Below are 72089 nucleotides of genomic sequence, written 5' to 3' on the forward strand. Positions count from 1 at the left end.
GTTCCAGATAAAATCAGTCTGTGCAATCCAAGATGATCAAAGTTGCCTTCAGATTGTTGGCACATTATTTAATCTTATTGTAATTATAAATTTTCACACCTCTGTGTTTCACTTAGACCCTCAGAGTATGACATATGCAATAAGGATTTAGAAATCTGATATAATCCAACTGTCAATCAAGAGCTAGGAGGTGGTACTCAAGTGGGACCCTCTGGAAATTTCCTCTCCTACTCTAAAATAACTGAGTTCACAAAGAAGTGAGTTGTTGATTCTTTAGATGATCCATTTCTCCCTTGAGAGTGCCCCTGCCCTTCTCTCTTCTACTAAACTTTCCTACACCTTCACTACACCTCAGGTCTCCCTTGAAATCTCGTGAAGACACAAGAGCCAAAAGCAAAACACAACTTTGTGTTAATATGAATAATCCAGCAGATAGCATGAACACCAATTAAAAGTAGAATGACTAATATTTTGTATAATCATTTGTATTTTGAATGTTTAATAAAGTATGTAATAGCAAATGCAGAACATACAAGATTATACAGGAGAAAGAAGTCTCCTTCTCATCCCTGTGCCCAGCCATCTTATAATTTCACTCCCTAGATACAGTTCCTCTGTATCTTTGCAGATAGATGGGTCTGTGGGATGAAATAAAGTTCCTTTGCATCAGGGCATGCAGGGAAATAAAGGACTTTCTCATCATGCCATCAAGATAAACCATAGACACATATTTAGGCCAATCTCATCTAGGAATATAGCTCAGTGGTAGGTAGAATGCTTGCCTGGCATGGGTGAGGCCCTGGATTTGATACCAAGTTTAAAAAAAAAAAAGGCAATACAATCGCAATAAGGAATTTGGTAATTTGTGGAAACACATTTGCAAAGCTGCAAACACCAGGAATATTCCTCATAATTGATTAATACTTCCTTTAAAAAAGAAAAAAGTCTATACATATATTAGTAAATATTTATTAAGTGCTAGTATGTAACAATATAAATTCCCACCACCCTCAGATTGTGGATTTTAAGGGTAGTTTGTTAGACCTAAGTAAACACACTATTTTGTAAGAGTTGTTATATGTAAACACTATCTAGTAAACTTTTGGTTCATTTTCAATTATTTTTCACTACATAAAATAAAACAAATTCAGTTTTTATTTTAAAATAGAATTTATTAAATACTATAGTGAATTCCATACATTAAAAATGTTTTTCTTGTCAGTATTGGCACATGATGAATAATTTTAAGGTACTGGTAAATTAACACTTCAAAAAATCTTAAACTTGAAATCATGTTCCATTAGAAAATAAAGCCTAGTAGTGTTATAAAAGTATTGACACTTACATATCAAAGTGTAAAAAAAATTTGAGTGCTTAATAAAGTATATACTAGCAAATAAAGTATATAATAGCAAACCACATTACTTTTTCATAAGGTTCTCATTTCAGCAAAATACAACAGAAGGTTAAACAATAGGCAAAAGCCAACTAATTTACATTGACTTGTCTGCCTTACTGGGAAATATTGCAATGTAAGTGGATGAACTATAGATATTTTAAAAATAAGTATATTTCAAAGGAATAGAAAAGCTGTTTACAATACTTTTTGTTTAATCAAAGTACCACATGATGACATTAAATATTCTGCTTTATTTTAGTTGTACCTTATTTGCCACTAAGGTACAACTAAAATAATTTACCCCCCAATGAACATTTTCATATATAAAGGCTGTCCTTAGTATAGAAACACTAAACATGTTAATTTATATTTCCAGTCTTTGCTATATTAAGGCCTATATATTACTGTCAATTTTTTTTACCTTAAAAATTCAGTGATCAAACACAATACTCATATTTCAAAGGTTGAATAATTTGACTCAGATCTTTTGAAATTCACAGAGTATTTTTCTTCCAGGAAGCATAAAGTGATTTATAGTCAGCATTTTATTTGCATTACCCTCATATAACCCCCTTTAGAATTATCTTCTAAGGTAAACAGGGCACTGAAAATGAATTTTTTGAACTGTAAAATTGATCATTTATCATCATCTTGAATAAATTCAACTTTTAATCTTACCAATGGAAAACTATAAAGCCTCTTTAAACCAGTACCTCCCACTAGTCTGAAATATAATTCTTATGTTTCTGAAATTTCATTTGACTATCAGGCTAAAATTGGAGGCCAAACTTAATAAATTAGTTCAAATATTTTTTAGTTAAATATAAAAATATTTTTCGGTTATATTTAATGCAGAAATTGAAAGAATGAAGAAAATTGGAAAATTCCTTTATATTTATTATAAATGTATCATTCACCAAAATCTCTATAGACATGTAACTCAAATATACAAATGACAATAGAAAAGGGGCCCAAATTCTATCAAAAGGGTAATAAACCGCAGTCTCTTACAAGGAATTGTTGATGTAAAAAAAAATCTACAAGCTAGAAGGAAATAAAATATATTAGGATACCAACAAGGTCTTTCCTCATAAGCCTATTTATTTTTGCTGACTTAAACTGATAGAAAAATAATCCGTCTCACAATCTGAGATAACTTGAGTTCCATTTGATAAGTCACAAAAATGTTCATAGGGACTTTCTAGCAGTAAAATTTTTTACAGTAAACATTAATAAGTATAACATATCTTGTTGTTTAGACACGTTTGGAAAAACCCAGCATCTCTTCCTCTTAAAAGTTATTGGTGGTAGGAGAACACAAGAAGAAATGATAGAACTTTTTAAAGACAAATTTTCATCTTCCCTATGCTTTGTTCATTTTGATTCCCAAAATAAAATATTCCTATATGTTGTCTAAATAACTATTTTGAACTAGTTTGCCAGGGAGACAGTTTAAGTTCAATAAAAAGTTGACATTGAGGGTGGAGAGACTCCAAAAATTTTACTTTTCTCTTTTCTTTGTGTTAGTGGAAACTGAACCCAGGGGTCCTCTACCTTTACATCCCCAGCCCTTTTAATTTTTTATTTTGAGAAAGGGTCTTATTAAGTTGCCCAGGTTGGCTTCAAAACTGCAATCCTCCTGCCTCATCCTCTTGAACAGCTGGGATTACAGGCATCTGCACTGACTTTTTCCTTATTTCTATTTAGTAAGACTTCTTCCTTTTGGTTGTAGTACTGGAGGTCCAACCCAGGGCTTTGTATATGTTAGGCCAGTGCTCTACCAGGCCCATAAATAAGCTTTTTTGTTGTTGTTTAAAAAGCTTTTATTTTTTAAGTTAATATGTGCATTACCGAAAAAATAAATAAGCTTTTAATAGGTAACTAGAACAAGATTTTACTTCCTTAATAAATAATGATTACGTAAGTTTTGTATCCAATAAGTCAGATTTTTTTTTTTTTTTTTTTTTTTAAAGAGAGAGTGAGAGAGGAGAGAGAGAGAGAGAATTTTTAATATTTATGTTTTAGTTCTCGGCAGACACAACATCTTTGTTGGTATGTGGTGCTGAGGATCGAACCCGGGCCGCACGCATGCCAGGCGAGCGCGCTACCGCTGAGCCACATCCCCAGCCCGAATAAGTCAGATTTTATATTTCAGTTAATGTTTTCCTGGAGTAAAATTAGATTAAGAAATTAAAATATTAGTTACTAGTTAATGAAATCAAATTATTTCAAGCAATTGTCTTACCTCAATGTAGTTTTTTTTAAAAAGCATTTTTTTTCATAGTATATAGTTGAGGCTTTTGAATATCATAAAGTTTGGATAATTTTGCTTAAAAAGCTGTATTTTGGTAAATATTTTATTGACATTATAAATGAAAATACAATGGGAGTTTTAAAATGCCACTTAATTTGTTCTTCTCTTTATCAAATGTGCCAAATAAATTAGATTCCTTTGAAAAAATCCAAACTTGATATAAAACAAAGGCAAAATTAAGATCAATTCTTACTTATAAATTGTCATAATAAGAGGACTCATAACTGTATTAAGTAGAAAGAAGAGTTGACTATAAATGGAGTTTCTCTATTTTCAATTTACTAAGCAAAAGTTAACAAATAAAAGCATCTAATGCTAAATTTAACGCAAACATCAAAGGTCTGATCCATTTTGAAAGACATTAATTTTATCTTTTAATAAGTTAAATTGGTCTTAGAATGAGAGAATAGATTTCTTCACTTTTTTTTTTAATGTGAAAGGATTTTGCTATGCTGTCCAGGCTGGTCTCAAATACTCCTCTTTCCCCAGTCTCCTGAGCATCTAGGACTACAGGTGTGTGCCATCATGCCTGGCTTCTGTTCACATATTTTGTGTATTATTTCACAGAAATGCAAAATCCTGTTGCTTTTGCAATCACTTGTCATTTAGAAATTTCTTAGAGAAAATAAAAGAAAATGGAAAAACAATGTGCATTTTCCAGGAAAATGTTCAAAGCCCCACCTGAGATTTTACAAAGAATGAGAAAAAAGATTTTTCCAAGTTGGAAGTTACAGAGTGAATAACTAGTTCAACCCACTCATTTTGTAGGTGGAAAAACTGAGATACAAAAGTACACTTGTACTTGTATGCTTCCAAGGTTAATAGTTGTTATTTATGGGGAAAAGTGAAAATTAGAAAAAAGGTAACAGGGAAGGGAAAGGATGTTACACATACTGAGCCACATATATTAATATATAATTGGATCAGAATTTTTTTTTTAATGATCAAACCTTAACAGCAGCAAAACCAAATTTCAAAGATCAGAAATACCAACTACATCTTCAAATAATGGTGTACTACTACAAACTAGACTTCAGTTTTTGTGTCCTTTAAATAACTTCTGTTTCTCTATATCTGGAAAAATATTCTAACACACATTGCAGTCTGAAGTAATTTAGTTTCTCAAGTTTAAAAAAAAGGGTTGTAATTTTTTAAAAAAGTATAAAAATGTTTATATTTATTCCCAAATAATATATTTCTAAACTTGGTATGATATGAGGTCCAAATTTTCACTGTTATTTGCCTTCTTGCATGGTCTTAAATACTTTATTTTATACAGGAGATAAAATATGTCTAATCCTTTAACAAAAAATCTTGCTTTGATAGTTACACTTTGATCTATCATTAGAGTTGAAAGAAATACATTTCAGTAAGGAAAATACAGGGATTAATCAAGATTTTTTTTAGAAAAATATACTGTATACAATACATCTTAGAAATTACACAGACCATATACTTTTATTTAATTCGAAGGCACAACTTTAACATAATTAAAAGTAAATGCATTTTAATTATCTATGAAATAATTGTATCAGCTCATAAAAATATATATTTGCAAACACATCATTGAAAATGCTTTTGGATTGTCAATTCAGGAATTGAATTAAAAAGTCAAACTCTTATTTGTAGAAAATCAATAACATTATTGCAGGTCCATATAATATTATTGTTGGGCAATCTGTTCATCAGTAGTTGCTGAGTTTTCTTCATTTGTTGAACAGTCCAGATGGTCCATCATCTAGGCATGAATAAATAAAAGCTGTCAGAAAATGAAAACTTTTAACTTGCCTCCTATATTCAATAATTCAACAAAAGGATTCCTAGTTTCTATAAAAGACACAGTGGGAATATACAGAGGGCTCCATGGAACTAACATTCCTTTTGTAATACTGTTCTGGTTCAATATCCATGCTCATAAGGAGATGGTTAGGGTAATAACAAATTTTTCAGGAAGCCTAAACATGTGACTCAGTGCCAATTTGATAACTGTTTTCTTTGGACCTTCTATTACTTTCATTTTGCAACGTGAATACTGCCCTTCATGGCAATGAAAATTCCACCACAAAAGGAAGATATTTCTGATGCTTATTCTAGGACATAATTCCACTTTATCTACCCATATAAGTGGAAAATCTAAAACTAGATCCAGATGTCACTGTGAGAATACCTACTGGCTCTGGGACAGTGTAATCTTATTGACACCTTGAACTGATCTTAAGATAATTTAAGAATGATACATGGAATTTTTGAAACATTATATAACAAAAATTTCTACTAAAAAACAAACTTGCAGGCACTTAAAGGTCAAATGATACTTGCAAACAAAACCAAGACTATGTTTGCTATATAGACTATTTTAAAAGTATTACCTTTAAGCTTTTCTCAGTTGGTCTTTTCAGCTCTGCCCATATTCCCATAAAAATCGTTTTATATTTGGGAATAAAGGAGAAGAAATTGCTTAACATTTTCAGCAATTTTTACCCTGTTCTTAAGATAAAACTACTTAAAAATAGAAAAAAAGTATTTATTGTCTTTGGGCTGGAGATGAAACTCAATAGTAGAGCATTTTCCTAGTATGCATAAGGGCCTGGATTTGATCCCCCACCACATCAACATTAAAAAAAAAAAAAAATCTTTGTTTTTCGTGAAGATCCTCGAAGACTTTTAGGCTAATGATTAAATTTTAGTAATGTGATACACTATTTTTGTAAACTGGTTCTAAAAGCTTTAGAACACTAAGTTTTTTTTTGAAAAGTAAGAAATGGGGGTTTTCTAAATGGGGGTTTTGGATTTGCCAAATAAACAGAATACAACATGAGCTGAGGCTTTCAGTGACAATGTCTCAACCAATGGAGAAAACTTAAAAAGCCCAGACCTGTCAATTCTCTGGGTCATATCAAGTCCCCAGTCAGTTCTGTGGTCCTTATTTGCCAAAGATGCCCCCCGCACCTCCAGATTAATTTAGTTACATGTACACAGGAATTATAGGGAAGAAGGGGGAATAAAGAAATTGGGATGTAGCTCAGTAGGAAAGCACTTGCCCATTATGCATGAAGTCCTGTTTCCCATTCCCAGTATCACAAAAACAAACAAACAAAAAATTAAATACAATAAAAAGTTTGGAATTATAATACCGTAGTTCAGAGTTATTTATTCTCTTACATATTTCCAGGTTTGTGGTGTTTAAAAATAAATAAATAAAAGCCAAATTAAGACAGGTAACACGTATTAAGCACTTCACTATTTGAAATATAAGATGAAACTGCTAAATAGTTAATATTTTTTAAATTCTTTTCATTGTCAATAGACCTTTATTTTATTTATTTATATGCACTGCTGAGAGCTGAATCCAGTGCCTCACACATGCTATGCAAGCTTTGACCCAAGCCCATGAACAGTTCATTTTAGTCACAATTTAAATGAAGAAAGGAAAGGAGAAACATGTGAGATATATTTATATATATATATCCCTTGGGAGAGAAAACTGAAGCAGCACTGAAAGTATGAATGGTGGTAAAAGTCTTTCTTCCACAAGACCTGCTTACTCTCACAACCATCCCTAAAGAAATAAGGGCTTCCATATTCTATGTTATAAAATGTCTCTTCTTCCTAATCCCCAGGTACCTCACCAGCATTAAAATCTTACCACTAAATATAGAAACATGAAGTAAAACACTTTTCAAAGTCAATTTCTTGAGAAGTAAGCATATCTATCCCCTATTCACCTTTCTTTATTGAATTTCCAATAAAACCAGTGTAGAAACAAATAGCAAACTTAAAGTAAGCTTTTAGTAACACATCAACATAGATAATAAAGTTAACTGGCAAAAATGGTATAAATTTTCATAATATTTATAAATAGGCAATTTGTAGTTTGGAAAGTGTCCCTTGAAATTGTGTCAGTTAACCTGGCACTTTCTGATAGCTCTACTTACTTAGAATTGAACCAATCTCCAGAAACAGTCTAACAAAACTCACTGAAGTAGGTAACTGGAGTTGTTGATCCTCAAGCAGAGTCATTCTAAGTATCTCTGTACTCTGACTTTTCAGTTACAGCTTGTGACTTCTAAAAATAAGTAAAGTACTAATGACATTTAACAGAGACAAACTCACTATTTCTTAGACATCAATAAACTGAAAACTTACTATCTACCCAGAGTAGAATAGCCCACCGGAAGTTATATAAATCTAACTTCACTGATTTAATATTAGAAATAAAGAAACAAAAATCCCCTAAGATGGTTCCTCTTAATTGTTCTACATATATCAAAATAATTATGACTCTGCTTGATTTTTCTCTTTAGAGAAAAATACATTTATTTACCTTAATTAGAACTAAGGCTTTGAGTAAAATGGAACCAATAGAACTGAGTCCTGTAGTTCTTGAACCACTTCAGAAAAGGGTCAAAAGAAATATAGTATAACTAGCTTTGGGCTGTAGAAAAAAATAGTTAATATTTCCAAATCAGCATTATTTTAATGATAACCCTATAGAAACATTACTTCTTCTGATGTGAGAAATTCACAGAAAAGGCTGACTGTCCTGTTTTCCTCTCCCTCTCTATTCTCATTCACTCTCTGTGAATGCCAATGACATTGTCACATTTCTGTCTGCATCCAGGTCTGTCTCCTGCCCATCAGACCCATTTATTCAACTGACTGTTCTTTCTTTCTTTCTTTCTTTCTGGTGAGTCTATAAGTACTCTGAAATGTCCAACACTGAATTCACCTCCAGCACTTAACATGTTCAATATTGAATTCATCATCTTCTTCCCCAAATCTGTTCTGTCGTCCATTCTTTCAACTCTACTTCCTATGCCTCTCCTCATACTGAATCTATCACCAGACACCAATAATTTTGCCTCCAAATTTCTCTTGACATTGTTGACTTTACTTTAATGTGGGTTACAAGACTCTACAGACTCTCACCCTTGCTTCCTTCTCCAGATGTCACCTCCTGTAGCTCCCCTAACCTCCCTCAACATTATAGCCATCCTGAACTTCAGTTTCTAGCATGTGCCATATTCTCTCCCCTCCAAGCCATTGAAGATTTGGTTCCTTCAAGTTGAACACATGACTCAGCCTTAAAGTTTCAACATAAATTTAACATTCTTTAGAAAACTTTCCCCAAATTGCCTGTGCCCCTGTCCTGACAATACTGGATGTGTTGTCCCAACTCCTTATGAAGTAAACTTCGTTTAAAATGAGAAATGAATTTTGAGACTGACATGAGCCATTCATAGTTAACAGTCCTAAGGTTTTTCACATAAAAAAATATTCTAACATGCAGATATGCCTAAATAACATTGATAGAGCATTCATTTCAGGTTAAATGGGTCAAGATTGGCCTTTCTTTAAAATTCCTAGAACAAAACCTTGACACCACAATGTTATGTTTAAGGTTTTTTCTTTAGGGACGTTCCTGATAGTCCAGTAAAGTCTGTTTGCATTGAAATTAAGAAGTGTTGAGAAACTCTTATCTACTGAGGTCAGGACCATCGCACTGAACCCTTAGTGAAGGCACTTAGTGGAGCAGTTACCTCTGCTTTGCCCTATCACAGCAAACTTCCCTCCTCCATCCATCCTTATGCCTGTGTATCAGTGGTCTCATGAACAAAATGAGAGAAATTCTGAGTGGCTGAAATTCTATCAATAAACAGTTCAAAGTTCATGTCCATCTTGTGGTTGGTCTATAGTGTCATTTGTACTGTTATTTAACAAGAGATAGTTAACACAGGCTATTATAATCGGAAAAAGCACTGGTTTAGAATTCTTCTGGTTAAATCTTGTAATTTCTTTTGAGATTTGGATAAATAATACCTGTGCTGCTTACCTCACAGTGCTGTTGTCTCAATTTATATTAAACTACTTAGAATATGTTTATGGCCACAAGGTTCTTGACTAAGCTAGTAAAATAACTTTTAATTTTTCCATGAAGATGACACCCACACAGTTTTTTTTTTGAGTGTGTGCTAAGGATTAAATCCAGTAACTCACACATACTAAGCAAGAACAGATTTTTTATTTTTAAAGATTTAAAAAGAAAAAATAAAAGTATATCCTGCAATACATATTCTACTACTAATCTTTGAATGCCACATCCCCCCAAAGAACCTCTTAGCCTTTATTTATTTATTTATTTGTTTATTTATTTATTTATGACAGGATCTCACTGTGTTGCCCAGGCTGGCCTTGAACTGGGCTCAAGTGATCTTCCTGCTTCAGCCTCTTGAGTAGCTGGAACTGCTGGTGTGCATGAGAATACCCTGCTCTTTTTTTTTCCTTTTCCCTGGTAAAAAAGAATCATTGGTATTGACAGAAAAATCATTAGCAGTGTCTGGGATTGAAGCCAGGGCACTTTACTACTCAGCTACAATCGCCAACTCTTTCTATTTTTTACTTTAAGACAGAGTCTCCCTAAGTTGCTCAGGCTGGCCTCAATCTTGCAATCTTCCTGCCTCAGCCTCCTGAGTCTCTGGAATTATAGGTGTTACTGCATCCAGCCTAGCTATAGAATACTATAAGTAGTTTTATATTTCTTTATTTAATAAATGTTTATTGAGCATATCTATGAGATAGGAATAAGTTATAAAAAGCCTATTCTCATGGCTCCTTGAAAATCAAAATCTTGCCTGACATGGTGGCACATGCTTGTAACCCCAGCAGCTCTGGAGGCTAAGGTAGGAGGATCATAAATTCAAAAACCAGCCTCAGCAACTTAGTGAGACTCTCTCAAAATAAAAAAAAATACAAAGGGCGAGGATGTCGCTCAGTGGTTAAGCACCCCTGGATTCAATCCCTGGTACCAAAAAGAAAAAAAAAAAAAGAAAGAAAGGAAGAAAATCAAAGTCTAGTAGGGAATGCAGTAGTCACTAACAATAAAATGTGATAAATTTATTGGTAATGGTAGGTGCCATGGAATCTAGAAATGGGACATCTAGTGCTTGTGAATTCAGGACAGGGGCACAGGCAATTTGGGGAAAGTTTTCTAAAGAATGTTAAATTTATGTTGAAACTTTAAGGCTGAGTCATGTGTTCAACTTGAAGGAACCAAATCTTCAATGGCTTGGAGGGGAGAGAATATGGCACATGCTAGAAACTGAAGTTCAGGATGGCTATAATGTTGAGGGAGGTTAGGGGAGCTACAGGAGGTGACATCTGGAGAAGGAAGCAAGGGTGAGAGTCTGTAGAGTCTTGTAACCCACATTAAAGTAAAGTCAACAATGTCAAGAGAAATTTGGAGGCAAAATTATTGGTGTCTGGTGATAGATTCAGTATGAGGAGAGGCATAGGAAGTAGAGTTGAAAGAATGGACGACAGAACAGATTTGGGGAAGAAGATGATGAATTCAATATTGAACATGTTAAGTGCTGGAGGTGAATTCAGTGTTGGACATTTCAGAGTACTTATAGACTCACCAGAAAGAAAGAAAGAAAGAACAGTCAGTTGAATAAATGGGTCTGATGGGCAGGAGACAGACCTGGATGCAGACAGAAATGTGACAATGTCATTGGCATTCACAGTGAATGAGTGAGAATAGAGAGGGAGAGGAAAACACTTAAGAACTGTGACCAAGAAGTTTCTGCCATTAGGGGCACTACTGATTAACTATGAGGTAAAATAAGACAAGGAAGACAATATGGGGATATTTTGATTAGGGTTGACACAAAATCTTTGTTCAATTTAGAATTTGAACTTGGGGCTGTTAGTGAGAGCAACATCTACTATCTTATAGAATTATGTATGTTTCTTGTTATTTTCATCACTGGCCATCTTGTTTTCTTTGATGCCTCCCACGGTTTGATGGTAATTTTGTCTTGAGTCACCCACCAGGTTTTTGGCATTAGATTGCAATGAAAGGTAAGAACTGATGTTGCAGCAGGTAGACATATATATTCTTCCAGCCAAACTCAGAGAATTATTAAGTATAAGCACATACCTGGTAGCTGCTACCATTCCAGAATTTTTTCATTTCCTTACGTCTCCAAGCAACAATTGAGGCAGTAATAAGTGTGCAAGGTACTAAATAGAGAAGAGCAGGTTGCCCCCTTTTCATCAGTGTCAGAACAACAAATGTAAGTATCATACCAACAGCATAGGCTGCAAGAAGAATATCAAGCATTAGTTATTTCTACATGCTACCAAAGGTAGATTTCCTCCATTATAGTTCTTCAAATATTTTTGAGAACACTTTTGTAATGACTTCCTATCATAATTTCACTGTTTTCCTAGATAGTAATGAGCAGAGACAGTCTATAGAACTTTTGAAAAATTTAAAATTGGAAGAATATAATAACTTAAGAAAAAGTACCAATTGTTTCTCGTTATTAAGAATGTTGAGTTGTTTACATTTTAAATAACTCAATCTGTACCTATAGGAAGCAAGGGTTGCTTTGAAAAAAATTTTCCTAATACTAAATACATATTTCCTAGGCTTCTTTAATAAGCACACACCAAACATTATGTGAAATTTTCATAACGATTCATGGTTTCCTTATGAACATAAGTTCTCGGACTATTAGAGCTGGAAGGACCTTTGCAGACAGTTTAGTTACTCATTTTAAAAATGAGGAAATGGAGGATAAGGGAAGTGGTGCAGGTTGCTCAGATTTATGGCAGAAGTGATAAAGCCTCGGGGCCGGGCTCCAGGGGTAGAGTGCTTGCCTAGCACATGCGAGGTCCTGGGTTTGATCCTCAGCACCACATAAAAATAAATAAAATAAAGGTATTGCGTCCAATTACAACTAAAAAATAATTAAAAAAAAAAGAATTGATAAAGTCTCCTATAATCTGTCTCAATGTGTTCTTTTTTTTTTTTTAAAGAGTGAGAGAGAGGGAGAGAGAGAGAGAATTTTAATATTTATTTTTTAGTATTTGGCGGACACAACATCTTTGTTTGTATGTGGTGCTGAGGATCGAACCCGGGCTGTGAGCATGCCAGGCAAGCGTGCTACCACTTGAGCCACATCCCCAGCCCCCTCAATGTGTTCTTTAGCCTGTCATGGTCATTAGTACTGAAATCTAACCCATTAATGTCTTTAAGATACCATAATTAGGGGCTGGGGATGTGGCTCAAACGGTAGCGCTCGCCTGGCATGCGTGCGGCCCGGGTTCGATCCTCAGCACCACATACAAAACAAAGACGTTGTGTCCGCCAAAAACTAAAGAATAAATATTGTAATTCTCTCTCGCTCTCTCTCTCTCTTTAAAAAAAAAAAAAAAAAAAGAGTACCATAATTAATGACTGCAGACCAGCTTTCTTATTCCTGTATATTCTTTTCTTTATCTCTAACTTAGGTGTTCTTTCTTGTCAGGATACTAATTCTTAGCAACATCCTTGTCTAGTACTAATATATATTTTTAAAAAAATAAATGATAAAGTATTTTGGAGGGGAGAGTAGAATCTTTATTATTCATTTATTTATTTTTAATGTGGTGCTGAGGATCGAACCCAGTACCTCTCACATGTGAGGCAAGTGCTCTATCACTGAGCTACAGCCCCAGCCCACTATATTAATATACATTTTTAGTTTACTGGATTTAATTCCACTGTAGACTTGAAAACTTTGCTAGAACAGCATCTAACTGGCTCTGGTGCATGTCATTTACTTAAGCATAAAGCGCTTTGGTGTGTGAACTTTAAGATATTCATTTGATATGTTAAGAAATAGTAGGGTATATTTTGGCTTACTTTCTTTTATTAACTCTGTTCTCATTAATAAAAGTAGAGGTTTAAGTGACAATTACCTTTGCTGTTCCAGGTGAGATACTATTGTGTAATAAATTAAAATACAAACTTTGCATACCTTTTTAAAAAAATCTAGTAATAATCAATTTACTGACTATTTGTGTGCCAGGTATTTTAATAAGCATTATACATCTAGTTTTCTTTTTAAGCCACCAAAACCTTGTGATATAAATTGTAAAGTATAATTACCCCTTTTGATAGAAAAATATATATTAATAATTTATAGCAAATAATTAGAATTTGGGACTCCTAAGTTTTAGATCTTTGTCTTTTCTTCAGGCATCCCAATTCAATATATATATAAAAAAGAAGAAGCAAAATTTACCAATTATAGAAGAAATATAGTATATAGAAGAAGAACCAGTCTGAATATCAAATCTTCTACAGTATGCAACCAACAGGCCTAAAAAACAAAAATAAAAATTCCACATTATTTCTTTAAAACAACACCAGTAATACAAATTCAATTATTAACTAAGGGGAACAATATATATTGTTCTATATTTCACTTTCCTTTTTGCATTACGAGATCATTAACGTACCTCAAATTCTGGAAAAGTTTGATATACTGATTTCCAAAAATTTTTTTTTGAGAATTTTTTAATATTTATTTTTCAGTTATCGGCGGATACAACATCTTTGTTTATATGTGGTGCGGAGGATCTAACCCGGCCCGCACGCATGCCAGGTGAGCGCGCTACCGCTTGAGCCACATCCCCAGCCCCCTGATTTCCAAAATTTAATGCTATATTTTAAAAAGATTCCCTAGGGACTGGGGTTGTGGCTCAGAAGTAAAGTGCTTGCCTACCATTCGTGAGACACTGGGTTCAATCCTCTGAACCATATAAAAATAAAAAATAAAGATATTGTGTCCATCTATAACTAAAAAAAAAAAGTTAAAAAAAGATTCTCTAAACCATTAAACAGTGGTTAAAAACATGATTTTTATTACTTGTTCTTTCATGTTATGGAAAAAATTTTTTAAATGTTTCACTACAAAGTATATTGAATAGACAAGTGAGATTACATAAAATGAAAAAGCTTCTGCATAGCCACAGAAATGATCAAGAGTGAAAATATAACCTATGGTATAGGAATACTGAAAATCATACATGTGATAAGAGGTTGATCCAAAATACATGTGGTACTCCCAAAACTCAATGATCAGAAAACATAACCCAATTTTAAAATGGACAAAGGAGGGGCTGGGGTTGTGGCTCAGCAGTAGAGTGCTGGCTTTACACGTGTGAGGTCCTGGGTTCGATCCTCAGCACCATATAAAAATAAATAAAATAAAGGTACTGTGTCCAACAAACTCTAAAAAATAAGAAATATTTAAAAAAAAAAATAAAATGGACAAAGGAAGCCGATGTGGTGGCATGTGCCTATAGTTCCAGCTACTTGGGAGGGTATAAAGCAGTATGATCACTTGAGCCCAGAAGTTTGAAGCCAACCTAAGAAACATAGAGAGATTGTCTCAAAAAACAAAACAAAGGACAAAGGATTTAATAGACATTTCTCAAAATAAGATATACATGGCCAACAGGTAGATGAAAAAATGTCCAAAATCACAGATCATGAGAGAAATGCAAATCAAAACCACAATGAGATATTACTGCAGAACTGTTAAAATGGCTTACATAAAAAACTGAAAAGATAAGTGTTGGAGAAGATGTGGAGAAAAGGGAATTGCACACTATTGGAGGGAATACAAATGAGTATAGCCATTATAAAAAATGATTATTTGATGTTCCTCAAATAATAGAAAACAGAACTATCATATGATTTAGCAATTCCACTACTGGGTGTATAATAAAGAAAGTGAAATCAGTACGTGAAGAGACATGTATACTACCATATTCACTGCAGCATTATTTACAATACCCAAGATGTAAAATCAATCTAAATGTGCATTAATGAATGAACAGATAAAAAAATGTGCTATATAGAAAAAAATGAGATATTATAAATCCTTTAAAGAGAAATAAATTCTGTCATTTGTGACAACATAAATCAAACTGGAAAATGTTATGTTAGGCAAAATAAGCCAGGCACAGGACAGATACTGCATGATCTCACTTGCAAGTTGAATCTAAAATAGTTGAGTTTAGCTGGGTGTGGTGGCACATGCCTATAATCCCAGTGGCTCAAGAAGCTGAGGCAGAAGGATCACAAGTTCAAAGCCAGACTCAGAGATCTAGCGAGACCCTAAACAACTTAGCAAAACCCTGTCTCAAAATAAAAAATAAAAAGGGCTAGGGATGTGGTTCAGTGATTAAGTGCCCCCAGATTCAATCCCTGGTATTCACACCCCCCCTCTAAAATTTCCCCCAAACAAAAAATCCCCCCCCACCAAAATCTTGAATTCATACAAGTAGAGAGTAAAATGGGAGTTATCAGGGGCTGGGGTGAGATATTGCTGAAAGGTTAAAAATTTCACTTAAATTGGAGGAATAAAGCTAAGGTTTATTGTACAACATGGTAATGACAGTTACTAGCCCTGTGTTATATTCTTGAAAACTGCTAGGAGTAGACTTTAAGTGTTCTTATCACAAAAAAATTAGTATGTGATGGTGTATGAATTAAAGAAAGTAGACAAAATAAAACTAGTAGTAATTTAAAAAACCAGTATGTGCAATAATGTATATGTTCATTAGCTTGATTAAGCCATTCCATAATGCATATGTATTTCAAAACATAAACACAATAAATACATACACATTTTGTCAATTTAAATAATATATATGTAAGTATGTTTAAAAATATACTTAAAAGGCATCAAGGAAGGCAATTTAACTGGGATCAAAAAAGTTTCCTTGGGCTAAAGATATAGTTCAGTTGGTAGAATGCTTGTCTAGTATGTACAAGGCCCTTGGTTCAGTGCCCAGCACAACCACCAAAAATAAAAAAAAAATTAAAAAAAATTAAAATAGGGCTGGGGATGTGGCTCAAGTGGTAGCGTGCGCGCCTAGCATTCGTGCAACCCGGGTTCGATTCTCAGCACCACATACAAACAAAGATGTTGTGTCCGCTGAAAACTAAAAAATAAATATAAAAAAAAAATAAAATATAAATAAAAATAAAAAAGTCTCCTTCCTGGTACCATAAAATGATTTGGAGTTTTAATATGAAAAATTCAACAATGAAATACAAGCTTTCATTTGTAAACATGAAAATATGCAGACATGATTTATTCCGAACCCATTTCTTATAAGAAATTTATTGAACCTCTCCAAAGAAGAAATCTCATACTGTATTCATTAAGTAAATACTTTATAAAACAACAGAATGACATTCAACCACTTAAAAACCATAGACTAACTGGACTATCTTTACTGGTTGCTTGAATTAATTAGCTTTAGTCTGTCACATAACTAATAAAACAAGTTCTCTGCTATTTTTTACTACATTTGCTGTTTACACATCTCTATGTGTTAAAAAAAAAAATCGCAACCCTCCTCCTATATTAGAATTCAGCTCTTAAGATTGAATCACTGTCAATAACTCTGCTCTTGGGGACATATTTCTGTTTGAGATATTTGAGATTTACTGAAAGAATGTGATATTTATATAATATTTTTACCAATTCTATGCCAAAATTTATACATAAAATCTTATAGCACTTAGTATGACACTAAGTCAAAATGATATATTTAGATATCAAGTTTAAAGATATTCAAGAAACTATAAGGTTACTCAATAGAATGCATTCCCTTCCTTATGGATAATATGAATGAAAACTCACTGAACTAAGTTGCTATACTGGACTTCATCATGTCAACTCATAAGGTATTATTGCTAGCTTTTCTCTCCTGTCTGTACCCACAACCCATACATACACATATGCATAGTTTTAGCAGGTAAATAGAAGGGCTTTTGCAAAAGAAAGCCAGTATTTTTCACTCATTCACAGGTAGTTAGTGCATAAGAAGACTGGAAGAATAGTAAAAAAGGATGAACTTCCAACTGATAGATAAATACTATTAATTACTTCTAAACTATAATATTTTTATGAATATAATCTCAAGACTTTATTCATAATAAACAAGAGATGAATCTTAGACCTGGATCACTGGCCCTTTCCCAGTTCACAATCTCTTAATAGCCAGCTTTCTCTTAGACCCACAGATGGGCTCAACACACTCATGCCTCATCACAATCTTGGTAGTTTTAGCCTTCAGAGAATTGGCCACTCTGCTTCCAGTCCTAATACTGCTGTACCTTGGCAGAGAATTTTTGCCTTTTTTGTACTGTATTACTTAGTGGGACTGTTGCTTTTCATAGTTCTTATATAAGTCCAGCAAGTTTTAGGGACATTCACCATATTTGCAAGAGCAGCTATTGGCACAGAAAGCTAAACTGTATCATAACTTGTCTGGGATTGTTAATTCAATAAGTAATCCAATAAGGACAATAAGGCACATTTCCGATATCTGTAAGGATAAAGTGAGTGAGTTCCCTAAAAACTTTCTTTTTATGTTAGAAAGCCATAAAAAATGGTGTTCTATTGTTTCTCCTCTCGAACATGACTTTGTGTAGTATAATTAAACTATTTCCCAAAACATAACTATTATTAAAAACTAAAAGTAATAGAAAGTGAATGTTTGGCACTGTTATATCCAACTCCTAAAAAGGGTCACAAAATATACTTTATTGGGGAAGGTTAAACTAATCCTAGTTGCTTGCTTTAAGATACTTTTGAGCCATGGAAGATCTTACTTGATTTTTACTATTTGGGCTTTATCTTATATCCCTCAAAATGTTTTTTTCCTACCTTGTTACTGAGTGTAGCTACAGTAACAGCCAAAAATACTTAATATGGAATAGGTAACTTTTAACCGATACTGTACATGTGATGATTTTTTAACCATCAGTATTTTTTACTAAAATTGTTATAATCACTTACCTGGTACAATAATGTCTCCAAAACCCAATAATGAAACAGGCAGAAGGCACACATGCATTATTGAGAAATAAATCAGCTTTGGTATCTTGATGACTACTGGTAACTGTTGAAAAAAAAAAGAAAGAAGGAAGGAAGGAAGAAAGGAAGGAAGGGAGGAAAGGAGGGAAGGGAGGGAGAAAGGGAAAACAAGAAGGAAAAAAGAAAGGAAGGAAAACCACCAATAAACCTCTTCCCAATCTTTCTTTCAGAAAGGAAAGACATTAGAATGAAGAACATTTTCAAACTGACATTGAAAAAAAAAATGAAATCAGAGGACATAAACCAAGCACATATATGTGTATGTGTATATATTTATATATATATATATACGTATATATATATATATAATATGTATGAGTAGATATATGCATATATATGTATGTGTGTATGCATACATATATGTGTAACAAACTCTACATGTAAAGAAAAATTGAAAAATATAAACTTATAGTTTTGGGAAAATTAAATCCAATACTTGTAGGATTAAGCATATTAGTCCACTATACCCACATCTAACTTTTTTTTTTTTGTTTTTACCAAGAATACGACTCAGAATTTGAAATAATTTTTTTTTTTGGGCAAATCTGGATTTTTTTCCCCCAAAGAAAAGTCTTGTCTCAGAGGGTATGATTTAAAGTCCAATGAACATATCTGAAATATAGTCCTTACTTTCTCATGGGGAGCTGAGGGTTGAGCAGTGGCTTCCTCAAAGTTTCCAACATTCTAGGATGAAACCCAAGTCAATAGGTATTTAATAATCTAGAATAACTAAGAAAAGGGCTACATTTTGTGAGAAATAAGTTTATAATACCTTAACATGCACTACATGACCAATGAATTACACAGGAAGGCAAAAGTTAACTGAATACACATACATTCACTGGACAGGAATTTCTATTTAGTTGTCATATCTACCTTTTCAGTATTTCCAAAAGGTCCAGCTGCAAGTTCAACCATGATACTCTCACCATTCTAAAGAGAAGGAAGATTAAAGAAGTTTAAAAAGAACAATTTGTCACTATTTACGAATGACTTACACATTATGGTATATGGCTTAAAGTAAAGTAATTGAAAATGGGCTATAGACTGCTTTTTTCAAAACAGTCTGTGTGTGCAAACAGCAAAAATTGAACTAATCACAAACAAAAATCACACTATTATACTTTATTAAACTCAATAATTACCAAAAACTTGAGAAACAAAAACAACAAAAAAGGCAGGCACAGATTATTCAAAACTACCATGAGCTCTGGATTGCACTGACATATTAATAGCTAACATTTGTAATGGGTTATAAATTTCAAGTATTTTAATCTTTTATTATATAAAAGATTAGTATTTATATTATATACTATGTATTTACATTATATACATAGTATTTATATTATATACTATGTTCTTACTCATTTTCAGCAATATCAGTAAAGAGGGCCATACTAAGATCTCTTAATTTTAGCTTTGTAACAAACATAGACCACTTTATTTGAATAAATTGATATTTGACCTTCTGACTATTCACAACAACAAAACAATGAAGCCAAATGTGAAAAGACCCAACCCCACAGAACCTGAGGAGTTTCTCCAGCCTGATGCTGTCCAATTTCAGTGCTGCATGCTATGTTCCAATCAAAACATTTACCTTAGATGAATTTCCCTCCCTGTATCTGGCTAAAGTCTTTTTATGTGTTCTCTGTGAGGAGTTCATTTAGAAGTTTTCTTCTGATAGTCAGGTCTATTGTGAAGAGGGGAAACATTTTGTAGTAGGTTAGATGCATAAAATTCTCACTTTCTGTTTCACAGTATGATAAATATATCAGCTAAACTGGTAGATGGAAGATAAATGTTGAATTTTAGGAAAATGTGATTGATTAACTGTAATATTTTCCATGTGGGTGGGGTGCAAATGAGAAATCACTGGAGTATTTTCAAAGACCTCACTAATAACCTGAACCAAGTAGAAAGATAAAATCCCTAGCTAGGTTTACTTTGGTTCACTATTTAGTTGCTATTTAAGACATTTAGTTGAAGATCATCATGGACATCCTCCATACATTCAAAGATATGAGGAAATACTATATGAGAGATACTATAGGGTATATGCTGGTGGATGAAGAAACAATAAGTAAGACAGGCTCTTGGGGAGAAAGGGGAGGGAAGGAGGCATGGGGACAGGAGAGGTAGTGGAATGAGACGAACATCATTACCCTAGATACATGTATGACTGCACATATGGTGTGATGCTATATCATGTACAACCAGAGAAATGAAAAGTTGTGTTGCAAATGTGTACAATGAATCAAAATGCATTCTGCTATCATATATACCTAATTAAAATAAATTAATTTTACAAAAAGACAGGCTCTTATGACTATACACCTACAGCCAGCTGTCCTGCCAACTCACTAGATAAGTCTAGTAATACATGGGTCAAGAACATGTTTAGAGGGCTGGGGATGTGGCTCAAGCGGTAGCGCGCTCGCCTGGCATGCGTGCGGCCCGGGTTCGATCCTCAGCACCACATACCAACAAAGATGTTGTGTCCGCCGAGAACTAAAAAATAAATATTAAAAATTCTCTCTCTCTCTCTCTCCTCTCTCACTCTCTCTTTAAAAAAAAAAAGAACATGTTTAGAATACTGAATATTTAATCCTTCAAATTTACAGTGAATACTACAAAAATAAGCAAATAATTATCTGATTTTCATTTTGAACTACGTGTCTATAGCCTTAATAAAAAAAAAATCAGACTGAGAAGAGTCAATGTAAATCTACAATAGTGAATTCCAAAGATCACTTCAGCTTTTTTTCCACTGTATCAAATTGCTAGAAATCACATTCCTAGTCAGTAGGAACTGAGATGAAAAAAGAACATGAAAATTTTCTTAAGCACATAAGAGAGAAGGCTTAAAGACACCTTTATTATTATACTACACCTTCACATTTCTGAAACCTTGTATACATAGGGAACTAAAATCATTTGCTAGAAGACATGTTTGGCATTCATAAAGTGATATTAAGGTTAAATTGGAAAATTATTTTTAAAAAGTTTACTTAATAGTTTCTAACAATATCCACTGTGTAATATACTGTGGGTCCTATAACTTTGTAGAGAGAATGCTACAATTTCATTATAATATTTCTGATGCAGTATCCCATAAAAACATTTTTTAACCAAATAAATTTACACAAATCAGGACAGCTTTAGAAAGACCTGAAGAAGTGTTTCAACAAATCACCAATTTTACATATCATCCTTAATACCAGTTCTATGCTTTTTTTTTTTTAGATTATTACTGCTCAATGAAGTCAATGAATCAAATGGCTCATCAATAAGGCATGGAAATGTGCTAGTAAAACAGTGTGGGAAGTGATAATTTAAGACAGTTAACTATTATTTGTAACCTAGCTGAAGTTTTAGCTTCCCACAGGGCACATATTTGTCCTTATGCCATCAAAGCAAATATTAGAAGTGCAGATTTTTATAGTGATTTCACAGATGGCAGAATATTAAAAAAAATGATTAAGAACCAGTAGGGGCTGGGGAGTGTAGCTCAATGGTAGAGTGCTTGCCTAGTATGTGCAACCTGGGCTGCATCCCCGCATTGTGAATGAGAACAATAATAATAACCAACCACCACCACCTGAGGGGAAGAAAAGAAGTACACATCAAATTCAAATATGTAAGAGTGACAAAGGAGGAAGAGATGATGTAGAAAATAAAATCAGAGAAATTGTAGAAAACTAAATAATAAATAATAACATATTCATGAGACAGGAAAAGGGTCAAAGTAGAAAAACTGGAAAAATAATGGACAACTATATATACCCAATACTTCTTATTTTATTGAGGAGCTATTGCAAAGCTAAGAATATATGACCTATGAGCTCCCAGTCATGGCAGCCAGTCTAAGAGAATGGACAAATGGACAGAGGCTAAAAGGATGCTTGTGGCAATGGGTCTATTTTCTCCTGGAGTCAACACTATCCTGGCTTCTAAACACACACCTGGGACCTTTTTAGGCTTAGGTTGGGTTCTTTCAGTTGCAACCAAAAGATGGTGTGGTGGAAAGCTAGCAAGACTTCCTCACATAACGAATTAGGAAATGGAGGCAGAAAGGACCAAGTCACTTACCCAGGGTTACAAAGTTACAGTACAGAGTTAAACTCTAGGCTTTCAGACTTCCAGTGCACTGCTCTTTCTTAGAGCTAGGACTTGGGAAATTAAACTAGCAATGACACATTTCTTTCCATACTTCCCCACTGCCTTCTTCCTTCTCTCCCTTCCTTCCCTCACTCCTTTTTTTCCTTTATCCATTCTCCCCTCCCTCTCTCTTTCTCTCTCTTCTTCCCTCCCTCCTTATTGACTATACTCCCTACAGTAGATATTTACTAACTTATGTAAGAAAAATTACTTTCAAAAGAAAGAAAAAATATAAACATTCTCATTATTACATCAGAAGACTTTTTAAAAATCTAACATAAAGAATTAAAGGTTTGAAAATTAATACCCTGTATTAAAATACCCTCTATTAAAAGAGGGTATTTCAGTGACAATTCTCTAAAAAAGAACTGGAACTCAGTGGAAAACATCTGTAAAGTCAATAATCTATAAGCAGATTTAAGATTCTCATGTTTTAACACACTTCTTTATGGATTAAAAAATGATCATACCTTTGTGATGAATGGTGTTATGAAAACAAAAAATACATCATAGAAGAGGAGAAGGCCTAGAAGTATCACACATGACTGTTGAGGAAAGAAATAAATTTAAAGATCAAATTTCCCATGTCTACATTAAGAGATCAAATTATTTTGCAAATATAAATAAGCACATGAAACACCTTTGAATGCTGTTTTTAAAGGTATATTTTAGTTACTAATATGTGTACTTTTGTTCTACAATCCACATTAGAATCCTTTTCTTCTTTATCCCATTTGTTTTAAAAAAAATCACTGAATCAAATAAATGTTTCCCTGTGACATTTAGTCTGATAAGGATTTTATGAACTGAGCACATTAGATCCATGAATATTTTAGCTAACAAATCAGTGGTTGCCTTTTCCTGGGGATTAGGATTAATTTCAAAAGGGCATGATAGAGATTTTTGAAAAGAAAAGAGAAATGTTCTATAACTTTAGTGGGATGGTGATTATAAAGTTATACATTTGTAAAATTTCAACAAACAGGGCTGGGGATGTGGCTCAGCGGTAGCGCGCTCGCCTGGCGTGCGTGCGGCCCGGGTTCGATCCTCAGCACCACATACCAACAAAGATGTTGTGTCTGCCGAGAACTAAAGAATAAATATTAAAAATTCTCTCTCTCTCTCTCTCTCTCTCTCTCTCTCTCTCTCTCTCTCCTCTCTCACTCTCTCTTTAAAAAAAAAAATTCAACAAACAGTATACTAAAGATGGGTGTATTTACTGTTTGAAAATAATATCTTAATAAAGTTGTTTTTTTAAAAGGAAAAATATTTTAACTAGCAAAGTAATACACTTTACCTTGAAGTTGGGTAACTTCAGTGTTTTAATTAAATTCAGACAGAAAGCAATCCCCAAAATATCCTGTAAAATCCAAGCCCACCTAGAATCAAAAAATATTGCCTTATTGTTTTATCCTGCTATGTTTAGATAAAACTTTTCAAAGAAATAGATCACTAAAGTAATATTACTCAATAGCTACGGTTTGACTGCTTGATTATTAAACACCTAGTATGACAGTAACAAAAACCCCGCTTATCCTCTCCATTTAGTAATTCACTGTTCTAGCAGAATAAAGAATACCATTATACTAAGAAAAAGTTGAAAGGCTACTTCAGGGGAATGTATATAAATCTTTGAGCTTATACATACATTTCTTTCTAGAAAGATAGCTGTTTACTAAGGACACTAGTGTTAGTATACATTCAAACAGCTTGAACATAAAGGAAGTGAGAGCTATGCAACTTTATCAGAAATTGACATACAAAATTATCAATTGGTAATCATACATGAAGCTACCTAAAACTTGTATGAACATTGTTTTCTGAATTTTAAAACATTAAATCTTTTAGATCATCATTACTTTTCTTAGTATGTCATTAAATTAACCTAAGTATATATATATTTTTCTGGATTTTCTTCCTGCAAAGGACAGATGTCTTCTACATCCTCTTCTTTCTGCAAATGGACAGGTATCTTGTACATCCTATTCATGTTATCTAACATCAAAGGTACCAAACCATACATATTATTTTGTACTTTGCTCTTTTCTCTTAAAAATATATCTTGAAATCACTGTATATCAATTCATAGAGATCTTCATTCTTTAGAATTATATTATACCCCATTGTGTAGCTATATCACAATTAAATACATATTTGAAGTTCAGGTACTTGATCATAATTCACATTTCCTTCTCTATATAAACTCAAATCATTAGCATAAGATCTGCTCATTAAAAAGTAGCTTGTTCCCATTGGCTCAGGAGGCTGAGGCAGGAGGATTGCAAGTTCAAAGCTAGCCTCAGTAACTTAGCAAGGCCCTCAAGCAATCAGCGAGACCCTGTCTCTAATAAAATATAAAAAAAAAAAGGCTGGGGATGTGGCTCAGTGGTTAAGTGCCCCTAGGTTCACCATGTGAATGTAAAAGAAAACAAATTCTATAATAATCATAATGAATAAGTATTATGGCAAGTTACAAAATAATCCATCCTTAAATCTAAAATCAAATACATTGAGTATTCATACCTATCTTCATTTCGAAACACAGCCCAAACAACAGCTACTGCTATGCATAGTCCCGAGAGAAAAATAAGTCTCACTTCAATGCTTTTGCCATGACAAGTAATCCTAAAACACAGATTAAAATATTTTAGTTTATGCTACCAATGATGTACAATGTTCACTTGGTATAAAAAGTTACCAAATATTAACCAATCACAAGAAGTGACTGAAATAACAATTCAGAAGCCTTTAAACAAATGAGACATAATAGTCAGTGAAAAAGAACTTTCTGTGGTGATGTGGCTACTGTGGTGGTGACTGTCCACATGTGGCTACTGAATCCTTGAAATGTATGAGACTGGGGAACTAAAACTTAAGTTTTAAAAAATATAACATTAAAATTTAATTAATATAACTTTTTTATTTATAACTTTAATTTAATTTAATTTAAACATAAACAGCATAGATCCAACACATTGGACTACACAGGTTTTAAAATAACACTCTTACTTTTCTATGTATAAAATTAAATTACAAATAATAATATAACAACATTTGGCATGAGAGATACATACGTGCATTGTCCACATGGTATATTATGAATTAATGCAGCAAGACAGTTATACAGACTCATTGCTGATGCTATGCAGAAAATTGCTATCATAACATAAACTAGAAAAAAACAAGAGAAGGTAATGTGAGAAGAAAATATATAAGCAATATTAATTCTTTTGCTTCTTTACTAAATTATGATACTTTCAATCCAGTGAATATATTAGTATCTGAATTAGTTACTAAACTGAATATATTTAGTTCTTGAATTTTAAGAGTGGATATTTTATGTGTTTTTACATTCCTTTATACATGGACAGGATTGCTTAAGGAGCTGAAGGTGGCCCTGCATTTTTTATCATTTAATAATTAAAGTGACATATGTTAAAAGTTTCTATGAAGTGAGGTATAGATATTTATGAATATTTAATTAAATGTAAGGAATAGAAGAATTAATAAGCCACTAACAAATATTTTTTTAAATGCAACTTAGAGATGGAAATGAACACTTGCCATAAACACAAACCATGTTATCTACATTTTCCTATGGAAAATTCATCTATAATAACTTGACCTGTGGTAAAACCAAATAGATTTAAACAAAATTCTTTGCTACAATATGATACTCAGGTAGTTAAGATTGATGAGTGTTTTACTATATTATTCATACTTATTTGAGAATTATTTAAAATTAAAGACATTTGCTAGGCATGATGGCACACATCTGTAATCCCAGTGACCTGGGAGGCCAAGGCAGGAGGATTGAGTTTAAAGCCAGCCTCAGAAACTTAGTGACACCCTGTTTCAGGAATAAAAAATAAAATGGGGTGGGAATGTGGCTCTCAATCTCTGGTACAAAAAAAAAATTATGTATATATATAAAACTTTGCTGATCCTCCTAAAAAATCTCATAATACAAACAAAAATTGCACCTGATTTTTTTGAATTCTACTTAATTTCACAAAACTATAGCTTTATTTGTAAGAGAAAAAGAGAGACTAGTCTAGACACTGCAATTTAGGAATAGCCACTTTCTGACTGGTGATGCTGGATAAATCACTTTTTTAGTCCCTTGATTCTCATGTCTGAAATGTAAAATTTAATAATACCTATTTTGGGATTATTGTATTAGATAACTAATATATATGAAGTGCTTAGAATATTATCTAGCACATAAATAAATTTTATGTTATTATTTTTATTATTGGTTATGTGTGGTAATGTGAGTAGGAAGATAGACTGCCAAGCTGATTTTGGTAAGCCGTCTATCAAAATTGCCTAATCCCAAATTTTAACACACTGGTGGAAATCATGCTTCTTGATGAATTTAAGTGCTTCATTCAATATTGTACTATATCTTAGAAAATGATTAAGTATGAGGAAGATTTTGGTTAACATAACTCATCTTTGAGCAGCACTTTGTTAAAACAATGTTTTTAATATAAAATGGCAAGGGCAGCCTCAGCAATTTAGTACAACTCTGTTAGTTAGTATATTAAGAAATGGCAGCAATTTTGGCCATAGGAACAATTCTGAGAAAACAAAAACTTGCAACATCGGGACACAAGGTATTGCAAGAGTCATAATTAAATCCTGTGTCCTAGAGTAACTATAAAGCTGAATGATCTTCCTATATCAGAAATTACATTTATAAACAGAATCAACTTTTTAAATAGCAGTGAGTTTAAGAAAATTTCTTACCAAAAATTAAAATGTGCTTTAAGATAGTGTAGAGAATATCTTTCCTGTCCAAAAACCATTGATGTATCAACTGAGGGACAAAGATTAAAAATTGAAGGCCAGGCATAAGATTACTAAACTCAGCTGCTCAATCTCAACATAATATAAAAATAATTTTAGTACTCAATCCCTCAGCAACAGATTGAAATAGTAATACTCACAATGATTATTTTTTAATCATTGGAATTAATTAATCATGGAATGCTACCAGGCTAGTTTTTTATTGTTGTTTTTAATTGGGAATTAAGCCTATTGAATCACATCCCCAGTCCTTTTTAAAAAAAAAAATTTTTTAGTTGTTGATGGACCTTTATTTTTTTTTTAATATTTATTTTTAAATTTTCGGCGGACACAACATCTTTGTTTGAATGTGGTGCTGAGGATCGAACCTGGGCCGCATGCATGCCAGGTGAACGCACTATAGCTTGAGTCACATCCCCAACAGACCTTTATTTAATTTACTTTTATGTGATGCTTAGAATCGAACCCAATACCTTACATTTGCTAGAAAAGTACTCTACCACTGAGCCACAATCCCAGCCCCAACAGACCTTTATTTAATTTACTTTTATGTGATGCTTAGAATCGAACCCAATACCTTACATTTGCTAGAAAAGTACTCTACCACTGAGCCACAATCCCAGCCCCAGCCCTTTTAATTTTTTTATTTTAGATAGGGTATCACTAACTTGCTGAGACTGGCCTCAAATTTATGATCCTCCTATCTCAGCCTCTGGAGTCACTGGAATTACAGGCATCCCACCATATCCGTCCTGCCTACTTTTTAAATTGCTGCCACAACTCAGGAGTAACTGAACAATAAACTGAAATCAATAGTAGGGCCTCAGTTTTCTGGTCCAGAAATTTATGCTGATCATCTCCAAATAAGCATTTAGTGGTTTTTACAAGGGTTTTTGCTAGTTTTCATCAGGAACACTCCCCTTTTTCCTGGTCTTCCTCCTATTTATACAGTATACTGGCCAGAAATTGCAAATTTTCACCCTGTCAGACCACTAATATGATTTGTCTAGGGAAAGAGCAAGCTATTTCATTCAGTTCTTACACCTGCCTTCTTAAAGGAAAAAAGAGTACCAGTTACTTTCTAGACCATGTAGGCAAGTACCTCTGTGTCTTCATATATGGTATGATCCTAACTGCTTGTGTAAGTAAAACAAAATCTAAGCAATACAGCATCTTGATTTGCAAATTGAAAAAAGAATAAACTACACCTTGGGAGTAAGCAGAGGCAACAAATCAGTAATTTTAATAATCTTTTATTCCATGTAGCTAAACATAGCCAACATGAAATCATTAGTCTGCAACATAGATAATGGGCTATCATCTCTAATCTGCAGAAAGGGAAATTCAGGAATCAGAGCCATTCTTTCAAGTAATCTATGAACAAGTATTCATATCTCAGAGTAATAGAGATGGAGCACTTTTGGCAAAATATCCAAATTGTTGACTAATGTTTTTTCAGATAGAATGCTTTAAACAAATAGATAAATCAGGCAAAGTAAATGAAAATTATACCAAAAGTAGCATAAAATATAATTTCTTACCCAACCATTTGTAGAAAAAATAAAGCAAGACCATCATAACACAGCAGATGACCACAAATATTACAACTGTAAGAGGATTGATAGTTAAATATTCTTCCCTCTTTTTCCTCATTTCTTTATCTTCAGTGTTTGTCACTGCCTTCAAGTTTTCCCTGCATAAACAAACATAGGAACTTTGGCAAAGTTCTACCAAGCACAGTTATTTAAAAAAAAATTTTTTTTTTAGCTGGAGTTAAACACAATACCTTTATTTTATTTATTTATTTTTATGTGGTGAAGATCAAACCTAGTGCCTTGCACATGCCAGGCCAGCGCTCTACTGCTGAGCCACAACCCCAGCCCCCCTTCCCCACCGAAGTACAGTTATTTTCAAGATCTAACCCCAATTTAGTTTTGATTCTAACTATAAAAACCCCAACATAATTCTACCCTCCAGAGAGGATCTATTCCTAACCACTAACTTTTGAAAAAGCAGCCCCCTCCCAGGCAAAACTGTTAAATAGATAATTTATTAGATAAATATATTAATATTTGGGGATACAGTAGAGGAAGGGAACTGAGATAGAGAAAGGAGGTATATCATTTGCTGAGCAGTTAAGTGTCATTTGTCAAGTATCATTTGTTGAATCAACTTCATTGTCTCTTCCCAGTTACATGGAACTTACCATATACTTTCCCAGCTCTAGTCCCCTCAATACTGTTCTATTAAACTCTAATTCCCCTTGGATGTGTCCTGGTCCTGCTCTTAAGTCTGGACTCAATACAAACTTTAGGTTAAAAAAAAAATTAAAGTTTATTTTATCAAACCGCACATTTGCAACTATTTATCTACCAGCATACCACTTTCTTATTAGAAAACTATTTACTGGGATGGCCACCCTGTGACTCCAGGGAGGGTGCCAGGGAAATGGGCAAAGAGAGAGTTGGTACCAAGACACAACAGTACCTATCTTGGAATTGTAGAATTGAATGACAGGGCATTAACACAAATTTCAATAATGTGGTATGTATTGCTAGCCTTTGGTATCTGTCATTGCAAACAAATGTAAAGACATTTTTATCATAGAACACATATATATCATAATAATGATTTATACATTCATATTCAGTGTATTAAAAAGCTTTTCTTGGAGCAAAGATTATACTAGATTTATATCACATTAAAATATTACAATTCACTTTAAAAAAAATTGTATTCCCTTAATAAATAATCCTTTTCTGAAAACAAAAACAAAAACATTGTACTCAATCAGCTTGAGGGCCACATGCAATAATTGAAGATAACCTTTCTTCTGTGTCATACTGAGGTTATAAAACTTGAGCACCACAATCTTATTGTAATAAGATTTTAACTCTTTGCTAAAAGTCTTTCTTTTTCTCTTTTTTCTTTCTTTCTTTTTCTTTTCTTTCTTTCTTTCTTTTTTTTTTTTTTTTGGTGTGTGTGTGTTGGTGTTAGAACCCAAGACTAGGCAAGTGCTCTACCACTGAGCTACACTCCCAGACCCTCCTTTTATTTATAGGGGGAGGGGCAGGTTCTAAGTTGCTCTGGTTGGCCTTGAACTTGTGATCCTCCTGCCTCTGACTTCTAAGTAGCTAAGACTACAGATGTGCATCACAGTGCTTGGTTTGTAAAAGTTTTTCTATGGAACTAAGGCATCTTTCCTTTTTGCATAAGGTACATCTTTCATTTGGCAGAGTAATTTTGGGTTATGTGGTCCTCTTCTGGTAAATTTTCCCTTCCCTAAACCTCATTCTCTGTCTTTACTTGATAAATGGTACTCTGTATGTTTTTAAAAATTCTTGTTATAGAACTTTTTCCTTGATTCAGATTCCCTTATTCCTTATGGCCAGCCCCCTCATATACTTACTTCTTTCTAGCTTTGTTTTGTTCTTAGAATCAGCCCCCTTGATTTTAAAATTCATAATCCTGCAGGTATGGGACATCTCTCCCAAACTGGCTACTCAACGCAACAAGTCCTTTGTTTCTACCCACTGTCATGTTTCATGAATACAGAAGCTGATATATACTCCTCTTCAATCTTCAGTTTTCTTGAGAAGGAGTCTATTCTGACACCTATGTAAGTAAGATTGTTTCTACCTTAAGTACCCCCCAAATGCCATATATGAAGGCCTGGTCACCAGCCTGTGGTGCTTTTGGGAGGTGTAGTTCCTTTAGAAGGTAGGCCTAACGGAAAGAAGTTAGGTCATTGAGAGTGTCCTTGTGGGTAATATTGGGACTGGCCCATTCTTTCTCTTTCTCTCTGTTTCTGGGCCTCTATACCATGTATGTCCCACCATAAAATTTTGCTTTGCCACAGGCCCAAAGCAATAGTACCAAATCACCATGGACTAAAACCTCTGAAACCATGAGCCAAAAATAAATCTTTCCTTCATTTAAACTGTCTCAGATATTTTGTCATACAGTTGCAAAGCTAACTAACACAACTTGCTAACTCCAAGTATGGTCCATAGGCAAGCAAAAATCACTGAAGACTTGTTAAAAATGTAGAATTACAGCCCATCCCAAACATACTAAATTGGAATTTGGATTTTAACAAGATATCCAATAGTTAGCATGCATGCTACAGTTTGAGAAATACTACTCTAGAAAAGAAAAAATTTACATAGTAATGGAAGTACAGTGAGAATCTATATAAAATAGTAAAACATGTTTGATCAATCAGTAGCTTTCAGAAAATTATAAAGCTTCATCAAATAATATGGAAGATGATTTTAGAGAGCTTAGAAGTATTACATACTGTACTTTATGAAGAAAATTATGAAAAAACCATGCTTATTCACATTAAAAATGTGATATATGTTGAAACAAGCTTTCCAAATATATAAAATCAATCTATACATGTTAAACTCTTAAGATTTCCCTCTAAATATAAGTTAATCAAATTTTAGTATTTAAGAAATTGCAAATAAGCTCAGCTTCATGTAATTATAAATAAGCCCTTTTTAATAAAACCTATATAGACCAATTCAAAAACTAATATATTATCCTTTATACATAAAATAATATGCTCTTAGCATAGGTTTTCATTCAGAGTTACAAATATGAACTGATCCTTCTATACTGTATTGCCTGTTTTAACCTAGAGCCAAAGGTACAAAAACTGTATGAAGATTGTGTTTAGGTTACTAATAAATAGGAAAATCCAAATTTTATGTACATTTGGAATTTTTATGTGCCTAATATCCTTAAGAGTTCCTAAATCAATAAGTAAAATAATGAAGCCCTACTGTTGATGACTCAGGCAGAATTAACTGAAAAACTTCCTTTCTTCTCTGCTTATTTTCTTCCAGTGTAAATAAATAGGCACATTAGGAATATTAAGTATTTTTACCTTTCCTGAGAGAGACAATTAAATATATAAGCTGGGTGTGGTGGTGCATGCCTATAATCCCAGTAGCTCAGGAGGCTGAGGCAGGAGGATTTCAAGTTCAAAGCCAGCCTCAGCAAAAGTGAGGTGCTAAATAAGCAACTCAGAGAGACCCTATCTCTAAATAAAGTACAAAATAAGGCTGAGGATGTGGCTCAGTGGTTGATGCCCCTAAATACAATCCCTGGTACCCACCCAATACCCCCCAAAACTAAAACCAAAAAACAAATAAGACATGATAGAAGACAAGACCCAAAGTTTTACCAGAATTCAAAACAAATGAATATCCTTTGTGAATGTTGAATTGAGATATTTTGTGCCAAATGAGAGGTAAGTACTTTCCAAAAGGGTTTTAAAAACATTTCTTTTTAGTTGTAGTTGGACACAATACCTTTATTTATTTATTTTTATGTTGTGCAAAGGATCGAATCTAGTGCCTCACATGTGTTAGGAGAGCACAATACCACTGAGCCACAACCCCAGTCCCCAAAAGAGGGTTTTTTATGTGACTTTAATGTTTCCCTTTCAACAGAAGAGTTAGAGGAAACTATGACTCTCTCCTTCTCAGTGAAAACTTTATATGACTTAAATAAGGACAAACAAAAATCTGGTTTTATTGTCACTATGTTCTGAAGTCAGGGGAAGATTTTAAATGTCATCATATGGTTAAAATAAAATGATTATAATATTTTAAACGATTTATCACAAAACATAAAAGTTTAATTAAACTTACAATTCAATTAGTCCACTCCAGTATCCTCCTAATGCCACAGTGAACACAGCAATTACAAAAATAACCCCTATAGTATAGTCAAAGTTAGGTGACAATGGAGAGTACATTTTTACTGTAATGTCACTTCCAAAAGTCTGAAAGGCAAAAATGACAATTAAAACACAGAAATTCTATTATGGAATATGGCAGCAATCTTCCACATGTCATTTTGGAATGGACACTGTACATCAGTCAAGAAGACTAGACAACATAATATATTTTCTAGCCAAAAATATGAGCATATACTTTGGTTTATAAAATCTCAAAAGTGGAATGTTTCATATAATCATTTTGTTCAGGGATTTAGAATTAAGATACAAAAAAATGACACAAAGAGATTTTAATAGAACTCAAATAAACATTTTTTGTAAAGCCAGCCTTTGAGACACTTTGTGTCAAATGAGAGGCAAGTACTTCCTAAATAAAGACTTCATAGGCTTTTAAGCTTCTTGTTAGCAAATGCACCATAGATAATAATCAAAACTAAGTATCAGAGATTAAAGAGTTATACCATTTATAAATTTCAGCTACTTTATAATTACTAATGTACCTGTTTCATATCTTTAAGGTCTTTTTTACTTATAAAGGCAATCAGTATTTTCACATCATCAAATTCAGACCTGTTCCCTGAGGGAGGAAACTAAAAGAAAAATACATATTATGAAAACTTATTAACTACTAATATATTTACAGAATAAAAGTGATACAAACTATTCTATTAAGAGTAAACATTATATCTTTCTTTAGCTATAAAACAAAGTTTGGGGAATTCTTTCTTAATATTATGAGTTCTCAAAATAGAATGAATCATTTTAACGTGAATTTAAGCTAATATATACTATATATGATATCTGTGTATGGTCCATATTCACATACACATGCATATGTGTGTTTGTATATACACATTCCTAACACAGTCTTTTCTATTCTAAGAATAGAAAACTACAAAACTTTTCAAATAAATGCCTATCAGATCCCAAATGTTTACTGACAAAGAATCCTACCATCAGATTATTTATCTCAGTCTCTAAACCACACACAAGAAAAGTTACTTAATTCCTATAAAATTTCATGTCATGAGCTCCAAAGAAGCCACAGTTTTAAAACTTACTAAGACACTGTTATTGGCAACCAACAATGCTTCGGCACCTCCTTTTTGTGCAATTCTGGCTTTTTCAAGTATATCGCAGGTTCCCCATTGTACCACAACTGCTTTGTTCTTTAGGCCACCACGTGGAATATCAGAAAGGCTACACAGTGGTGTAGTAGTCAGATTCAGCAAACTAATGGAAGTCTGAAAATAAGAAATGTCTTTAACATGACAAATATCACATATTACCTACAGGCATTCAGTGATAAATACCAGTATCAATTTAATTCAGTGTTCTTTTAGGCACTGGGGTATAGCTTAGTGATGTAGATCATATTCTCAGTATGCATGAGGTCCTAAATTCCATCCTCAGCACTAAGAACAAAAAAGTGCTCTTTTTAATTAGAAATATTTTATGACAAACAATGAGGTTTGGAGGTATTTTAAAAGTACACAACTTACTTCTCTCATAGAGAGAAAAACACTTAGCAAAGGCAATAAAATAATAATTATTAATAATGACCCTGTATCTAAATTAGTTCACACGCTAAAACGTAATTATCACTCATTTTCACTTTTCAATAGTTTTATTTTTATAAATAAAAAGTAACTCTGATTTACTTACTGCATTTTCTAGGGTACTTGGAAGCACTGTCCACTGAGGGTTATATAGAAGGCAGTAGTCCTTAGACGGTAAATGTGTGCCATTTCCAGATGCATGCAGGACTGCTTCCTGGGCAGCTGTCTAAGACACAAATAATAATTTTCACACTGGCAATAATTGGGCTTTTAATAAAGCTGTTTACATACAGGTTTCACCACATTTCCTTAAGAGGCTAAGTCTTCCAATGAATTTATTTATTCTTGGTTTAGAGAATAAAAAGACAGGTTGGGAATATGGAAACTATCCACATTTGCCCAGAACTCATTCTTTGAGGAAGACAGGTTATACCAGTCATATTCCAGGGAGGATTCTTGCTATCAGGTAATAACTTCAATCCTGCCTCACAGCCTGAAACTTTCCTCTCCAATCTCCTCTGAGTTATCACTTAATTGTTCATGTTGAATAGAAGAAAAAAAAACTTTTTAGTTGTAGATGGACATAATATCTTTATTTTTTATTTATTTATTTTTATGTGGTGCTGAAGATCGAACCCAGAACCTCATGCATGCAAGGCAAGCGTCCTATCACTGAGCCACAACCCCAGCCCAGAAGAAAAAGTTTTAAATACACTAAAAATCCCTCAACCTATCTTACCTTCTGCATTCTACTACTAACTAGCCTTTAAAAAGTTACATTATTATAAGTACTCTTGAGAAGAGAACCAGCTCAAATTTGATGTAAATTATTTTTATTCAAGTCTTCAAAATTCTGCAGCTCCCTATCCAAAAAGACCAATCCAAAGTTCAAAGTAAGGGAAAGAAAAGGCTAAAAGTGATTGAAAAGAATAACTATAGTACGTAGGGATGAGGGACGAGAGAGATTATGAAATGAAGAAATACCCTAAAATGTTTAGAATATCAGTCCACATCACCAATTCTTTCAAACTTGGATCAGTACAGGTTCTTCCTCTTTCCTTCTGTGAGTAAATGTTTCTCTAAAACAATAAGGAAGAAAAAAGAGTGCTTGACAAATAAAGATGATACATCAAGCCTCTGCCATTAATGCACAAATAGGTTGAATCATATGAAATTACTGATGTTTGACCATTTTTGACCTTGGGAATTTCAAACAAGTCAAACCATTTCAAACTATTCTTAATGAGTATAGAGATGTTCTAATCTATGCTCTCCTACCTGAAATGCTGCTTGAACATTTTCGATTAGAGGACTTTTTGGCATTCTCAGGGCTTCATTTGCTGTTAGTTCTAAGTAAATACAGGGAATTTCTGAGAGATAACATCAAACTACACAAGAGTAATTAGATGTTGAAAAGAGAGTTTTTATTCAGCTATATATTTGGTAGCCATGAATGTTATGAGCTGAACCAATGTTATTTTTACTACATGCTACATTTATCCGATTCAATGCCATTGATTCACAAGTGAGGGTTCTGACACTAAAGAAGATACTAATATAAACTACCTAAGGTCATATAGTAGAATTATCTATGAGTCTATCTATATCTGCAGATATACATGAGAGTTGATTAGATTTAGGTTAAACATTTTGGGGAAGAATATTTTATAAGTGAATTGGGCACTTCTTAACTGCATCCAAAAATAAATGGCACATAACATTAGGATTTTCCACCACTAGTGATACTGAGTTTGATTATCAGATTCAGGCAGTAACTGCAGAATTTCTAAAATGCAAAAGTATTTTTTTCGGGCTGGGGATGTGGCTCAAGCGGTAGCGCGCTCGCCAGGCATGCGTGCGGCCCGGGTTCTATCCTCAGCACCACATACAAACAAAGATGTTGTGTCTGCCGATAACTAAAAAAATAAATATTAAAAAAAATTCTCTCTCTCTTTAAAAAAAAAAAAAGTATTTTTTTCCCTTTGTGATTGGTAAGTGACCAATCTGTGCCCCATGTGAAGAGTCCAACATCATTTCTCCAGGGTTTTGGCATTCGTGATAGGCTTCACCTGAAAATTTTTATATATTATACTAGGAATGGCAAATGGCAAATGATGTCTTTTTAATATTGTTATTCATGAGCTAGTATTCTTCTTCTGTTTTTCTTTTTCTTTTTTAACAGTGCAGGAGACCAAATCCAGAGCCTCACATATGCTAGGCAATTGCTCTGCTACTGAACTAACACCTCCAGCTCTTTTTTGGAGACAGGGTATCTCACTAAGCTGCCAAAGTTGGTCTCAAACTTGTAATCCTCCTGCCTCAGCCTCCCAAATAGCTGGGATTACAGACAGGTGACAATTTGCTTAGCCTTAATATTTTTAAAAGGGCTTTATTGTTCCCCTCTATCACCTTTGTTCAGTATCACCAGAGTCATTTTTTAAAAACAACTCAATGCAGTATAATTAAAATTATTTGTTTGATGTTCAAATTTCCCCAAATTTAGTGAGCTAACTCTTTTAGTTAAGTCTTTTTTTTTTTTTAAGAGAGAGTGAGGGGAGAGAAAGAGAGAGAGAGAGAGAGAGAGAGAGAGAGAGAGAGAGAGAGAGAGAATTTTTAATATATATATATATTTTTTTTAGTTCTCAGTGGACACAACATCTTTGTTGGTATGTGGTGCTGAGGATCGAACCAGGGCCGCACGCATGCCAGGCGAGCGCGCTACCGCTTGAGCCACATCCCCAGCCCCTAGTTAAGTCTTTTTTTTTTTTTTTAAAGAGAGAGTGAGAAAGGGGAGAGAGGGGGGGAGAGAGAGAGAGAGAGAGAGAGAGAGAGAGAGAGAGAGAGAGAGAGAGAGAGAGAATTTTTTTTTAATATTTATTTTTTAGTTCTCGGCGGACACAACATCTTTGTTGGTATGTGGTGCTGAGGATCGAACCCGGGCCGCACGCATGCCAGACGAGCGCGCTACCACTTGAGCCACATCCCCAGCCCCTACTTAAGTCTTTATATCCTCTTTAGAAGACCTCATTTGTTTTTCAGGATTTCTTGCTTATTTGGCATAAGATATCCTGGGCTGACTTTGTCTTTTATCTGCTAAAGCCATTCCACAAGTTCCTTTTAGAGAGGAAAGATATTTAGATCAGGATCTGGATTTTAACTGTGCGCACTGTTGCTGAAATGGTATAATCTTTTTATAATTAGTATTCATTAAAAAATATATAGAATCCTGAGTCATATCCTATAGATAAATAAATGCACAGATTAGATTAATGTATAAGGTTATTGACTACAATATTATTCACTTTAGCAAAAAGTAAATCAACAACTTCAACCAGCAAGGGAATGATTACATAACAGTATCTATAGAATGCAGTTATTAAGGGAAACACCTAGATCTATCTCTAGAAACAGATAATGTCCAGTAGTAAGAAAAGCAAGTTCCAGAGAGGCATTTATAGTGCAATCCTATCTTTATGTAAATAATGACTTCTCTAAAAGCCCCTTTATATGTATGTGTGTGTATATATATAAATATAAATATATATGCATATATCTCTGTACATATGAATCTGTGTGGAGGAGACACACACACATCAAAAGAAAAAGTGAGAGGAAAATAAAGGCAAAGGCAAGGGAGAAGGCTGGGGTAGTGAGTACTTGCTTAGCTTATGCAAGGCCCTGGGTTCATCCCCAGCACCACAAAAGAATAAAACAAAACAAAAACCCTAATGATTAGAAGAAGAGAAATTAATAAAAGGAATAATATTCAGGCAAAACAATTGGGTACACACAAAGTTTCTTGCTCTCATCCTCACACTCGTTCTTAGGGGTTTCTTTTGTATCTTTCCAAAACTATACATAAACATTTAAGATAAATATATACATATATATTTGTTTACAAATTAGGGTCATGCTATACATACTGCTCTGTAGCTTTTCTAAAATGTAATGTATTGGGTTTTCCATACTGCTAAATATATACTACTTCTTGTTATATAACTATAATATTTTGTTTTTTTATACATACAAAACTCTAAAGGATTTTTAAAAAATCTTTAAGTGTCCAAGGAAGAACAAAGATGTTCAAACTGAGTATGATTTACTGCTATAGAGGGATTATTATCTTTTCTATAAGTGTACAAAATTTGTCAATGATAAAAGCAAATCTCATTGATGTATAAATTACTAAGGTAAAACAAATTTTAGTAGAAGACTAATATAAAATATGAAAGTATAAACACATATAATTTTAAAATGGTTAATACTGAATGTGGAGCATCAGTAGGCCTATACAACTTGAGTATTTCCACTACATCTTTAAATATCTTGGTAAAATTTCTCATACATATTGCATGGCTCTAAAAATTCAATTTGCTACAATAGATATTATGTTATAACATGATAGGTAATGTTATAGAATATATAACATTATAGATAAAATGTTATTTTTTAATATAAAAATAAAAACTCTTGAGGTTTGAAATTAGAGTCCTAGGATAAAATGCCCGTTTCACGATTTACTAGCTATGTTATAAGTCATTTAACTTACCTTAAGTTTCAATATCCTCAGCTTTGAGATGACAATAAACACCTGGACTTCATAAAGTTGTCATAAGGATTAAGATATATTATGCAATTATTTGCAGATATTAAGTTCTTAGTAAATGGTAATTATTACTAATAATACATCTACCACCTAGCCAAATACTTGTATGATGCAAAAGAAATACAAAAGATTAATGGTTGGAAGATTAATGGTTACTTAGGGCTTGATGAAATGTAAATGTGGAGACTGACAGCTAATGGGTATGGAGCTTCTTACTTTTTAAATAAGGTTATTTTTATAGCAGTTTTAGGCTCACAGCAAAGCTAAACATAAAGTACAGAGTTCCCATATATGCCCTTATCTGACACAAACACAGCCTCCCCTACTATCAACATCCCTCCCATCAGAGTGGTACATTTGTTACAAGATATAAATCTTCATTGACACATCATCACCCAAAGTCCACACTTTGCATTAGGGTTCACTCGTGCTGTTTTTCATTGTTATAATTTGGATCTTAAAGGACTCCCAAAGACCCATATTGCTATATAGGTTTGGTTACCAACCTATCATGTTATTAGGGGGTAGAAAACTTTTAGGAGATGGAAAGAAGCTAGGTCAGAAGGAGTATGGTCTTGAAGAAGATATTGGAACCACAGTCTATTCCACTCCCTCTTTGCTTCCTTACCACCATGAGGTGAGCAGATTCATTTGCCATGGTGTACTGTCTTGCCACGGGCAACAGGACGAAATGATCATGTACTGAAAACTATGAAACTGTGAGCCAAAATAAATCTTTTATTCTCATAAATTGATTTTTTTTCAGGTATTTCTGTCACACTCAAAGCTAACACAGAAAATTGGTACTAAGAAGTGGGGTCATTGGTGTTAACTATACCTGATTATGTGGTTCAGAAGCCTTTGGAATTGGTCTGCAGGAGTAGTCTAGAAAGTCTGGAGAAGCAGGAAACAGAAAGCTTAAAATGCTGTAAGCTGAGTTAACTGGTAATTCTGGTGAATGTTCATAAGACCATAATGCCGATAGAAAGGTAGACAGTGAAGGCCAGGTTCACAGGTTTCAGATGGAAATGAGGACTGTACTGCGAATTGGACTGAAAGGTCATTTATGTTACATTTTGATAAAGAACTGGTCTACATGTTGTCCGTGCCCTGAGACTTTGTAGGATACCCAGTTTAAAGGTTATGGACTAATTAATCTGGCAGAAGTTTTAAAGCAGCACAGCACTGCAGGCTGTGCCATGGGTATTACTGGCTGCTTTTAGCCAAATACATATTTAGAATTGGGAGTAGAAGACAGAGCAGAAAGATTTGAAAAACTTGAAGTTTGGCCAGAAAAGTGTGTTTAAAACTGTGGGGAGATTTAGTATCATTAAAAAGCAGCCAAATAATTTACATAGCAAAGATGCCTGGAGGGCATCTCAGAAATCAGCAGGAACTAAACCATCACAGGCTCAAAGGTTTTGTAAAAGTGTAAACCTTTAACCTGAGAAGTGAGCATTGGAGTACCCCATTTGCACAGGGCCACTAGAGACTGTCTCCTCAGGATTCATTTTGTATTCAAGACCTTTGACAGTTCAGCAGTCAGGACACGCTGCAGCCATGATTCAAGACAATCTAGGTATGGCTCCCACTGGCAGCAGACCTTGGCATTGCCCAAATGGTGCTGGTTTTGCTGGCATTGAGAAATGCAAGAGTAATGAGGTCACAGAATCTTCCACTGAAATTTCAAAGGAAAGGCTGGGAGGCTGGGTAGTGTGTAATAAAGTCAGCCTGACAGGGTAATGCATAAAGGTGTGAGAGAGAAGCTGAAGATTGAGATGGAGACTCTATGAAGTAAGAAAGGCCAGGAATGTGGAATGCCTGCTAAGGAAACTGCAGGCTGAGAGCAGAGCTAGCCCAAGAGAATATTTGTGTTGCAGGGAGCAAAATCACAGGGGCTGGGCTATCCAAGCCCTTTAGAGCTCATGTATGCTACTGTGTGCCCAGATTCTGAAATTAGACCTAGAGGATTTAATATTTTCCCTGAGAGGACCCTTTCTTTCTATGCCCCTATTCTTCCCTGTAGAATGGGACTGTTTATCCTCTGCCACTGTATCTTGGAAATATGTACCTTTCTAATTTCTGTATGTGGTTCACAGTTGAGTTTGCCTTGAGTCTCAGAGGAGATTTTGGATTTGAACTTTTCAGCAGTGCTGGAATATTTAAGACCGGGGACTCTTGGAGACGGACTGAATGCATTTTGTGTTGAGAGGGACATGAACCTTTGGAGGCCAGAAGCAAAATGTGATGATTTGGAATTTTTTGCGGGAGAGGTACAAGGGCTGGAACCTAGGGGCACTTAACCACCAAGCAACATCCCTAGCTCTTTTTACTTATTTTAAGACAGGGTCTCACTAAGTTGCTTAGGTCCTTGCTAAATTGCCGAGGCTGGCTTTGAACTTCCAATCCTCTTGCCTCAGTCTCCTGAGCTGCTGGGTGGTTTGAATCTTAAATGTCCCCCAAAGATCCATATATGCTGCAGGCTTGGTTGCCAACTTGTGGCATTATTAGGAGGAGGAGTCTAGTGGAAGAACATTAGGTCACTGGGAGCATGACCTTAAAGGGGATATATGGATACTGGCCCCTTCTTCTCTTTCTGCTTCTTGACCACCATGAGATAAGATATTTCTTCTGTTCTGTCTGTGCCAAGATATATTTCCTTGTCAAGGCTCAAAGGTAATAGAGCCAAAGGACCATGAACTAAAACCTATAAAACTATGGCCAAAATAAATATTTCCTCCTTACAAGATGATTTTTTCTCAGTTATTTTGTTACAGTGATTGAAAGCTACACATCCATTCTATGGGTTTGGACAAATATATAATGACACATACCCACCATTATAGTATTAAGCTGAACCGTTTAACTGCTCTAAACAGCCTCTGTACTCTACCTACTGGGTGTCTTTTTTGAAGTGATGAAATGTTCTAAAATTGGCTATGGTTATAGTTATAAATATCTGTGAATATACTAACACTGAATTATATACTTTACATGGGTGAAGTGTAAAGTATGTGGGTTATATCTCAGTAAAGCTGCTACAAAAGGAAATACAAGTCAAGAAATTATACTCTTATTGTGAAGATTAAAAACAATTCTCTAGTTATATTTAACATAATACCCCCTACTCCATTATCCATGCCATCTTTTAGCTCTTCCAGGACTCTACATGTTTTCTAATTTTCACCTGATACATATTAAGCTATTAACCTTTACCCCTGTAAATATTTAATTTCCTGAAAAGCCCTGCCAGATTAGTTATGTATGGTTTTCTTTTTTCTTGAATATTATACTTAGCAATTTGTGTAACCATTTCCTTCTTTTTAGTATACAGATCAATGCTTGCTGAACTTTAATGTTCTTATTAAAGTGTACATTCTGATCCAGGGGGTCTTAATCATGCTTCCTTCTAGCATGATTATGCATTTCTAACAAGCTTCCAGGTGATGCTCTGATGTTGGTCTAAAGTATATGATTAAAGAGTTTATTATGAATAACAATGAAAGACATTAGTCTTCTAGACAGTACAAGAGTGCTCTTAAGAATTTTTTCAAAAGATGAGAGACACTGCATCTGCAGTTAGCTGATACAACCAAAGTTTGTATTTAGGCAAACAGTTCCCCCATTACTTTCTTTTCTTTTTATGCTGGGGTTGAACCCAGGACTTTGTGCATGGTAAGCATGTGCTCTACCACTGAACTATACTCCAACCTCCGGTTCCATTTCTTCCATGTGTTCATTTAAAACTCCTCAGTACATACCACTGGGTCCTGGTGTAACCACTCTAGAGTAGCTATCTACTACTCTCACAATCTCAAATGATACCCAGTTCATGTCAAATAAAATCTATTTTCTAAACAAGAATATATAAAGTGGCAATATAATTACTGGTAAATGCAGAGGAGGAACAGTTATATACCCATTACTCTTTAAATGTAGGAAGTATCCTCTTCTTTACAAACATTTTTCTCTTTTACAAAGACATTCATTTTAAATCAATAGCAACAAAAAAAGAATTGAAAGGGAACTCAGAGAAAAAGTAGAGTTAGGACTGTTATGTATGAATCACACATATTCTAAAATCAGGCCTAAATAACTTTCTGATCACTCTTTCCTCTCTAATAACTTATGTAATCTAGCCAACTTACATTCTTACATTGTTTCCAATCTTTTTTCCAGTATTCAAGGATTATAAAAATGATGCACTGAAAGTGACCAGACCCAGACACACAGATTATTAAGCATAATCTTAATTACTTAAATAGAGGCTGAGTGGGAGCTAAGGCATCAAATAGAGATTTACAGGGAATCAGAATAGTCTGTGGGCTATGGGAAAAGCAAGGCTAGGATCATTTCTTGCATTTGGAGAATCTGAAACATGTAATGCAAAGGCTAAGAAGTACTAGGGTGTGGGGAAGAGACAAGGTAGTCATTCATTCATTCAAGACCCTGCAGTTTATGAGGTGTACAGGAGGCAGTAGAGAACGTCAAGTAAGCATTACTGTAATGGGTATATGTAATGATTAAAGGTAATAAAATTCTTCCTCCCTCTCTCCCTTCCTTTCGTTGTAGGAGAAGGGAAGAGACTATACCTGGAGACTTTCTGGCCTAACTTTTGATAAACAGATCCAATTCAGGTGTTTTTATTTATTTGTTTTTATGGTATCAGCAATCAAACCTAGGGCTTTCTGCATGCCAGGAAAGCTATCCCCCACTAAGCTACATCCCTATTCCTTCTGGTGGTTTTTTAGGAAAAAATAAAAAATCAAACTTAAACATAACTTTTCCTAGCTTTAAATTTTTTCTTATAAATAAGATTCATAATTCATCGTATCAATCTTGTGTTCTATTTTAGACTCAGAAAAAACTTATAACTGCATAATTCAGTGGAAAACATGTTGAAAGACTTGAGTCTAGTCCCATTTTGGGGGGGAATTTCTATGATCTGGGACAAGCCAGAATCTTCATGAGCCTTTTCAGAATTATTTTGCATTTCAAAGGAGATTTACATGTAGCTATTACACTACTGATACACAGCCATAAGTGAATTAGAATGCAGACAATAGGATGAGGAAATTCAGACATCTCAGATGCAAGAAGGTAAGAGAAAAATCATGAAGAACATGAAAGTAAAAGGAGGAATGTGACAAAACCAGACAGCTCAGGCTTCTATAACTGTAGACTGGGTGGCTTAAACAACAGAAATTTGTTTTTTCATGGTTCTGAAGGACGGAATTCTAAGATCAAAGTTCCAGCAGAGTCAGCTTCTGGTGAAGGCTTTTCTCCTACCTAGGAGACAGCAATCTTCTCACAGGGTCCTCATAGTGAGGAGAGAAATTGACTAAACTATCTGTATTTCTTTTCTTTTTTTTTTTTTTTTGTAAAAAGATACAGATTTATTTCATAAAAATTAGACAAAAAAATACCTAAGTAAAAGAAAGTAAGAATCATAATCCCATGTACACAATTAACACACTAATTCATACATTTTTGGGGTCTCTCCCTGTATTTCTTCTTAAGAGGGCATTAATCCTGTCACGAGGGCTCAGGTTCTACCCTCATCTAAACCAAAATTATCTCCCAAAGGCCACACGCCTAAATACTGTCACATTGGAGGTCAGGATTTCAACAAATCTGGGGGGACACAATTCAGTTAACAGTAGCTCACCTCTAACTACCAAATTCTTGTCCTCTTACAGACAAAAAATGTTCATTACATCTCCATAGCCCCCCGAATCTTAACATATTCCAACACAACTCAAATGCCTATAGTCTGAAGTCTTATTTAAATCTAAATCAGATATGGGTAAGAATCAAGGTATGATATATCCCAAGGTAAAATTATGCTCTAGTTTTGAACCTGTGAAACTAAAAAAAAAAAAAAATTGTTTCTAAAATATAAAGATGGTACCAGCATAGAATTGACATTCTCATTCCAAAAGGAAAGAAATAGAAGGAAAGAAGTGGTGATAGGTATTGACAAAGTCCCAAACTGAGTAAGGCAAGTTCTATTAAGTCTTGAGGTTCAAGAATAATCCATGGGCTTGATATCCCACCTTCCAGGCCATGGCTCTCTAGGATGACCCTAACTCTTTAGTTCTGCAGGGAACTGCCTCACAACTTAAGGCAGGTACCTCATGACTCACTGGCTGTTATGCACCCCAAAGACTCTGCGTAGAAGACATCTGACCTACTGAAACCAAGGTGACAGACCTAATGATCTCTAAATAGCCTTCACTTTCACTTTTCCCTTTTCTGGTAAAATAGCACATTCATAGCCAAATAGTTCTATTGCATTGTCTTGTCAAATACAAAATGTGTGACAATCTTTCTTCATTTCATCTCTGTCTCCATCCCCTTCAGTTCAAACCAGAAGTATTTCTGCTTATATAATCCTATAACTCTTCATCAAATGGTTGTTCAACTACATTGTGTTTTTTTCAGAAATATATTTCTCACTTTTAAATATGGATAGGCTAAATATTTTCCAAATCTTCAAGTTCTAGTTCCATTTTGCTTAAAAATTCCTTCTTTTTTTGGAGAGGGTACTTGGGATTGAACTCAGGGCACTCAACCACTGAGCTATATCCCCAACTCTATTTTGTACTTTATTTAGAAATGGTCTTACTGAATTGCTTAGTGCTTGGCTGTGGCTGAGGCTGGCTCTGAATTTGCAATCCTCCTGCCTCGGCCTCCTGAGTTGCTGGGATTATAGGCATGTGCGACCATGCCCGGCTAATAATTCCTTCTTCAATTCACTTCTCCTTTATATTTTACTATAAGAAATCAAGATTAAGCAACCTATTTCTTCATTACTTTAATAAGAAATCTCACATAAATGTTCAATTTTTATCAACATACCTTATAATACAAACAGAGATATGATAAATTGTGGTATAAAAGTGTATTAAGAATTGTAATGCAAAAAAAAAATAAGACAGCCCATGTATAATGACATAATTTGGCATGAACATACTTTATATACAGAGATGAAAAATTGTGCTGTGAATGGATAATTATGATTGTAATGTATTCCTCTATTGTCATGTATGTAAGAAATAAAAATTTTAAAAAATGTTCAATTTTTTCACTCACTAAGTTCTACCTTCCACAAAACACTAGAACATATCTCAGCTAGGTTCTTTGCTCTTTTTGTCAAAGGCTGCTTTTTATCTACAGTCCAATAACATGATCCTCATTTCCACTTCAGACCTCATCAGAATGGACTTTTTTGTTCATATTTCTACACGCACCTCAAAATTCTTCCAGTGCTTACTCATTATCTACTTCGAAAGTTACTTTTATGTGTTTAGATATTTGTTATAATAGTACCTTTGAGTACTCATTCTTGGCACTAAAAGGTGTCTTGGCTCACCTAGCCACAACACAATACCACAGAGTGGTTACATAAACAACAGAAATTATTTTTTCTCCACAGTTTTGGAGGCTGGAAATATAAGATAAAAGTGCCAGAAGGATTAGTTTCTAGGGTGGGCTCTCCTCCTGGCTTGGAGATAGCCACCTTCACTCTGTGTTTTAACATGGTAAGGAGAGAGAACAATATGCTCAGAGCTTCTTCTTAGAAGGGCACTAATTCTATCATGAAGATTCCACCCTGGGGACCTTCACACTGGGGGTTAGGGCTTCAGCATATGAATTTGGGAGGGGCCATATTCATTAGATAGCACAGAAGCTTAGCATGTCTTGAGTAACTTGACTGCTTGAGTAACATCTTTCCCCTAGAGGTTGGGAGAAGAGGACAGAAAAGAAAGAATTAATTAAAATTATTTGAGTTGGGATAGTGTACAAAAAGAATGTAAATTTTTTTTAAAGAGAGAGAAAGAGAGAGAGAGAGAGAAATTTTTAATATTTATTTTTCAGTTTTTGGTGGACACAACATCTTTATTTTATTTTTATGTGGTGCTGAGGACCGAACCCAGCACCGCACGCATGCCAGGCAAGTGCGTTACCGCTTGAGCCACATCCCCAGCCCAAGAATGTAAATTTTCCGAGAGATTTTTCTTCCTGGGTTCCTAATTATCACCTCATTTAAGTAGTTCAAACAGCTATGTAATACTTCAAAATCTTTGAAGTAGAGAAAATTTTGATGAAAAACATTATGAGAAATACTGAAGGTTCTTCAGAGAACTTTGAAGCAATTTTAAAAAACAGATACAGATTAAACATCACTTGTTCTCTCTGAAAAAATACCTTATGACTGGGTCCACACTGTGAGATAAAGATCTAATAATTGGGACTGGGGAAGGAAAAGCATGAAACAGAATTATGGCAAGGTCAAGACAGAATTAACCACCCACTAAGAACTCTTTTTATTTCTAGACCTAAATGTTTAACATGTTCTAAGATGATCAGAATAAAAGTCAGGTGTGGTAGCTCATGCCCGTAATCCCAGGAAATGCCTGTAATCATAGGACACTGAGGCAGGAGGATAGAAAGTTTGACGCAAGTATGGAGAACTCAGCTAGATCCTATTTCAATATAATAAAAAAAAGGCAGAGATCTAGTTTAATGATAGAGCACTTGCCTAACATGTGCAAGGCCCTGGGTTCAATCCCTATGACCACCAAACAAACCAACCAAACCAAACCAAATAAAAAAAATTAAAATGGCTAAATACGCTATAGCTTAAGTTCAAAATATACAGTGAGGTCACTCTGATAGGAAGAAAACAAGATGAGGAGGGCAGGTTAAATGATCTTTAATGGCCTTTCAATACTAAATCCTCTGCCTCTTCTTCAAAAAAGTGGAAATGGTTTCTGAAAATTATGTGCTGTTCTAGATGAAGATGTTGGCCCTGACTAAGGGAAAGAAGAACCAGAAAGAAGAAATGAAATGACTGAGTTGGCATCATTAATTCAAATGAACTTAGGCCACCTACAACTATAGTTAGGAAAAAGAAAAAAACAAGGGCTTCAGGGAGAAAATGGTAAAAGACTTCAGATAGTGAGTGCTGGAGGAAAAAACTAGCTATTCATTAAGAAGGAAGGAGAGCTTCTGCTGAGAAAAAGAAAAGGAATGAAAAGAGACCATTTTAGGTGATTGAAGGAAGGAAGCTTCAGGAAGAAAATAAATTCAAAGGCAAACAAACAAGAAAGAATTTTAAATAATAGCTGGAATTGAAAAAGACCTTCACAATTTAAAGATTTTGTCGACTTATTCACAGTCATTAACAGTGCCTACCATATAATAAATGAACACCAAATACTTGTGGGGTAAAAAACAATGTTACTTAATTCCCACAACAATCTTGGGACTGAAGAGTACAGAACCCAAGATTAATATGGTAAGATATCATACAGAGGTACAATCTTAAATATCCTAAAATCTAAAGTGTGGGAGACACAAGCTAGTTACAATTTAGAACAGGGAAAACCTTTAGGTTTGTGAAGCCCATAAAATTGTGAATATTCTCCTTATATTTTTCTGGCGAGATGTTCAGAGCTTTTGGTAAGAATTTCAATGTGAGTTTATGAGGAATTGATGTATTATTAGGCTAAATATAGTGGGAATATGAGATTATATCAATATCTACATATAGATATAATCAGCTTAAACAATTCAAATAAAAATTAGTGCAAACACACTTTGCTAAGTTTTATATGTAGGTTATAAGTTTGTGTACATTTACATACTCTCTGAAATTACTATCCTTTGGATAGATATGATCTGTCTGATTACACAGCAAACACCTCAAAAACCCAGACTAAGGCTGCTACTTTGATATTCATTTTATAATGTATTTTCGCACTCCCTCAAGACAATTTTTATAAGTTCATTCGGGTTTCTAATGTTACCTAGCAAAATTATGAATACATCAAAGGCATTTAACACTTTGTGGCTTAGATTTTCTTCATAAACGTTAAAGCACTTTCATTTTGAATATATTCACTAATTATTATCCTTTTAAACTGGAGAGTAGACAAAATATACTCTCAGAGAAGTTACACATTCTAATGGAAAAGAAAGACATACAGCATATAGATCTTATATAAATAACCTTTAAATGTTCTCAACCTGAAACTCCCTAAGTGAAAGCCAATAGGCACAAAAACTGAAACACTGAACAATGACCTCCTAATCACCCACTGAACCTCATATCACTTGATGATTAATTTTAAAACATTATTTTCTGTAATTATGAAAACAAACTTGGGAGCACTTATTGTGTGTATTTTCCTTCTCTTAGCTGATATTTCACACCTTTAAAACAGACAACTGAAAAACCACTAAAGGCATTACTTTGTTATTTTAAGTTATTTTAAATTATTACTATTACAACACAAAACTAAACAAACCCTGACAAAGGAATCACATAGGCCCCCAAAGACTAAGATGGAACTAAGAGGGGTAAGGAAAAACTAAAATAATAATAATAACCAAATAAGCTGAATTAGTGCAATTAAATTAAAAGCGCAGTCCTTGAACCGCTAAGCACTCAGGGGCCTTTATTCACAGGGGAAAGAGGTTAACAGGAGGTAAAATGGGCCAGACAATAAAACCCAGATGCCAATTGAAAAAAAAAAAAAAATGCCTACACAATGAAAAATTAGAGTGGCACCCAGGTCAACGTCGTGTAAGGGATTGCGCGGATATCTTTGATGGGTCGGGAGGGAACAGGGTGATGGAAGAAACAGGGATAAAAAGGAGGCTGGAAGGACGGAGTGAGCGGCGGCAGGTGAGGGGAACCAAGAGCGAAAGCAGGCCGCGGCGCGCGGAGCGAGGTCCGGCGGGGCCGTGGGGCGGGCGGAGGGGGCTGGGAAGGCGCCCCTGCCCTCCGGGCCCCGCCCCGCCCCGGGGAGGCCCGACGCCCGCCCGCCCGCCCCACTTACCAGCGGCAGCAGGAAGCCCCACATCAAGGCGGCGGCGGAAGCGGGCAATCTCCACTGCGGGCCCATCGTACTGGTGGGCGCCCAGCCTCCGCGTCGCTCTGCGGGTGCCTCAGTGGCAGTGTTCTGCCCGGACCGCGGCTGCTGCCGGGCCGCTACAGCAGCGCGGACTTCCTCTTCCGGCCCCGCCCGGGAGACGCGGAAAGCCCCGCGTGGGGCTCTGAGTCCCAGCGGCGGCCGGCCACGCTCTGCGGGTCTGGGCGTGCCAGTGTCCAGCTGTCTGACCATCACTCCCGCCAGACCCCGGGCAGGCCAAGGGACCTTCTCAAGCCCTTTCTCCTGGAAGTAACTGCCCAGGTCCTGGAGCCACAAATCTACGGGTCATCCTTAATTCATTAGCCCATCAGTAGTTTCTGGCCATTCTAACTCACACACATATCTCCCAAATGTTCACTCACTCCCAAATGTTGGGACCACCTTATCCAAGCCACCAACGTTTGTCTTTTTCCAAACTGGTCTCAGCCAGCCTCCAGACAGCTCCTTACCCCATGGTCCCAGAGTGATCTTTTTAAAAATATAAATCAGATCATGTCATTCTTCATCAGCTTGCATAAAATACAAACTAGTTTGGCTGGGCATGGTGGCTTGCACCTGCAGTCCATACATACTACTCTCCCAGCTATTCAAAAGATTGAGGGAGGAGGATCACTTGAGCCCACAACATAGTGAGTCCTCATCTCAAAAAAAAAAAAAAAAAAAAAAAAAAAGAAGCCTAGAAAGTCCACATAATTTGGCCCTGGCCTTCCTCTCCGTTACCATCTTCACTATTTTCCTGTGCATTAAGAAGCATGGTCCTTCTTTGGTCTTTCCTTCCTTCCTTGATCTTTCTGGCCCTATCGCTAGTAGTCCTTTCTGCTAGAATGCCCTTCTCTCTAAAACTCACAATGTATGACTTGTTGGCATTCACTTAGCTTAAATGTCACTTCCCCAGAGGGAACTTCCTGACATACCCAATCTAAAGAAGCCTTTAGTTACGTTCATATCATGATTTATTTTAATTCTCTGCATAGTACTTTTCATTCTCTTACATATCTTTGTTTATCCATCCATTTATTCATTTATTATGTTGCATACCACTTGATAGCAACCAGTGTCCTTACTTTGCTGCTGTATGCCTTACACCTACAAAATCTGGCAAATAGTATATCCTCAAATATTTGTTGGATGACTATTTCATACCAAACACTGCCATCTCCCAGCATGAAGGACACAGATGTGTGAGCCAACACACTTCATAGTGACTCTTTTGTTTGCACAAGGTGCTAAGAAGTATTAAAAGGAGGTATAAATTGGGTGCCAGGAAAGATTCCAGCCTGAGCTGAGTCTAGAAGGGCAAGATAATTTTAGCAAGGCAAAGGGTAGAGGAAGGGGGACACTTCCAGGAACAGTGAAGCACTAGGGTTAAAGCCAAAAGTGGCATTGGAGGAACTACAAAATTTAAGCTTGGCTGAAGCTGTGACAGATGAAAGATGAAATGTGAGAAGAGGGCAAAAGCCAAATCACAGTAGACTGGGACTGCTTGGGATGTTAGGATTCATCCTATGAGTGGTAGAGAGAAAATGAATAGTAAATAGAGCAATGACATACAATTTCTGTTTTGGAAGCTCTCTGTGATTGGCAGGGTGGCAAATGGATTAAAACAAGGCAAGAAGTAGAAGCTGGGAGACCTGTTAGACAACTGTAGAAACTTAACCAAGGCAGCGCAGAGTGAGGATCTGATACAAGAGTATGGCAGAAGAAATGGGGAGGAGAAGATGGATCTGAAAGATCTGGAGCAGATTTTGGTAACTGAGAGGAGGTGGTATAAGAAAGAGGGATGATTCCCAGGATTCTTCCCTGGGCTATCTATTGAGATGGATTGGCACAAAAAGGGAGGGAATAGCTGAAGGAGGCAAAATACTTCTGGATGGGAGTTTGAAATACTTGTGTAATATTGAAGTGCAAATGTATGTAGGTTATGGCTACTTGGGTTGGTCTGAATCTAGTGTCATGGTAAAGCCAAGAACTTGGGAATCCTGCCTGTCAATCTGGACTCTTCATATGTTCTGGCTTCCAATGGCAAACCAAGTTCCCCTTTTATAAAATGGTTTTGATGAACTGGATGACTTCATCTCTAACTATTCCCTTGAAATGTTTATTCTTGTAGCCCATTGCTTAGTAAGTCTCTAACATGACTCCTGGAGCTATCTGAAGATTTCTGGTTTTTCTGCTTACGTTTTTCTTCACCTTTATTAGTAAAAAATTTGAACTTGCCTGTGTTACAGGCTAGTTCCATGTGCAGTCTCTCTTTACATAGGTTTTTCATTTGAAAAATGTTGACACCAATATCTGTCCTACCTACCTCATTAGTTGTAAAAATGTCATGATGCCAGGCACAGTGAGTGGTACATGCTTATAATCCCAGCCACTCAGCAAGAACCTGTCTCAAAATAGAAATAAATAATAAAATTAAAAAGAGCTGGGGATGTAGCCCAATGGCTATGCATCCCTGAGTACAATCCCCAGTATGAATAAATAAATAAGTAAAAAAAAATCATGAATTATAAAATGTGAATAAAGTTACTCTGAAAATTAAAAGAAAAAGGGGGAATGAGATAGAGAAGGAGAAGAAAAATAGAAGGCTGTGCTCAAAAGTGTTAGCACTGTTGTCATAATTCTTGTTATCAGAATGCTTTCTCCTTGGTCAAAGTCCCTGTGAAGGATGAAGTGAAGAATGAAAGAGTTAATGGAACACTAAAATGTCCTCATTCAATGATTTAACTTCTGGAAAGGCTACTAAGGTTTCTTTGTAGTACACATCTGTTACACATCAATTTCCCTGCAAATATTAGAGAGGATGAAGAGTAACTGGATTTTTCTAGTAAATATTTTTCTTCTCTTCAGAAACTATAGAGTAAAATAATATTATTAGATAAAAGATCATTTTGAGCCAACATGGTGGTGTACACCTGTAATCCCAGCTACACAGGAGGCTAAGGTAGGTAGATCACAAGTTTGAGGCCAGCCTCAGCAATTTAGTAAGACATTGTCTCAAAAATAAATAAATGAAAAGGGTGGGCTGGGGTTGTGGCTATCAGTAGAGTGCTCGCCTAGCACTTGCAAGTCCCTGGGTTCAATCCTCAGCACCACATAAAAAATAAATAAACAAAATAAAGGTATTGTGTACAATTAAAAATAAATAAATAAAAATGCTTTCCTCTTTTAAAAAAATGGTAACGATGTAGCTCAGTGATAGAGCACCCCTGGGTTCAATCCCCAGTACCTCCAAAAAACAAAAATTAGGTTTTTTTTTTTTGGTACTGGGGATTGAACCCAGGGGAAGCCTAACCACTGAGCCACATCCCTAGCCCCCCCCCCTTTTTTTAGTAGTGAGTGGACACAATATCTTCATTTTATTTATTTATTTTTATGTGGTGCTAAGGATCGAATCGGCCACTGAGCCACAACCCCAGCCCCACAAAAAATTAGTTTGATTTGTAAATATACTTAATTAATAGAATTTCTTTTTCCAATGATAAAGAAGGATGTTATTTGTTGTCAGAAAATTTCTATTTTCTAGGAAATGAATAAGAAATATTGGCTTCATTTTACAAAAGAGGTAACTGCCAGGTTGACAGCCAAGGAGAAGGAGCTGAAATCTAGTACCCAGCTCTTCACACTATATCATTCATACAACCTGTTGTTTGCTAGCACTGAACAGTGTTGTATTTTTAAACTTTTTTGTAGTTGTAGATGGACAGCATGCCTTTATTATATTATTTTTATGAGGTGTTAGGGATCAAACCCAGTGCCTCTCATGCACTAAGCAAGTATTCTGCCACTGAGCTGCAGCCCCAGTCCCTGAATAGTGTTTTTTACACAAGGAAAACTAAAGAAGAGTGGTCGTAAGCCCCAAATAATTTCCTGGGCAAATGGATAATTACTGTAGTCTAGAACAGTGATTCTCAATCTTGGCTACTTATTAGAACCATACAGGGAACTTAAAAGGATACTGATACTCAGGTCTAGTCCTGCTACCCACCTCCCACCCCCAGATTCGGATCCTGAATTTAATTGGTCTGGATGTGGCCTATACATCAGGATTATCTCAAAGCTTTCTAGATCATTCTAACACGCAACATTCTAAGAGAAACCGTCTTTTAGCCAAGAATTTTTAAAGTATGACCTCTGGACCAAGTCCCTGATAATGGTGTCAACATCACCTGGGAACTACAAGAAACACAAATTCTTGGGCTGGATCCCAGACTCCCAGATCTCTGGGGTTAGAGCCTAGCAATCTGTTTTAATAAGCCCTAAGTGATTTTAATGTACCCTAAAATTTGAGAACCTTTGGTTTATAGCATTTCCCTATAAGTCTGGCTACATATTAGAATAATCTGAGAAATTAAGATAAAAACAAACCCTATGCTCCAACATTAATGAAACTGGAAGTCAAAATAGATGAATGCATAATTATAGTTAAAGGATTCAATATCTCTCTAAAATTGAAAGAACAAATAGGCAGAAAATCATTAAGGATACAGAAGACTTGATCTAATTGGCATTTACAAATAATTTCACTCAACAACTGCATAATTATTTTATTTTTTACTTCTTAGTTGTAGATGGTCACAATATCTTTATCTTATTTATTTCTTTTTATGTGGTGCTGAAGATAAAACTTAGTGCCTCACATGTGCCAGGCAAGCACTCTAACACTGAGGTACAATCCCAGCCCAACAACACATAAATTTGAGTGTATGCAGGACCCTTATTTTAAAAAAAAGTTTTGTTTGGTGTGTATAGGAAGGACCTTTACTAAGTAAATTATTTAACCATAAAACAAATCTTGATTAATTTAAGAGGGTTCAAATAATACAAAATATGTTTCCTAACTACAACAGAATTAAATTAGAAATCAGTAACAGAAAAGTAACTGGAAAATCTTCAATTAATTAGAAAGTATACACACATTTCTAAATAACCCATGAGTCAAAGAAGAAATCACAGGGATTTAAGAAAATATTTTGAAGAAAATGTAAACATGACATATCAAAAACTACAGGAAACAACTAAAGTTAAAAAGTGCTTAAAAACAAATGTGTAGCACTTAACACTTTTAATAGATATATAAACCTTTAAAATCAATGACTTAAACTTTCACCTTAAGAAATTGTAAAAAAAGAGAAAATTGAATTCAAAATGAGCAGAAAAATTAAATAAAAATATATGAACAGAAATAAATGAAATAGGAAAAAAAAGGTAGAAAAAAATCAGTGAAGCTGAAAGACCAGCTTTTTAAGAAAACTGATGAAATTGAAGAAACTCTACCCAAACTGATCAGAGAAAAGAAAGGAATAATATACATATTACTAATATCAGTAACAAGAGAAGGGATAGTACTAAAGATCCTAAAGGTATTTTTAAAAGAATAACAAATATCATTACCAACTTTGTGCCAATAAATCTGACTTAAGTGAAATGAAGATATTCTTGAAAGACAAAAACTATTGTTTAGGGGTTGGGAGTTGTAGCTCAGAGGTACAATTCTTGCCTAGTACGTGTGAGGCGCCGGGTTTGATCTTCAGCACCACATAAAGATAAATAAATAAAATAAAGGTATATAAAAAACTAATGTACAAGAAATAGATATTAGTGATAGTCATATTATCTATAAAAAATAAAATTTGTAATCAAGTGCTGTGGCATGCACCTGTACCTAGCTACCCAGGACACTGAGGAAGGAAGATTGCTTGATCATAGGGGTTTGGGGCCAGCCTTCAGCAAAACAGCAATCCCTGTCTCTTAAAAAAACAAAAGCCTGCTATGGTGGTACATGCCTGTGACCTCAGGTAATCCAGAGGCTGAGGCAGTAGGACCCAAGTTCGAGGCCAACTTAAAGCACCCCTGAGTTCAATACCTAGTACAGAAAGAAAGAAACAAGAAAAACAGCAACAAACTTTCCCACAATGAAGACCCTAGGCCCATTTAACCTCAATAATGAATTTCATCAAATACATAAGGAAGGAAAGAAAAAACAACTTAAGAGGGAGAAATGTTTCCAAATCATTTTATGAAAACTGCATTACCCTAATGCTAAAACCAGATTAAAAAAAAAAAAAAAACTACAGACCAAAATTGTTAATTAGCATAGATGCAAATATCCTTAACAGTTTTAACAAACTGAATCCAGCAAAATATAAAAATAAAAACATGTCAATTCCAATTAGAGTTCATCCTTAAAATTCAAGATTAGTTCAACATTTGTAAATTAGGTTATGTAGTTCACCATATCAATACTACAAGATCAATATACATATATAGTAGCAACAAACAATAGGAAATTGAAATACCAAATATTTACCAGCACATAAAAAATATCTAATACTCAATAATATTTTGGTAACAGATGTGCAAGATCAAGACAATGAAAACCACAAAACATTGCTTTGAGTAATTAAAGGGGACCTAAATAAATATGGAAGTATCCTATGATTATGGATTGAGAGATTCAGTATCATTCTTTCTAAATAGATTTTTCAAAATAATGCAATCCCAATAAAAACAACAGCTAGCTTTTTTGGTAGGAACTGGCAAGCCAATTCCAAAATTTATACAGAAATACAAAGGAACTAGAATAATCAAAACAATTTTGGGGGAAAAAAAGAATCAATTTTGAGGATTTAATCACCTGATTTCAATATTTTCTTAAAACTACAGTAATAGAGACAGAGTGGTATTGGTATAAATACAGACTACCAAAACAGCAAAGGGAGTCCATAATTAGACTTACACACATGTAGCCAATTGATTTTTTTAAAGAAAGGTGTCAAAGAAATTCAATGGAAAAAGGATAATTTTTCAACAAACAACTGCTATTGGAACAACTGGATACCTTCATTCAAAAAAATGAAACTCAATCCTCACCTCTATGTCATATTCTAAACTTCATCCAAAATAGATTAGAGACACAAACATAAGAGCTAACATTCAAAATTTTCTAAGGTAAAATAAAGGGGAATAAATAATCTTAGTTACCTTAAGATTTCTTTAGTAGGACACAAAAAGAAAAAAACTATAAAAGAATGAATAAAAATCAATATATTAAACTTCACCAAAATAAAAATTTTGGCTCTTTGGAAGATACTGTTAAGAGAATGAAAGCTCCCCTAGACTGGGAGAAAATATTTACAAAACATGTATTTAACAAAAAACTTGAATCCAGAATATATAAAGAATGCTTATAACTCAGTAAAAAGACAAAAAAAGAAGAAAATATTTGAATATGTAATTCATCAAAGAATGTGTATGAAGGACATGTAAGCCCATGAAAAGATGTTCAACATTATTAGTCACTAACTAAATACACAGATATCATATACCTGAAAGAATAACTACAATGAGGAGATTTACTTCACCAAATATTAACAATGAGATGGAGGAATAAAAATTTTCATACACTGCTCATGGAAATGTAAGATAGTATCAGTATTTTGGAAAACTGGCAATTTCTTATAGTTAAACAGATACCTATTATTTGATCCACCTGTTTAATTTCTAGATCTTTTCTCAAAAGAAGTGAGAGTATATGAAATAGAATTATATGCCCATATAAAGACGTGTACCTGATGATCTAAAGCTGTTCTATTTGTAGTAATTCAAAACTGTGAACAATCTGCTATGGTTTAGGTGTGGTTTGTTCCAAGGGTTCCTGTGTTGGAGGTTTGGTCCTTAGTGTAGTGGCGTTGAGGTGGCAGGAACTTTAATGGGGGGCTGGTTCTTAGGTCACTGGGGGCATGCCCTCAGAAAGGATTCACGTAGGTCTTGTGGGACTCAGGAGTTAGTTTTCCCCAAAAAGTTTTAATAAAAGAACAATCATGGCCACTTCCCAGCCTCTTTGCCTTTCTTTCTGATGATGTGATCTCCTCCTTGCACAGGAGTTCCTGACATGATGCCATCTGTCATGAGGTTCTTCTCGAAACTGAGCAGATGCCAGCACCATACCCTTGAACCTCCAGAACTGAAGTTGATACTCAACCTTGGGTATTTAATTATAGTAATGCAAAATCACTAAGAGTGCACCACAGATGAATGAAAATTTAGCCTTTACATACAAGGAATACTACTCAGTAATAAAGATGAATGAATCATTGATGCATGTAACAATATAGTTAATCTCATTAATCTGAGTAAACAAAAACAAACCAAAAAGATAGTGTATACTTTGTGATTTCATTTATGTGAAATTCTAGAAATTGCAGTCTTATCTATAGTAACCAGAAGATTAGTATTCCCCTAGGAATGGGTATGAAAGAAAAGATGGGATACATCTTGGAAAAATTTTTATCTTGATTAGAGTCATGCTTACACAAATATATGCTTACATAAAAATCACGAAATTGTAGGATTTAAGCATGTGCAGTTTATTGTAGGCTAATCATACCTCAACAAAGCTATAAAAAATAATAAAAGAATAAATGATATTTTGCCCAGACTTCATCACCAAAAGTTTCCAATATGATTTGGAGTAAGGCCAGGAAACACACACATACACACACTTGAAATTTTTTTTAAAAGCTGGGGTTTTCTATATTAGCCAGTCTGCCCTCAAAAGAATTGGGGCTGGAGCCAATCTCTTGCCTCAATTTCCCTGGTGTTTGGGACTATAGGTGCATGCCAATGTGCCCATCTTTCAGTATATTTTAAAAGCTCACTACTATACGTCCAGAGTTGGGAACTCAAAGAATTTCTAGGAGTTTTCAGCCAAGAAGGCAATGGATCAGATCTCATTTCTTTGTTCTTCTCTCTTTTTTTTTCATTTTAATAATTTTTTTTATTGGTTGTTCACAACATTACAAAGCTCTTGACATATCATATTTCATACATTAGATTGAAGTGGGTTATGAACTCCCAATTTTACCCCAAATGCAGATTGCAGAATCACGTCGGTTACACATCCACAGTTTTACATAATGCCCTATTAGTAATTGTTGTATTCTGCTACCTTTCCTATCCCCTACTATCCCCCTGTTCTTCTCTCAAAGTGGGAAAAAGCATCCTATCTTCTTTTCTTTTTAAAAAATTTTAATTAACAAATAATAATTGTACATATTTATGGGATACAATGTTTCAATACACACAAATAAATAAATAAGTAAATTATACACACACACACACAGTGGAATAATCAAATCAGGCTAATTAATATCCCCATCAACTTAAATACTTATCATTTTTTATGGTAAGAATTTTAAAGATCTATTCTTTGAGCTATTTTGAAATATACATTATCATTTTTATTATCACGATCATCATCATCATTTGCAGTACTGGAGATTAAACCCAGGGATTCCCTACTATTAAACTATATCTCTAGACCTTTTTATTTTTTTATTTTAAGACAGGGTATTGCTAGGTTGCTCAGGCTGCCCTTAAACTTGCAATCCTCCTGCCCTGGCCTTCCAAGTAGCTGGGATTACAGGTGTGCACCACCATACAATATATTATTATTAAACTATAGTCACTAGGCTATGCAACAGATCACCAGAACTTACTAACTTACTGTCTAACTGAAACTTTGAGCAACATCTCCCCTTTCCCCCACTACTCCCTGAACTCTTTCAACTTCTATGAGTTTGAGATTGACTCATTATTTTTTTTACCATACGATTTATTTTTATTTTTTTTAGTCATACATGACAACAAAATGTATTTTGATATATAATACATACATGGAATGTACATACATCAATCATATTGTCTATTCTATTCTGCTGCCCTTCCTATCCTCCCTACTCCTCCCCTCCTCCCATCCTTTCTCTCTATCCAATCTAATGTGACACACTTTTTTTTTTTTCTCATCACAACATCATATATGTATTCTGTATAACAATGAGGTTCTCCTTCCATCTTCCGTGCAACTCCCCTTCTCCCTCTTTTTACCTCCCACCTCTCTTCCCTATTTAGTGGTAGTCTTCTTCTCATGCTCTTCCTCCCTATCCCATTTTGAGTCACCCTCCTTATATCAGAGAAGACATTCGGCATTTGTTTTTTAGGGATTGGCTAACTTCACTTAGCATAATCTGCTCTAATGCCATCCATTTGCCTGCAAATGCCATGATCTTGTTATTTTTTAGTGCTGAGTAATATTCCATTGTGTATAAATGCCACATTTTTAATCCATTCATCTATTGAAGGGCATCTAGGTTGGTTCCACATTCTAGCTATTGTGAATTGTGCTGCTATAAACATTGATGTGGCTGTGTCCCTGTAGTATGCTCTTTTTAGGTCTTTTGGGTATAGTCCAAGAAGAGGAATAGCTGGGCCAAATGGTGATACCATTCCCAGCTTTCTAAGGAATCTCCATACTGCTTTCCAAATTGGCTGCACCAATTTGCAGTCCCACCAGCAATGTATGAGTGTACCTTTTCCCCTGCATCCTCAACAGCACTTATTGTTGTTTGACTTCATAATGTCTGCCATTCTTATTGGAGTGAGATGGTATGAGTAGTTTTAATTTGCATTTCTCTGATGAGATGGTGAGCATTTTTTCATGTATTTGTTGATTGATTGTATATCCTCTTCTGAGAAGTTTCTGTTCAAGTCCTTGGCCCATTTGTTGATTGGGTTATTTGCTTTTTTGTTGTTTAACTTTTTGAGTTCTTTGTATACTCTAGAGATTAGAGCTCTATCTGATGTTTGAGGGGTAAAAATTTGTTCCCAGGATGTAGGCTCCCTATTCACCTCACATATTATTTGTCTTGCTGAGAAAAAACTTTTTAGTTTGAATTTGTCCCATTTGTTGATTCTTGGTTTTAACTCTTGTGCTATAGGTGTCTTATTAAGAAATTTGGGGCCTGCCCCCACGTGATGAAGATTAGGGCCAACTTTATCTTCTATTAGACGCAGAGTCTCTGGTCTGATTCCTATTTCCTTGATCCATTTTTAGTTGACTTTTGTGTATTGTGAGAGAAAGGGATTCAATTTCATTTTGTCGCATATGGATTTCCAGTTCTCCCAGCACCATTTGTTGAAGATGCTATCCTTTCTCCATTGCATGGTTTTAGCACCTTTGTCTAATATAAGGTAGTTGTAATTTTGTGGATTTGTCTCTGTGTCCTCTATTTTGTACCATTGGTCTACCAGCCTGTTTTGGTGCCAGTACCATGCTGTTTTTTTTTTGTTTGTTTTTTTTTTTTTTTTTTTACTATTGCTCTATAGTATAGTTTAAAATCTGGAATTGCAATACCACTAATTTCACTCTTCCTGCTTAGAATTACTTTAGCTATTCTGGGTCTCTTATTTTTCCAGATGAATTTCATGATTGCTTTTTCTATTTCTGCAAGGAATGTCATTGGGATTTTGATGGGAATTGCATTGAATCTGTAAAGTGCTTTTGGTCATATGGCCATCTTAATAATATTAATTCTACCAATCCATGAGCAAGGTAAATCCTTCCATCTTCTAAGGTCTTCTTCTATTTCTTTCTTCAGGGTTCTGTAGTTTTCATTGTATACCTCTTTCACCTCTTTTGTTAAGTTGATTCCCAGGTATTTTATTTTGAGGATATTGTGAATGGAGTAGTTGTCCTCATTTCCATTTCAGAGAATTTGTCACTGATATACAGGAATGCCTTTGATTTATTGGTATTGATTTTATATCCTGCCACTTTGCTGAATTCATTTACTAGTTCTAGAAGTTTCTTGGTTGAATTTTTTGGGTCTGCTAGGTATAGGATCATGTCATTGGCAAATAGTGCTAATTTAAGTTCTTCTTTTACTATATTTATGCCTTTATTTCTTTCATCTGTCTAATTGCTCTGATAGTGTTTCAAGAACTATGTTGAATAGAAGTGGTGAGAGAGGGCATCCCTGTCTTGTTCCAGATTTTAAAGGGAATGTCTTCAATTTTTCTCCATTTAGAATGATGCTGGCCTGAGGCTTAGCATATATGGCTTTTACCATGTTGAGGTAATTTCCTGTTATCCCTAATTTTTCTAGAGTTTTGAACATAAAGGGATGCTTTTTTTTGTCGAATGCCTTTTCAGGTTTTATTGGGATGATCATATGGTTCTTATCTTTAAGTCTATTGATGTGGTGAATTACATTTATTGATTTCCATATACTGAACCAGCCTTGCATCCCAGGGATGAATCCCACTTGGTCATGGTGCACCATCTTTTTGATATGTTTTTGTATTCGATTTTCCAGAATTTTATTGAGGATTTTTGCATCTAAATTCATTAGGGATATTGGTCTGAAGTTTTCTTTCTTTGAAGTGTCTTTATCTGGTTTTGGTCAGGGTGATGTGGGCCTCATAGAATGAATTTGGAAGTACTCCCTCTTTTTCTATCTCCTGAAATAGATTGTAGAGTATTTGTATTAGTTCTTCTTTAAAGTTCTTGTAAAACTCTGCTGTATATCCATCTGGTCCTGGGCTTTTCTTGGTTGGTAGTCTTTTGATGGCTTCTTCTATTTCCTCACTTAATATTGGTCTGTTTAGGTTGTGTATATCCTCCTGACTCAATCTGGGTAGTTCATATGTCTTAAGGAATTTATCGATGCCTTCACTATCCTCTATTTTATTAGAGTATAGGGTTTCAAAATAATTTCTAATTATCTTCTGTATTTCTGAAGTGTCTGTTGTGATGTTGACTTTTTCATCCCATAAGCTAGTAATTTGGGTTCTCTCTCTTCTTCTCTTTGGTAGCGTGGCTAGTGGTCTATCAATCTTATTTATTTTTTCAAAAAACCAACTTTTAGTTTTGTCAATTTTTTCAATTGTTTCTTTCGTTTCGATTTCATTGATTTCAGCTCTGATTTTAATTATTTCTTGCCTTCTACTGTATTTGCTGCTGATTTGTTCTTCTTTTTCTAAGGCTTTGAGGTGTAGTGTGAGGTCATTTATTTGTTGGCTTTTCCTTCTTTTAAGGAATGAACTCCATGAAATGAATTTTCCTCTTAGTACTGCTTTCATAGTGTCCCAGAGATTTCGATATGTTGTTTTCATTTACCTCTAAGAATTTTTTAATTTCCTCTTTGATGTCATCTGTAACCCTTTGTTCATTCAGTAGCATATTGTTTATTCTCCATGTGATGTAGGATTTTTTCTTTCTTATCTTATTATTATTTTTTTTTAAAGAGAGAGTGGGGAGAGAGAGAGAGAGAGAGAATTTTTAATATTTATTTTTTAGTTCTCAGAGGACACAACATCTTTGTTGGTATGTGGTGCTGAGGATCGAACCCGGGCCGCACGCATGCCAGGTGAGCGTGCTACCGCTTGAGCCACATCCCCAGCCCTCTTATCTTATTATTGATTTCCAATTTCATTCCATTATGATCAGATAAAATGCATGGTAGTATCTCTACTCCTTTGTAATTGCTAAGATTTGCCCTGTGACATAATATATGGTCTATTTTTGAGAAGGATCCATGCGCTGCTGAGAAGAAAGCGTATCTGCTTGATGTTGGGTGGTATATTCTGTATATGTCAATTAAGTCTAAGTTATTAATTGTATTATTGAGCTCTATGATTTCTTTATTCAACTTTTGTTTGGAAGATCTGTCCAGTGGTTAGAGAGGTGTGTTAAAATCTCCCATGATTATTGTGTTGTGGTCTATTTGACTCTTGAACTTGAGAAGAGTTTGTTTGATGAACATAGCTGCACCATTGTTTGGGGCATATATATTAATGATTGTTAAGTCTTGTTGGTGTATGGTTCCCTTGAGCAGTATGTAGTGTCCTTGTTTATTCCTTTTGATTAATTTTGGCTTGAAGTCTATTTTATTTGATACAAGTATGGACACCCCTGCTTGCTTCCGGGGTCTGTATGAGTGATATGATTTTTCCCAACCTTTCACCTTCAGTCTGTGTATGTCTTTTCCTATCAGATGAGTCTCCTGTAGGCACCATTTTGTTGGATCTTTTTTTTTTAAATCCAGTCTATTAGCCTATGTCTTTTGATTGGTGCATTTAAGCCATTAACATTTAGGGTAACTATTGAGATATGGTTTGTACTTCCAGCCATATTTGGTTATTTATGTTACTTAATATGATTTGTTTTTCCTCTTTGATTAGTTTTTCCTTTACTGTACTACCTCCTGCTGTTGGTTTTCATTGTTATTTTTCATTTCCTCTTCCTGTAATGTTTTGCCAAGGATGTTTTGAAGAGCTGGTTTTCTAGCTGCAAATTCTTTTAACTTTTGTTTATCGTGGAAGATTTTTATTTCATCTTCAATCCTGAAGCTTAATTTTGCTGGATACATGATTCTTGGTTGGAACCCTTTTTCTTTCAGCGTTTGAAATATGTTGTTCCAGGATGTTCGAGCTTTCAGAGTATGTGTTGAAAGATCAGCTGTTATCCTGATTGGTTTACCCCTAAATGTAATCTGCTTCCTCTCTCTTGTGGCTTTTAAGATTCTGAGATTGGCTTATTTTTAAAAAAATATTTTTAGTTGTAGGTGGACACAATACCTTTATTTTATTAATTTATTTTTATGTGGTGTTGAGGATTGAACCCAGTACCTCACACATGCTAGGCAAGTGCTCTACCACTGAGCCACAGCCTCAGCCTGAGATTGAGTTTTTAATGTTCTATATATAAATGAAATTATGTGGTATTTGTCTTTCTCTATCTGGCTTATTTCACTTAGCATAATGTTCCCTAAGGTCATCCATATGGTCACAAATGACAGAATCTCCTCCTTTGTAAAGGCTGAATAGTATTCCATTGTGTGTATACACTGTATTTAAAAATCTCTTCTCCTGTTATGGACACTTTAGTTGTTTTCATATCTTGGTTATTGTGTATAATGCTTCAATAAATATGGAAGTATAGATATCTTTCTGACATATTGACTTTATTTCCTTTGGATATATGCCCAGAAATGGGATTGCTGGATCTCCCCAGTTTTCGTTAAATGATTGTGTAGTTGGAATTGGGTACAAGGATCCCTATCTATCTTTGAACCCAACTTCTAGGAAACAATGTGCTTATTGCTCTTTTAGTGACTATAATCAACGTTACCATCTCAGTCTTGGTAATTATCTTGCCCTCAGATGAAATAGCTGCTCAGAGTTTCCTGGTAGTATTTTTTCCTCAGAGACTATCTGGCTTTTGTTAAATGCTTTTCCCCTCTGACACCTTTTATAAAGCATTTCTCCTTGAGTGGAATGAATTACTTATAAATGCCTCCTGGTTCACAGATGTGACTCGGAGCAGAAAGGTGAGCTGTTGGCTGTGGTTTCATCACTGTACCTCCTATTTACCTTGTCACATATATTTATTGCTATTTTTGACAGAGTGCCTCCTCTTTGGAATTCCATCAATCAGTGAAACATCCTAGACACTTCCTACATAAGAGGTGGATTAAAATGTTAACTTGAATCACAGAGAGGTCTTATAATAAATGGTAGTATTAGGAGAAAGGATTTCACATATCTCACAAGTGAGGGGATAGCCCATAACCCAAGTTAATAGACCAGAATTCAGGTTTTGGTCTTTCTTCTCTCAGAAAGAAAATCTTTATAAACTCTTAACAAGGGAAATTCTTCGATGCAAAGCCATGAAAGCTTTTAATAATGTCTCATAAACTGTTTTTTGTTTCATTTTTAAATTTTTTTATTAGTTGCTCAAAACATTACAATGATCTTGACATATCATACGTTTGATTCAAATGGGGTATGAATTCTTATTTTTCCACGTGTACAGATTGCAGTATCACATTGGTTTTACAGCCACGTTTATACATACAGCCATACTAGTGTCTATTGTATTCTTCATTTTGTTTTGTTTTGTGGTGGTGGGAATCACACTGAGGGCTTCATGCCAGCTAGACAAGCACTCTACCACTGAGCTACATCCCCAGCCCATTTTTTTAAAGTTGGCATTCATTGCTTTGTTAAATACATTGTATACATTGTCTAATTTAATTCATTTGAACGAATTTTATGACTTTTTCTCCTATTTTTCAGATGAGAAAATTTAGAGGAAGAACTATGCATATGAAATCTCCCAGCAAAATTTGGGGCAGGAATTTAAACAGTCATTTGGATTACTATTTGTATCATGGTACATACTTAGTGAATATTTACTAAATTAAGAAATTTATTAATAATTTTAAGAAGCTTATGTTGTGGTTTTGAATATTTTTGAGTTCAACTAAATTACCTTTGAAGTATCTAAAAGCATAAATAAGTCTAGGATCTACTTTCAAACAAAATCAGTTTGTATTATTTTTTTCACACTCCTTCCTTACCCATAATTTGGATTTTAACTTGCTTAAAATTCTACAGAAGTATTTGGATGTGGTGGCACATTGCCTGTAATCCCAGTAATACCCAAGGCTGAGACCAGAGGATCTCAAGATTGAGATCAGCCTCAGGAACTCAGTGAGAACCTATCACAAAATTTAAAAAAGGTCAGTGGTGTTTCACAAAAAATAAATATACACATAAATAAGTAAATTACTTAAAGGGCTGGGGTGTAGCTCAGTGGTATTCAATCCCCAGCACCACACACACATACACACACACACACACACACACACACACTCACACACACACACACACACACTCACACACACACACACACACACACACACACACACAAATCCAAGAGCTATTCATTGATAATGAGGAAAAAGAAACTTGATTTGCAGATTCAACATTAAATTGTTTTTTTTGGGGGGGGGAGGTCATAAAGATTATTAGCAGGGCACAATTGTGTGTGCCTATAATCCCAGCAATGTAGGAGGCTGAGGCAGGAAGATTGAAAGTTCAAGATTAGCTTCAGCAATTTAGTGAGGCTCTAAACAACTTAGCAAAATCCTGTCTCAAAATAATAATAAAAAGGGCTGGGGATGTGGTTTAGGGGTTAAACACACATGGATTCAATCCTCTGTATTCCTCCCAACAAAAAAAAAAGATTATTAAACACACCCACACCACACACACACACACACACACACACACACACAAATCCAAGAGCTATTCATTGATAATGAGGAAAAAGAAACTTGATTTGCAGATTCAACATTAAATTGTTTTTTTTTTGGGGGGGGGAGGTCATAAAGATTATTAGCAGGGCACAATTGTGTGTGCCTATAATCCCAGCAATGTAGGAGGCTGAGGCAGGAAGATTGAAAGTTCAAGATTAGCTTCAGCAATTTAGTGAGGCTCTAAACAACTTAGCAAAATCCTGTCTCAAAATAATAATAAAAAGGGCTGGGGATGTGGTTTAGGGGTTAAACACACATGGATTCAATCCTCTGTATTCCTCCCCCCAAAAAAAAAAAGATTATTAAACACACCCACACCCCCCCCCCCACACACACACACACGCGCACACACACACACATTTTAAAGTTGTGCAACTTTCTGAGACAATTTAAAGCTACCAAGTGAGTCCTTGATAATAACTTGGATTTTTTTCCCTTTAGGAAACATTGCTATACTAGATATGAAAAAAATATAACCTGATACCTACATTAAATAATCTTATAGATATTTTATGTAGGTACATGTATATTGTTTTGTATGAATGAATTGTTATGGAAAAAGAGATAACCTATTGTAAACTAGAGTTATATTGTTCTTGATGTTGAGGCATAAACATAGTGCTGTTGTTTGTATCAATCAGTGTGCACTGGTTGATTGAAGATGTTGCTGAGAAAGGAAAATCTTAGTCTGTTTCTAAACTTCTCAGACATAGTAGATTGACTCACATATTACCCCAATCCCCCTCTGGATCCAGATAAATTGACATATTTTTTCTTGAGTGAGCACCACAGTCTTATCTATTGGTATGTGGAGAATACTTTGGGCTTTTAAAACCAAAGTTGCATAATTATAGGAGTCTCCAAATTAACAGTCTATACCCAAAGCAAGTAAATACAGTCAGGTACTTTTTGATGGACAAGGATAGTTTTAGATTTCTCAGGAGCCATTTGTTAAGTTCATTTTCACATGAACTTTCTGGCTATATTCTACTATGGTTCTATGAACTAATTGCCTGCTCAATTGAATCAGAATCAGAATTTTTGGCTAACAGTGTAGTTTAAATAATAGCTCCTATTAGCAGTTACAGAATATTTTGATGATAAAACAGGGCTCTTCCCTTCCCCAACAGATCCATAATAATACCAGTTCTTAAAAATGACTTAATATCTGTAACTAATATTTTGTCAACTGTCTGATTTGGCAGGAATGTTATATTTACAACAGCATGTGACCTCCCCCCCTGAGTTATTTGCTGAAAATGTAAAGTATATAATTATATTTTCTCATTAACAAGCCTTGCCATTATTAGCCATCCCCTCCTTTTTTTTTTTTTTTTTTTTTTTTGTTTATCATTAACCTACAACTGGCATTCTGTGTCAGGTGTACATGCCAGAGATCTTGATGATAGGGCCACGTGATATCACCAGCCTAGTTCAGGCATTAGTGTATGACCTGGTCAATAAGTGCAGCCGGTCATTTCCAGCCTCTTGGATCAGCTGAGATGGGAATATAGGTTTAAATAAAACTGTATTTAGGGAGGTGACCCACTATCACGAGATATAGACTTAAAGCCATGAGTTTAAAATTCAACAACAAAAGGGTGGAGCTCAGGAAGTAGGGAGGTATGAGAGAAGTATTTTACAACTTATGAGGATAAAACAGTAGAATATATTCTTTCAGTTTACTTTTTCTTGAAGTATAATGTACAGACAAGAAAGTGCGCCTGTGTAAGTGTACATTTTGATGAATTTTCAAAAATGAGCACATCTGAGTGACCAGCACCTGCTCAAGAAATAGCATTCTGAGTCTGGAGTTAGCTCAGTGGGAGAGCATGTGTTTAGCGTGTTTGAGGGACTGGGTTCGATCTCCAGTACCAAAAAACCAAACCAAGCCAAAATAACAAAAAACCACATAACTAGTTCCTCAGAAGTCTTTCTTGTATTCACGGCAAGCTAGTATTTGCTCCCAAGAAGTCCTGTTTTCTGACTTCTATCGACATGTATTACTTTTGTCTCTTCTTAAACTTCAGGTTAATAGAATTGTACAGTTTTTACTCTCTTCATCTTGCTTCTCACTCGATATTATATGTTTGTGAAATTCATTCATATTGGCCATTTTCATTGCCATATAGTATTACATTTTATGAATATCCTATAATTTATTGTCCATTGTTTGCTTATGAGCATTTGGATGATTATTATTTCGGTTAATATGAAAAGGAAAAGTACATATTTTAAGTAGTGAAAAACTTGATGGTATGAGGCCATCATAAACTTATAAAAACTTGTTTTTCTTATATCTCTGGAAACCTGCAGGCAGGACCTGTGTTTTACTTGCTGTTTATTTTATCCTTGCTGCATGGTGCAGAGCAGACACAGGTTTGGTTTAACACATATTTTTATAAGATATTAAGTAGTTAATCCAGTGATAGACACTCATCACTTTAAGAACTATTAAATTTTCTGAGAAACAGAACTTGGTCATTATTATTTCTCCTCAGTTTTGTTTCTTGTGTTAATTTACTTTTGAGATGGGGTTTTGCTGTTCCCAGACTGGCCTTGGACTCCTGGATCCAAGGGACCTTCCTGCCTCAGCCTCCCAAGTAGCAGTATGTGCCACTAAATCAGGCTTCCTCAGGCTTAATGAATACAGAAATTGGATGAAAACATTTTTAAAAGGAAAATATATTCCTTGTTTTGTTTTTGTTCTTAAGGAACAGGGCCTAGTGGTGGCACATCCCTGTAATCCCAGTGACTTGAAGGCTGAGGCAGGAGCATCACAAGTTCAAAGCCACCCTCAGCAATTTATCAAGGCACTTAGCAACTCAGTGAGACCCTTTCTCTAAATAAAATATAAAAAAGGGTTGGGGATGTGACTCAGTGGTTGTGCACCCCTGGATTCAATCCCCAGTACAGAGAGAGAGAGAGAGAGAGAGAGAGAGAGAGTCTAACCAAGTTGCCCAGGCTGGCTGTAAACTCCTGGGTCCAAGAGATGCTCCTGCCTTAGCCTCACAAGTAGCTAGAATTAGAGGTTTGAGCCGTTGCAGAAAATATGCTTTTTTTTTAAACCATCATTCTTGAAAAGCAGCCTTATGTAGTTGGATTAGATAACTGGGACTATTTTAAAGCCAGATTAAAAACAGATCTGCATCAGGGATGGGGGTGTAGCTCAGTGTTAGAGCATTTGCCTTGCATGCAGGAGGCTCGGGGTTCAATTCTCAATGTCAAGCCCACATATAAAGTAAAACTAAAACACAAGTACACAGGCAATGCAGAGGAATGGTTGTTGGTGGTAGTAGTGGGTGCTTACTGGAGAAAGAAACATCTGAATTGAGACCTAAAGAAGGAGTGGGAATTATCTAGGTTAAGAAATGGGTAGTAGAAAACAGAAATTCCAGGGAGAGAGAATAGAATGTTCAAAGGGTAGAAGACAGGGAAGAGTTATCTGGATTCTACTACAGAAATTCAGTTTCATTGGAACATTCAATGAGATCAGGGGAAATGACAAGAGCAAGAGAAAACAGATCTATCTGTAGCAGGGCTGGGATGTAGCTGTGTTAGAGCACTGGCCTTGTATGCAGGAGGCCCTGGGTTCAATCCTGGGTTTGGAGGGACCTAACCCAGTTGGTGAATGGGAAAAGACTGGTTCGAGTTGACTGCAAGAATCTTTTAGGGTATTAGCTATAAATATAAACTTTCAGTCCCTATTAAAGATCCTCTTAATCGGAGTCCTCAAGGAACCCCTCCAGTTACTAACCCATATTACCCCCTTAGCTGTTATCCAGCTAGGTTTTGACAGCAAAGAATGGATGCAGCTCAATGACGGAGCACTTATAAGTGCAAGATCTGAAATTAAACTCCTAGCACACAAAAAAAAATAAAAAATAAAAAAGATATCAGAGCATATACAAACCACATAAAGGACTTTCTGAAACAATTCTCCTTCCCTTTAAGGATCAATGTTCCAAAATGCGATTGTTACTGATGGGATTTTTTTATTCTTGGAAATTGATATGGTTAAAAAAAAAGGTGAAGAAATATACTCAAAGGTGGAGCACTTGGCTCATCTGCAGGTAACTAGAGGATAGGGGACCTTTTGACTACATTTCCTCCTTAGTTACTGATTGACTTAGTCTGTAATGCTATTGGACTGATACCAGAACAGAGCTGAGACCATCTAAATTTTTATCCTTATAGAATACTCTCCTTTATCCCCAATCTCCTTTTTTTTTTTCTCCTGAACAAAACCCAATTAAGTCACTAGAAATTTAGGGCCCTCAAGACAAAACAAAACAAAACAAAACCTGAAAGAGCTATCTATGAGTCACAAAATGAACAGATGTCCCTTTTGCCCCCTGTACCGGCCATTTGACCTGTTTTTTTTTTCCATTATGCCAAGGAGAAACAGGGAAATTTAGAACTTTCCTCATGTATGCCAAAAATATGAGCAGATGACCTGCTTAAATGAGTAATTCTTTAGGAAATCATTCTTTTAATCAATATTTATGCTGTTCCTCTTAGAAGTGCTTTAGCTAGGGGTGTGCAGGAGCTATCTTGAACTACTGACTGTGCACATAGCTGCCTAACTCTATGTTCAATCACTTCTTGTTGGTAGCTTGAAATTGACCGTAGTAGGAATATTTACACCATAAAGTTAGGCAAATGCTACAAATCAGAGTGTTGCCCCACCCCACAAAAAGCTGGCTGTTAAATATTTATGCATATACTGCTGACTACAGAAGTAAACCAAATGAAAATCCTTGCCCCATTCTAGAGGGAGAAATAGACAAAATAAGTAAATGACTTTTCTTAGAAGAATATTAGAAAGGGATAAAAACTAGAGAGAAAGATAAAGTTGGGGAAAGAGTTAA

The 72089-nt window shown here is 34.9% G+C and overlaps 1 protein-coding gene across 2 annotated transcripts; it reads right to left on the reverse strand.

Moving 5' to 3' along the window:
* Positions 1-1924: 1924 nt before the first annotated feature.
* Sppl2a (signal peptide peptidase like 2A) lies at positions 1925-50342 on the reverse strand. 2 transcript variants are annotated; one of them, XM_077799655.1, is made up of 16 exons: positions 50186-50342; positions 34836-34955; positions 34232-34414; positions 33671-33760; positions 33082-33215; positions 28960-29111; positions 25681-25777; positions 25130-25231; positions 23904-23985; positions 23077-23151; positions 19322-19378; positions 19076-19129; positions 18368-18470; positions 13787-13864; positions 11653-11813; positions 1925-5451 (listed from the first exon to the last, which is right to left on the reverse strand). In XM_077799655.1, the coding sequence occupies exons 1-16, from the start codon at positions 50249-50251 to the stop codon at positions 5377-5379; spliced, it is 1629 nt and encodes a 542-aa protein (XP_077655781.1). In that variant the 5' UTR covers positions 50252-50342; the 3' UTR covers positions 1925-5376. The 2 variants fall into 2 exon arrangements, with proteins under 2 accessions (XP_077655781.1, XP_026247748.1); XM_026391963.2 differs by lacking the exon at positions 19076-19129.
* Positions 50343-72089: the final 21747 nt, after the last annotated feature.

Source organism: Urocitellus parryii, chromosome 6 (assembly GCF_045843805.1).
Source record: "Urocitellus parryii isolate mUroPar1 chromosome 6, mUroPar1.hap1, whole genome shotgun sequence".
NCBI lineage: Eukaryota > Metazoa > Chordata > Mammalia > Rodentia > Sciuridae > Urocitellus > Urocitellus parryii.

Excerpts from the sequence above, each read along its gene's own strand:
- Sppl2a (XM_077799655.1), bottom strand. The coding sequence starts at position 50,251 with ATGGGCCCGCAGTGGAGATTGCCCGCTTCCGCCGCCGCCTTGATGTGG. Across the intron at positions 25,778-28,959 it reads TTTTTTCTACAAATGGTTGG|TTTATGTTATGATAGCAATT; the intron begins GTAAGAAATTAT and ends GTTTTTTTCTAG. Across the intron at positions 13,865-18,367 it reads TGGAGACATTATTGTACCAG|GCCTGTTGGTTGCATACTGT; the intron begins GTAAGTGATTAT and ends TTTGTTTTTTAG.